The 67041-nt window shown below is 30.4% G+C and overlaps 7 protein-coding genes and 1 non-coding gene across 8 annotated transcripts; 6 read left to right on the forward strand and 2 right to left on the reverse strand.

Annotated features, from left to right (window-relative positions):
• Positions 1 to 7349: 7349 nt before the first annotated feature.
• On the forward strand, positions 7350 to 9766 carry LOC137814479 (probable xyloglucan endotransglucosylase/hydrolase protein 32). Its single transcript, XM_068617253.1, has 4 exons — positions 7350 to 7653; positions 7748 to 7848; positions 7989 to 8206; positions 8909 to 9766. Exons 1-4 carry the CDS (start codon positions 7458 to 7460, stop codon positions 9273 to 9275), a joined length of 882 nt encoding a protein of 293 aa, XP_068473354.1. The 5' UTR covers positions 7350 to 7457; the 3' UTR covers positions 9276 to 9766.
• A 3932-nt stretch (positions 9767 to 13698) lies between these two features.
• On the reverse strand, positions 13699 to 19231 carry LOC137814480 (uncharacterized). The gene is made up of 13 exons (XM_068617254.1): positions 18730 to 19231; positions 18501 to 18576; positions 18308 to 18397; positions 18175 to 18219; positions 17957 to 18037; positions 17161 to 17257; positions 16888 to 16946; positions 16387 to 16497; positions 16144 to 16283; positions 16025 to 16064; positions 15346 to 15408; positions 15083 to 15273; positions 13699 to 14484 (listed from the first exon to the last, which is right to left on the reverse strand). Exons 1-13 carry the CDS (start codon positions 19146 to 19148, stop codon positions 13998 to 14000), a joined length of 1899 nt encoding a protein of 632 aa, XP_068473355.1. The 5' UTR covers positions 19149 to 19231; the 3' UTR covers positions 13699 to 13997.
• Positions 19232 to 21756: 2525 nt separating this feature from the next.
• On the forward strand, positions 21757 to 24274 carry LOC137814481 (dual specificity phosphatase Cdc25). The gene is made up of 3 exons (XM_068617255.1): positions 21757 to 21978; positions 22075 to 22213; positions 23852 to 24274. The coding sequence occupies exons 1-3, from the start codon at positions 21866 to 21868 to the stop codon at positions 24014 to 24016; spliced, it is 417 nt and encodes a 138-aa protein (XP_068473356.1). The 5' UTR covers positions 21757 to 21865; the 3' UTR covers positions 24017 to 24274.
• Positions 24275 to 25429: 1155 nt separating this feature from the next.
• Positions 25430 to 25503, forward strand: TRNAI-AAU (transfer RNA isoleucine (anticodon AAU)). The gene has a single exon. It is a non-coding gene; the product is annotated as a tRNA-Ile (tRNA).
• Positions 25504 to 33585: 8082 nt separating this feature from the next.
• Positions 33586 to 36801, forward strand: LOC137814482 (ACT domain-containing protein ACR10-like). The gene is made up of 6 exons (XM_068617256.1): positions 33586 to 33971; positions 34056 to 34274; positions 34701 to 34806; positions 35216 to 35552; positions 35806 to 36090; positions 36294 to 36801. The coding sequence occupies exons 1-6, from the start codon at positions 33818 to 33820 to the stop codon at positions 36429 to 36431; spliced, it is 1239 nt and encodes a 412-aa protein (XP_068473357.1). The 5' UTR covers positions 33586 to 33817; the 3' UTR covers positions 36432 to 36801.
• Positions 36802 to 38886: 2085 nt separating this feature from the next.
• On the reverse strand, positions 38887 to 42250 carry LOC137815388 (uncharacterized). The gene is made up of 13 exons (XM_068618530.1): positions 42010 to 42250; positions 41693 to 41830; positions 41296 to 41377; positions 41080 to 41156; positions 40887 to 41002; positions 40630 to 40741; positions 40438 to 40554; positions 40178 to 40269; positions 39824 to 39890; positions 39664 to 39745; positions 39500 to 39591; positions 39225 to 39368; positions 38887 to 39059 (listed from the first exon to the last, which is right to left on the reverse strand). Exons 1-13 carry the CDS (start codon positions 42232 to 42234, stop codon positions 38913 to 38915), a joined length of 1491 nt encoding a protein of 496 aa, XP_068474631.1. The 5' UTR covers positions 42235 to 42250; the 3' UTR covers positions 38887 to 38912.
• Positions 42251 to 50325: 8075 nt separating this feature from the next.
• Positions 50326 to 52566, forward strand: LOC137815390 (protein NUCLEAR FUSION DEFECTIVE 4-like). The gene has a single exon (XM_068618532.1). It carries the CDS (start codon positions 50561 to 50563, stop codon positions 52316 to 52318), a length of 1758 nt encoding a protein of 585 aa, XP_068474633.1. The 5' UTR covers positions 50326 to 50560; the 3' UTR covers positions 52319 to 52566.
• Positions 52567 to 54726: 2160 nt separating this feature from the next.
• LOC137815389 (protein NUCLEAR FUSION DEFECTIVE 4-like) lies at positions 54727 to 59036 on the forward strand. Its single transcript, XM_068618531.1, has one exon. The coding sequence runs from the start codon at positions 57027 to 57029 to the stop codon at positions 58746 to 58748; it is 1722 nt and encodes a 573-aa protein (XP_068474632.1). The 5' UTR covers positions 54727 to 57026; the 3' UTR covers positions 58749 to 59036.
• The last annotated feature ends 8005 nt before the right edge of the window (positions 59037 to 67041 follow it).

The raw sequence follows: 67041 nt of genomic DNA on the forward strand, positions 1-67041 counted from the left end.
GTTGGTCCAATTAAAGATTTGAGTTTCATCCAAGTCGCAGTCTGCGTTTTTTTTTTCTTTTCTAATTGGTTCATAGACCTAATGGTTTGTATTGGAATGATCTTATGAGTTTTTTACTTAGTATGTCATGTAGTTTTCTCTGGATTAAGTTAGAATGTCTTGTTTAGCAATTGGATACCTAATTGGAATGGTGGATATGCATGAAGACATCATATTACCTATGAGAAAAATTAATATATTTCATAAATGATGTTTTGCTTAGCATAAAACTAAATTATTTATGACCCCTCCTTGTGTTTTTCAAGAACGTTAGATTTTTTTAGGGTTTGGTCAGAAATGTATAAGCATAATTTGACACAGCAATTGGTTTACGCAAGACCCGTTTTCGCATGAGGAAGGCATTTGATGGTCTGTCTTTTACGATGAATGTGAGATCAACTCATAAAGTAACAACAACCACATCTCAGGGTATTAATAGTTAGGTGGCCTGTCTTGGGCCAAAACAAAAAATCAAAACTGCCAATGTTTTCTCATAACCTAATTTCGATATCAATTTTGGTTGTTATGAAAAAGTAGGTTTCTTTTCTTAAATATTGTAATTTTATTTGATATTTTCTAAATTAATAAAAAAATTATTTTAAAATTAGACAATTCATACAAACATTTCAGTCAAATTTGATATAAGTCTTAAGAACTTCAGTTTAATATAAAGATTGAAATCTTAGATTACAGGTACAACTTGTACAATTTTAAAATAATTTTTTTCCATTTCAAAAAATATCAAATAAAATTATACTATTTAGAAAAAATACAGAAATAAATAAATTATAAGGAAATACCATTCTTTTAATACACAATTATATTAAAAAAATTATACTTTAAATTTAACTTAAAATTATAAAACTGATTTATAAGATAAGTTTTACACTTATTTATCTTTAGTCTGTAGTATGTGGGAAAAGGTTAAAAATAAAGTTAAAAATAGTTTATTAATTATTTTTACTTTTTAATATAATGCAGTTAAAAAATAATCAATGTGTACAATCAAAATATTATATTCCAGTGACTTTTAAATAATAATATTTTTTTCTGCTAATAAATTTATTTTAAATTAACAGAATGACTATTTTGACTTCTTTTAGAAAAACGTAAATAATTAAATTAAACTTTAAAAAAATCATATCGATCTAACCCGTATAATAAAGGACAATTTAATAATTTAGCCTTCTAAAAAACTCAAAACTACAAGTCTAACACCTCAAAATAATGTACTCCACACATCAACACATTTAAAAAAAATCTGTTTCAATATTTAAATTAAAAAAGTTAAAGTGTAATTATTCAACAACATATTTACAATATAGATATTTATAAGAAAAGAAAAAAACTAATATAACAAACTAAACTTCTATACTTACTTTAGTTTATTTTCTCGAGCTAACATACTTTTTTTTTTATCATATACTAATTACAATAACAAAAGAAATTAAACAATAACACAAAAACCCTAAACTACTATAATACAATATAGTCATATTCATAATAAGATTAGACAAAGTTTGATTGTACTAATCATAAATGAATACAATAGAGGTAATATAATATTTTTACTAAAGATTAATATCCAAAGCACATTTGGTATATAATTATTGATTTGGTAGATTATGATGAATTTATTACATCAAATTATACATTGATGTTTGTTTTAGTATGTGCAAAAATCCTTTCTCACTACACATATATAGAAGATATTAGGTAATATTTTAAATAAATCATCATGTAATTGGAGACTATTAGAAATGACATATCTATTATTTCAAGTATAATTATCATATCAGATAATATTATTTATAATCAACAAGCATAATCATGATAAATTTAAAACTAGGTAAATAAATTAAATTAAATGTGTATTTACAATCAGATCATATACTAATATTACAATTATAATATAAAATTAAACAATAACATTAAAAGGTGAGCTATTATAATATAATAAAAACATATTTATAATAAAATTAAACAAATTCCATGATGAATTATAAATAGATATAAAATAGAAAACACACAAACAGTTTTTTGAAAGACTTCTATTAAATATGTCTAACCATATAGTAATTCAATCTACAATTCTTCATTCCACAAATTCATATATCGATGTTGTCCCGGTATATACAAGATCATTTTCCTCAAATTCTCAACATATCTTAATCTATATGGCTTACCATAGTTAAAATAAAATATATAATTTTTTCAAAATTAATATTTTAAATAAAATATTATTATCATTCAAATTAAACACATTACATAGTAGAACCAACAAATACTAATATGTCACAATATCATTATTATACATAAATTATACAACCATTTCTAATTCACTTAACAAGTCTTGCTCAATCCAAATTTATTTTACTCCAACCTACATCTATCTCAACTCAACTAAAATACGACTTCCCATTCTCAAATTCCAATTAAAACTTAATATCCAATTTTTATTCAAAACGAATTAAAAACTCAATTAGCTAACTCTTAACTTTTATTTTTATTAAACGATTTATTTTTTATAATTTTATAATTACATTAGACGCAGGACCACGTGTATTTTTATTAGTATTAATAATACGATTAATTTTATTGAGTTATTACTTTCTTTCGTTTATTTATCATTTTCCTTTTCTTCGTAAAAGAAACTTCACAGGTATTATGACGTCCAATGAAAAAATCATTAAAAATATTGATTGTAAGAGTATTATTCAATATTTTTTTTCAAACAACTAAAAACTTTAATAGAATATCTTAATCGTTCAAACATTATTTATGAGTGTGAATGTGTTATTCTTATGGAATTATTGAATCTAAAATATTAATATTTTTCGGTTTGCCCATTCGGAATGGTTGTTGATTGGCTGCATGGAGAAAATATTCGCTTTGTGAATTACTTTGAGATGCGTGTTTTTTTTATTTGAGACTATATATATATATATAAATTCATATTCCACTAAGTTTCACTTAAAAGTATTTTTAATATTTTATTAATCTTTTGTGTAAAATTTATTTAATTAAGAATGAAAACGAGAACTTACAATATTATCAAGTTAAATAAATTATATTATTTCAAAAGGTTAATCTCATATCAAATACTTCCAAGCATCTATATATTTTTAATATGTAGATACAACAGCATAAACGTATCTACACATATAATATCATATACATCATATAATACACTTATACAATTTACAACATACTTAATAATGATGGATACATGGTTTGTATATGCATTTGATTATAAAAATGCCACTTGAGCAAATCATTTTTATTTTGAACGAAATTATAATAATTTTTGTTGAATTTATGATTTAGGATTTAAACGAAAAGAATTTTTTTTTAACTCATTCTAGTTTTTACTTGAATAATCAAGTTATCATTTAAGTCAAAATACCATAATACAAAATAATTATGCAGCAATATAAATAGGTATCAAACATGCACAAACCATACAAACCTTTATATTGCCTCCAAATACTTTAAATAAAACATTTTTTTAATACTAACATGAAAATCAGCTCATTTAAAATCAAATCACAAACTCTCAATTTCAACTTAACACTAGTAAAAATCAAATATCAATTATCATTTTCATATGCTTCTAATATATAGGAATTTACTTCAATTTATTACAATACAATTCTTCCATCTTAATCCATACACATGAATAAATGTAATCAACTCAACTAATCAAACCTAAGAGACAATTTAAAAAAATAAACCAAATTATTTATTCATCATATTCTAATTAATTCAAACTTTATTTCCAATTCTCACCATCAAACTAATTCACAGATCTAAGTCACCCTAATTGACTGGTTACAGTTAATTAATTCTCATGGTCTCTATTTTGTGCAAAAAGAGTCGTCTTTTCTGTTGTTAACTTCGTTTAACACCATATAATTTTGTGTGTTCGTGCAACAATTTTTTTTTTTTATCTAACTTTAGTTTACTTTTATATTGTACAATAAATCCATTATCTTTTTAGTCTGTGTTAGGTAAAGTAATTAAAAGGATAAACTTATTGTGTTTTACAAGGTAAACTGACCTAAATAAAAATAAAAATACAGAATTTATACGCTTATAAAATTATTAAATTAAAATCAATTTTATAGATAATAAATAATTAATAATTATATTGATTAAATTAAATATTATTTTAAAAATTAAAAAAAATTATTATTATTATAATTAATTTATAAATATCTAATTAATCGTTGATAAAGAATATTGATAATTAATTAAATAGTCATTTAAATATTATTTATCAATAATAAAAATTAATTTAAATATTATTTATCAGTAATAAAAATTAATTTAAATATTATTAATTTTTGTTTAAATTTTAAAATAATATTTAATTTAATTAATTGTAAATAATTAATTTTAGTTTTAAAATTAATTTTTATTTCAAATAATAAATGTACAGAAAGAAATTAATCTTGCCAAATAATTTCACTAGTGTATTACATAATTATTACTGGAAGTTTATCATGGTGTTCCTTATAAAATAAGAGTGTTCAATGTTTAGCTTGAATATTCCATATCTTAGCTTGAATATTCAGTAGTACTGTAATCAATCAATGTCCCACCTAGATCAACTACAATTTACCATTTTAAAGTTAAATTAACAAAATAATTGTGAGTTCAGTGCATCAATTATCTGTAAATCCAATTAACATTTCGATTTTTCAAGAAGAATATTTTATTGTAATGTAAAAGCCTGAAGATGATGCATTAAAATTGAAAAAAAAAAGATTATGTATTAAAACCCACTTGAAAAGAACTTTGAGGATACCAAGTGTAAAGTAGGCATTGTTACAGTTATTGTTCAGAATATATAGTTTTAAAAACTCAGGTGATTATGCTATTCATGTGAGCCTATATATACAAGCACAAAATTCATACAAATTGATCATTCGGGAAGTGTAACAAAATGAAAGGTTAAACTACAAGAATGTGTGTGACACGAGAATTAGAAGGGTTTCGTCTTCTTTCTTTCTCCCTTCAGTCAGGTTGTTAGAGTTTCATCGTGATTCTTCTCGTTTCGATGCTATTCCTTCGGGTATCGATTTCTCAAGGTCAGGTAGATGCCGAATGGGGTACCTGCAGAAGGCATTCCGACACTTAAGTGTAAAAAATGTATTAGGAACTCAGGAGTGTACAACGGTAACAATGTACCTTTCTTCTTGAAATGTGTGCTATTTATATTATTTTAATGAGTTTAGGACCGGATTAGTGAAATGGATCACGTTTAGGAGCGTACTATCTAATTCTTAATGGCGGTTTAGCTTTACTGACCTTGATTTGAGTTAATGAATTAAGTGTGTCGGTCGGCCTACACGTCCGTACAGGTCTCGATCAGGGAGACCAAGTCGTGATAATGACCGTCGGTCCATACGGTACAAAATCTATCTTAACGTCTTTTCTTTTTACATTTATTTATATACTATAAGATGTTTTTGAAGAGAATGCAAAATATGATTAAACCCAAAGCATCCACATTGAGCCTACAATGACTAGCACAAGTGATTCATCCCTAACATGTGTAATGCAAGATGAAGGCATAGAAATAGAAGGTTAATTTGATATGACAGAGGTTTTACAGGAAGTGAAGTATTGAAGCCTTTTGTGAGGTCTTTTACTTGTAGGCCAAAGTGACCCTACTGGCCACCATCTTGCAACCTTTCTCCATTCCTCTTCCTCCGTGTGTGACCGACAAAATAGTGCTTGCCTCAATCTTGTAAAATTTGTTTACACATACAGATCAAGAAAGAAGCTCTTGCAAGTTGTAATTGAAAATTGAGGGTGCACAAGTCCCCATTAAGCAGCACATTAATTATTTGCTTCACTTGAGGCTACACTACGTGTGTTACTTTCGAATCTGTTTTGTGGGGTTATTATTTCTACGAATTGCTGAAGCCGTGTGTGTAGCAAGACTTGAGCTCAATAATAGTGCCTCCGTGTCTTGTGATTTTGTGGTTTGCTTCCAGGGAACCATGCCTCAAGTTCATGTACTTCGACACCTCATACTTAAATTGTAGTTGGATTCATGGGGCACTGATCCACAAGATCAATTTGAAAAGAGGTTCGAACCTTCTGCTTCCATTAGCAGACAAAATTGAACATCAAATTATTGGCTCAGCACAAAGTTCTTTAATATGCATTTTGTTTTGATTATCCAAATTCACTCATAAATCATAATCTTCCTCTCAGACCAGTTATCTGCATATTTGGGGTTATAATGGCACAGTTAACAAATTCTGAGTTATTAGCAGAACAGTGAGTGTACCTGCTTTTTTTTTTTGTTTATCAAAGAGAGAAAACAAACATTGAGGGGAATTGAAGTTAGATTCACAATGGTTAGTATTTGTCCCTATTCAACGTTTTATTCTGAAGGTTTGTTTATACTAAAAGTGTGCATTGTTAGCAATCTATATGTACTCATTTTCTTGATTGATCAACATATTGAAATATAAGCTATAGTATTCTACCATCACTAAGAAGGATTACTATACGTGTCAATCAATCATTCATGTGCCCCCATTTTCAATCAAATAAAGCTTTGGGGTCCATTAATGGATAGCTACTGACCCACCACTCCATTGATGAAATTCACAGGCTATAACACACCGTTACTCACTTTGATTCATGAGAATTGACTAAATCAGAATCTGCCCCACATTGCCTTTCGTTTTAACTTTTATCTGTTTTATCATTTATTCATTGGCTCATTTTGGCCCTTATATAGACATTTTATGCTTGACTGAATGGTAAGTGACACAACGGGAAGGGAAATTGTGTGGTGAAAAGCACCAAACGATGGGGTTAATCCAGCTATTGCTTTCACAGCTCAGACAAAAATACCTGTAGCCTTCAATGAAAAGGGAAAAGCCTACAGACACAAGCCTAGGTTCTAGTTTGAATGTGAAAGCCATGCAACACAAAATAAAGAGCCACATTTAAGGCACATCCATCTACCCCTTCTGGATCCCATCATCTGTTTTAAGCTTTCCAACCTAGCTTACAGATTTTGTGTCATAAATAGAGGAGGGGGGAAAAAGTAGTTCCTATGGGAAAACAAAAAAGTTACACTAACCTAAGTGCCTAAAGCTATAAAAATGCAAGGCATTATTGAATCAATGATATCCAACTATTAAAGACCTCCATTTTGTCTGTAATGATGTATGAATAATTATTACTGATATGCTTAATTCATCCAGTCCCTCCATAATCCCATCATGTAATCTCAAATGGGACCCACTAGTTTTCTTATTTATATCAAACTGACTACCACACTATTCTTCCATATGCACCTTACCTTGAGCAGTTTCTCTCTCACACCCTTCATTTATACAAAACAGCATCATTCTCCTTTCTGCTAACACTTTAACTAGCTTTTCTTCATGGCTCTCTTTCTCTTTGCTATTTTAATCTTCATGGTCCCTTCAAGCAATGCCTATTGGCCACCTTCACCTGGCTACTGGCCAAGTTCCAAATTCAGGTCTATGAGTTTTTACGAAGGGTTTCGAAACCTCTGGGGCCCTCAGCACCAAAGTCTAGACCAAAATGCATTAACAATCTGGCTTGATAGAACCTCAGGTCTGAATCTCATCACTTTCGATGCTCTCTCTTTCTGTTGCATGATATCATTGAAATTTTAATCCACCTTCACTTCTTTGTTTCTGGTAAACAGGAAGTGGCTTCAAGTCTGTAAAGCCATTTCGATCCGGGTACTTTGGGGCTTCCATTAAGGTCCAACCTGGCTATACTGCAGGAGTTATAACAGCTTTCTATGTAAGATATGGCCTCAAGAGATTATATAGTAAAGTGTTATTGGTCGAAACTAACTTGAAGGCTTACACAGTTTGCGTGGTGTAGCTAGTTAATTAATTACTAATATTAGTGAAATATAATGAATATTTGATTAATGGCAGCTCTCAAACAACGAAGCACATCCTGGTTTCCATGATGAAGTGGACATCGAGTTTCTTGGGACTACATTTGGAAAGCCTTACACATTGCAGACCAATGTTTATATAAGAGGGAGTGGAGATGGGAGAATTATAGGCAGAGAGATGAAGTTCCATCTCTGGTTTGATCCTACCCAAGATTTTCATCACTATGCTATATTGTGGAGTCCCAAGGAAATAATGTAAGTCACTGTATACATAATACACTGTAACTGTATTTCTGAATGTATGCCTCTATGTGAAATTAAATGCATAGATTTTCAGTCCTAATCCAAAAGAAAAGGATAGATAAGGTAGGAACCACTTCGTTTTCTCCTGAAGTAGATAGGTAGGAGTGAAGATTAAAGGAACTTAATAAGCTTGGATTCGGTGTATGTGGCATGAGATGGACTGGTTCTTATCATCAGGTGTCACACTCTTAGCCAAAACTGATTGGCTTGGCATTTTCTATTCCGAATACTTTTTTCTTATAATTATTTCTGCACCTAGAAAAGGACTAAAAATAAGTGTGAGATTAGATAAGTGATATGTAATCGAAAATCTGTATAACTGGAGTGATATTTTGTAAGATGGAAGGGCAAGTAGGGATTTGACAGGAATAGTGAATCATGTAGAAAAATTGTAAAATCAAGGTCACATGAGTGGCACAAAAACCCCAAGCATCAAAGTGTGGGGTAAGCAAAATCTCCTGACTCCCAACTAATGAAAAGCTAAAAGTAAGATTTAATTAATTGATCTACTAGTTCCTTAGAGGCCACTTACACAATTGTAATTATAAAATGAGTTCAAGTGTTCAATGATGTATACTGTAAATCTTAGAAAATGGTGTTTAATTTGTATTACCTGGTTAACATTGCTTTCACTGACATTGAATTGCGTGTCAGATTCCTAGTGGATGATGTGCCAATAAGAAGGTACCCGAGGAAGAGTAGTGCAACATTTCCTCTGAGGCCAATGTGGCTTTATGGTTCAATATGGGATGCATCATCATGGGCAACTGAAGATGGAAAGTACAAAGCTGATTACAAATACCAACCATTCGTGGCAAAGTATTCGAGGTTCAAAGCTAGTGGTTGCTCAGCCTATGCACCACGTTGGTGCCATCCAGTTTCAGCCTCACCATATAGGTCTGGTGGGTTGACTAGACAACAATACAGGACCATGAGATGGGTGCAGAGATATCTCATGGTTTATAACTATTGTCAAGACCCCAAGAGAGATCACAGTCTAACACCTGAGTGTTGGGGTTGAACTTTGAAGTATTCAAGAATTGCACACTTGGTTGGTTGATTACTTGGGGGGGGTGAAAATAATGTTACTTTTTGGTCCCCAAAACTAAAATACTGTTCTCTTGTGATTTGTTTTGTTTTTTGTTTGAGAAAGTTGCTTTTTACTCGATGTGGGTCTCTTGTGATGGGGCCCCCAGCTTGGCAGCTGCATAATGCAAGTGTACGGGGTTGTGCGTCCAAGGCTCTCAAGACACGAGAATATTTGGAAGATTGTGTGTTTGTTTTTGTTTTAGACAAAGAAAAAAAGAAAAGAAAGTAAGAGAAAAGGAATAATAATATGAATGTCCAAGTCCAATGGCTAATGTGTATGGGTCAGTGATTGTGGCACCATTGAGTGCGAATACTAAAAAACCACACACTTCATTTAATAATGTTATTGTCATTTCAATGATGAAAACCAGAACCTCTCTCTCTGGGTTATGGGGAGAGGGGTAAGTGTGTTTTGTTCCATGACTTTTTGGTGCATCTGAAACTTTATTACTACCATGGAAAAGTTTGTTGCATGAAAAAATATAGCATGATTGTGGACCTTTGGTTTCATTGGAAAGCAATTGAAAAGGAAATGGGAATATTTAAAAGAGCATGTAAATCATATGGAAAACTTTTTTATTAATAAACAATTGCATTATAAGTGTTGGGTATTAATAATTGGTTTTAAAATTTCTTAAACAAGCAATGTTTATAGATATTTATATTCAATAATAAGATACTTAAGAGAACATAAAAACCATGCTAAAAATATATTTCATTTTAAAAGTTATTAACATGTCCTTCCGATTTTTAGAATATGTTGTCTCTTTCAACATGTACTTTCTTCACTCTTTTATCTATTGCAATGTATGTTTAGCTTCCCTCTGGTCTTTGCTGAATATGGTAAAATGGACTAAAATTATACCAACTCGTGCTTGCTATATAGAATATAAGACTTAATTCTAAATTTTTAGGACTAATTAAATTTGTATCGTTTTAATAGGTAGAATTCAACCTTATTCCAATTCTAATTAAGTTTGAGTCCTATTTTAGAAGTATAGATTAAATATAAACTTTCATTGAATCTATTATTGTATGCAACAGTAGGTTATAGCAAAGATTAAACTAAACCAAATTGGTCCTGAATTGAACTATACATTACAAACTTAAATTATTTGAAAAAAAAAAACTAAACTGAAATGTTATTTTAAATTATTTTTTTTAAAATAAATTATTCTTAAATTTAACCGATTATTAAGCTGAACTTTCATTTATTATATGGGAAAAATATGTTTTAAAATAGGATATGAAGTAATAATAGTTTAAATAATTCAGATAGTTCTAACACTTCAATAGTAATTCAAAATAGTTTATCTTAATTCCGTTTACTTAAACTGGAATATAATTCAGTTTATTTAAATAAATCATTATAAAATTCAGTTCTCTTAACCTGTTTTTTAAATTTAATTCAATTCACTTTTATAATAATTCAGTTTTATTTAGATATTTTGTCATTCTCTAATTACTTATTCATCTCAAAATAAACCTAACCTAAAATTACTTAATGGATTGTAAAATTTACCTTTAAACTTTAGTATACATTAAATTTGTATAATCTCAAATTATGATTAGTTAGTAAAACCATACAAATTGAGCTTGGAAGTCTAAATTAATTGGGCAGTATTATAGTTTTATTTCAGCTCATCTTAAACCTAGGCAATGAAATTTTAGGTGATTTAGGCAATGGAAGAAGTTTAGGTTGGAAGTGTAGGTGATGAAATTATGGACACAAATTAAATCTAGACAAGGTTCACAACAAACAACAATCAAGTAAGAAAACACAATAACAAGATTAATATGAAATAATTTTTTTTATTAATACTTGTTAACTTTGTTGAAATGTAGGGCTTAATATTTTCACTAGACCTACATCTCATTTCAGAAGCTCAAATGGGATAAGTTTTTTCTCAAATGAATGTGAGAGAACTTATCTTCTTTTTTCTTTCACTTCAAATCTTCTCATCACACCCTCATATGAAAAATCCTACATAATTTTAATGAACTTTGTATTATAAAAAAAGAGTTAGAAAAATACAACTTACTAAAGTTTTAAGTAAAATTAATTTCACAAATGAAGATAATCGAATATAATATTTACAAATGTTCTTACAAAATATAACACTCGCTTCTTTTTTATACAACTAAAAGAATAAGAAAAAAATTTCATGTTTTTCCATCTGTTAAAGTTATAAACATAATTAGTTGGCAAACTTGGATGGTACTAATTGATTTATTCGATAGGATTCAATGAATGAAACAAATACACCAGTTACTGATTCATGAACATAAATCCCAGATTCAGCAAATTCTCTTAAAAAGGTTCTGTTTTGCTCTGATGTCTGCAATTATTAACAATTACTAATTCTATCCATGTGTTGTACGGTGCTTTATACCGTGTGTAGATGTCAGATGAATATTATTATAATAGAATCTGAAACTCGTTTAATTTAAAATATAACCATTATGCGACTTGATTTTGTTGTTTATGGTAATGACATGATCTTGATTTTTTCTACAAAGACAGACATCACGTACTGTGCAATATCTTTATTTACTATCTAATCTTTATAAATATTAGTCTCTGTAAATTAAAATATAATCGTAAATATCTTAATGAGAAATTGCAAGACAATAAAAGTCATAAATTTACAAAAGAGTAGTAATTACAGAGTATTTTTGCTAATGTATGTTTTTTTTTGTTTTTCTGTATTTAAAATTAATGTATGCAATAAATATGTATTTTTCTTTACAGACTACTGATATTGTTCCTATCATGCTTGTGTGATGTGGTTGTCAAAGCAATTCAAGCCATAAACCAATAAATAAAGAATGAAAGAAAAGCAAACATAGAAAATGGTAATCTACATGACAACCTAAAAATTATGAAAATAGAACTCTTCGCCTGAACAACCTAGAATGATTGATGGTTGAAGGTGGTCGAAGTCGATAATAATGCATAAAGCAGAGGGCCATAATGCCAGGATCAAACAAAAAATGGTCGTTGGTGGATAGCTTTTAAACCATTAATGGAGTGACAATGATTGAATGTTTTCCAAAAGCGATATATGGTTAAGCATTGCTTAATGATTGAATCTCTTCTACAGTTCTGTCCTACTAACCCCACCCCATTTCTCTTCATTTGGCATATTTTAAGGATTAGTTATTTGACCGATATGAGATGTTTTATTTGAAAATTTACGTTGATGATATTGGCCAATGCATGCCCACCTACTTGGCAAGAAATTGGAAATAGTAAATTCTTTCATTCTTAACACATTTTAATGTAAAAACTATAATTGAAATTAATTATTTAATCATGCATTCCAATTACATTTAACAATTCAAAATTAATACCTTCCATTTGAGTTAACTTTAATGTAATTAAGTACGGACCTATAATTAGATAAGGACAAGAAAGAAAACCACTTTCTTGGCATCGTGTAGGCTAGGGCATTATGTCCGTTTTTTATCACTTGAGAACATTTAAGGAAAATGTTATTCATTTTTTTGTGGAAAATGGATGTTACTGTGATTTCTACCTTCAATCAAACGTCTTACCAAAACTTCGAAGGTATTATTCATGCATGATTTGAAGAACCAAACGATATTATCAAACATTTCATTATTTCTTCAACGCAAAAAAAAAAAAAAAAAAAAAAAAAAACTTGCAGGAGGAATAGCCCAAGAAAATACTCACAGTATTAGGACATCATAGAAATTACTTTTTTTTATTTGGATTATGCAAACCATTTATCTAAAAACATTGAGTAAATGTATTAAATAGAATAAGGACAATTCTAAATTTTAAATGTAATTTAGTTATGTGAACAACTAATTTAATGTGAAGGCCACATGATGAAATTTTGAATCACAAGTTAGCAAGCAACTAAACAATGATACAAAATACAATCAGAAACTCACAATTAACATAATCACAATTCACAACTTACACATCAAAATTCCAAGCATCAAAATAAGAAAATCTTAATCTTCAAACTCTTTCAAAACTCTTACCTTTCAATCTCACGACAAACCGTGTATACAATAAAGACGCGTGGCAACAACGACAAATTTCGATCTTAAAAAGTTTTCAAGTGAATTGTAGTTTTATATATAAAAAAAAATCAAACTTATTTTCTTTAATTTTCTCTATTTTTATAAAAAAAAAAAAAAAACTTATTTTCTAACTAGTTTATACCACCAAAAAACTTATAGCACCCTATAGCTGCAACAAAATATCTCAAACCAATATTTTACAATGTTGCAACAGAAAGTAATCCATATTGCAAACCGCATAACTAATTTTACTCAGAAACTAAAAGTAAAATTTGTAAAATATATGGAGATGAAAAACATAATTAACACAATATTTTTTATTACATCGAAGACCAGTAACTTTTAGTAATCATAGTTAGTAATCATAGTCACAGAATAGCAATATCAACATTAGTACATTACTGCTCTAATACAGAAATTGTTACCAAAAAAAACCTACAGAAAAATGAAGGCTCAGGGCAGAGAAATAACTATTCCAACTACTTAAGGACAGCTAAATTCTAATATAGAATAATTTAGAACAAAAAGATATCAAAGCCAATATCCTTTTTTTTTCTTGAAAGGATTGTAGTGATAAGAGCAATTGCGAAACATAAAATTACCTTACCGACGAGTGTTTGGAATAGAAAAGCTGCAACGTGTTCTCACTTAAACAACCAAGTATACCGTGGCTAGGTGAGTACCTAAGATCACGGGCCTGAGCGGGCATTTTGAATTGCTGAAGAACTCTAAAAGATGGCAACTCATGCAAGAGCAAATCACATGTAACTTCATCCCAAGATGCAAACAATCTGCTCTGATTCTCTATGTCCATAATTACACATTTTGGTAGTCGAATTTTACTCACATTGGCATATGAGGAACCCACCTTTTGGAAATGATGACCACCCATTCTATTGAACAAGACATGAGTGCCCTGTACTCCTTGTCCAGCACTAAGAGGAGTGGCCAATGGTTGAGATAGAGGCACATCCATGGACATACTGAATATCGGTCTGTAAGAAGCAACAATGTCATCACTGCTAGGGCAATAGGCAAGGGATATGCAGACTCCTTGATTGTCAGTTTCAGGAACCACAAGCGGCCTTCATATTTAAAAAAGGTGAAGTATTAGGAGAGCTATTTACAGCAATAAAAAATAGAGGATGATGACACTCTGTAAATGATTGCTTGTGGAACCAAGTTGAAATTATGCACAAGAAAATAGGAAGATCCATCATATACTATCTTATAAATGCAGGAAAGTATTCCAAAGTCGAGAGCTGATTTAATCAAATTTATAAAAATAATGTAAATTTCCAAAATGCAAAAGAAATACGACTATAACACAAGAAAATAATGTAAAATAATTGACAATACAAGCTAGGGACATAGCATGTATATCAAACAAACTGAAAGATAATAGGAGCAAAAGGAGTAAAGGGAAAGGTACAAAGTTGGACCAAACATTGGAAATGTACAATTCGTAATGTTCGCATACTTTGGAAAACACAACCAATTATACCCAATAGCCCCACATAAATCCAAAAAGAAAATGGGTAAAGCAAGGCGTTTGCCTGTCATGATTGAATGATTGTAGAGTTAACTGGATAGTGCCAACATATCAAAGTTTAGTATAATATTTATAAGGCGATGATAATAAATATACATAAAGCAGCTATCCATAAAATGCAAGCAGCCTACCGTTCTTCAGAATCAATGTTCCACTGACAAAGGCCAAAGGCAGATGCCGATAGGATGGTTTTAACACCAGAAGAAAGACTTGAAGTTTGTGCAAGAGAATTGACGGTATGCACAGGGTTGTTAGTCAAACCAACTAAAGATTTCACGGGGCCTACAGTTTGACGCATGTCAAACACTAAGACAGAACCATTCTGCAGGAAATTAATCTGAAGATTAGAATTTGAAGCTCCCACATCCAATAAATATAAAACCAAATTGCTGACCTGTAGCCCAGCATATATGTTATGCGAATTGTTGAGATCCCACGAACAAGACCATGCAGGATCCTGTACCAGAATTCAAGGTTAAAAAAAACAAAGAGTGACTACTAAACTCTGATGTGAGATAAATTGCAATCTCTGAGCAACAAATTAGTAAATTAGTACACAACACGAAGGTGCATGAAAAACTATTTTAAAAATCTATTTCTATAAGTAGTTGTAGTTTGGAGAATTCCCTCATATATACGTCATTTCCAAGGATTTAGAATCACGGGAACTAAAAAGGGTTGCCTTGCCCTTGTTCTTAGAATCACTGATAATTATTATTTGGTGCCTGAGGTTGGAGAAAAAAAGCTAGACTTTCTGGGATAGCTACTTACAACACTGCATCCTTTATGGGATTCAGTAAATTTTTTTTATCTTCAATATGATGTTCGGTTGATGGTTACTATAAAAGAGTATCTATAGAAAACTTTCAAAAGTGATTGGAAACCTTTAAATAGATAGCTTGCTGTCTTTTCGGGCTCCTTATGGTTCTCGGTTACTTAATTCAAGGAGGATAACAAGTTAACTATTCAAGCAATACCAATCTGAAAAACCACAAAGCATAGCAATTATACACTATTGCCAACAGCTTTATTGCTACTAGTTTACCAAATGAAAATATTGAATCACACTTCACCTGTAGATCATAATTGATAACAAGATTGCCACTGTCCAAGCTGTAGCACAGGAAAATACACCAATTAACCAAAGTTTACTATGTCAGATACAATGAATTAGTATTTAATGCAACTATACCTGAGCACTGATAGTTTCTTTCCTAATGAAGAAAAGAGAGCTAGACTACTATTAGAAGGAGAAATATGCAGGTCTTTAACACCAAATGTATCAGAAGGCAGCAAGATATCTTGCGTCTCAAATGGAGACAACAAGCTCATCTACAAAGCCAAGTTTCCATGAAGGTTAAATCGAAATCCTTCTTTGCATAAGAGAAACGAAAGCCACACACAATACACAAATACTCAAATTGAAGAATCTTACTTTAGTTAGCAAGTGCATTCCACCTACTTCCTTTGGCTTTTGTGCGATTAATAAAATTTGATTAGAGATGTCCATATCAAAAACGCGCCCACCATCCAGATGAAACTCTTTCTAAAACAGGTAAACACTAGGTAAATAAAATTCAAGTCATCAACACAAGATAAAAAAATTCTAACAAAATAAGCCTATTATGAGAGGAAATGTGATTAACACGTAACCTCTTTATGGTTCCACATACTCCCAGCCTACCATCCTAAACTTTTTCTTTTAAATCACTTAACCTCCTTGATGTTTGGTTTAAAGGGAACTGCCAATTGAAAAAATTCCATTGAAGTTCTAGGTTTCATAGCCACAGCTTTAACCATGCATATAGTATTTTTCACTTTAAAACAAACTTTGGGGGCTAATACGAAAAAGTTTAGGAGGTAAATTGAGAAAGGGTGAGACTAAAAGAGAATAAAGTGTAATATTCCAAAGTGGCGAAATGATAAAATGGCATACCTGCAATTCAAAATTACAAATGGATCCCTTTCCACAGTACTTTGGGCCGATGTTGTGCTCTACAAGTTACATTCAGTTAAAGTTGATATGACCAAGACCACAAATTAGCAGGGAAAAAAACTTGAGCTATCAGTGAAACCAGCAGCAACTTTTTCTTGAAAAGAGTTTGTTGTTTTAGAAAGGAAGTGGGAGTGGGTGCTGGGTGAGCAAAAGGAGACAACTTTTATTAGGCAAAGATCAGTCATCTCATCTGAACGCTGAAAGAATTATTACCAGATTCACTTCTCCACTGAGAGTTTCCATTGCCACTTATCGATGCAGATTGCCTGCTCTGCATACCTAGTAGCAGCTGCTCCAAATAAGTGTTTCTCTACACGCCAAATGTACATAATAGTTTAAACCATGCATACAAAGATCCAAAAGGATCGAAAAGGGTTTTATGATTCGGACCAAATCTTTAAACCAGTTCACACTGCATAAATTTATGTCCCCTATGCTCCAATTTTCAACATCATATTGTTGAAACTAAGAAAATGGTTTTTAATGCAACAAGGTTCCTGTTACAAACTAAAAATTGAAATGAGAAGATAGAATTTAATGGAATAGGGTGAGAAGAACAATGAATAGGAGAGCAAATTACCCTCCAAGGTTTCCCCTTCACTAAGAGAAATTAATGATCAATACAATGACAACAAAGCTCCCTCTCTCCTATTCCCTCTTCCCCTATTAATATCCTAACTATTAACTAACTCCCCCGTTTCCTTATATCCTAATAGGCTCAGACAAAGTAACCAAAAAGTGAAAGATGTTAAATTACTGGTTATAAAGGAAGAAAATAGGAAAACCAAAACAGCAGGAGTGTTAATGGTCTAATAAAGTGGGGGACTACGGGTAGATGATGCAACCGTGTGGCAAACATGACATGACATCCACATATATTTCATATAAATAAAATATTCAGGTAATAAGAGTGTCTCCAACCATAGTCTGTAAAAGATTTTCAAATTTGGAAAACTGCAGATTTACCGACAAATTGATTGTATATTCTATAGTAATGCATAAGAGATACCTCTGTAAGACTCTGAACTTCAACATGCAAGGCGGCTTCTCGATACTTCCATCCATCTTCTTTCTTGCACCAATCACTGGCCTACGAACATATTTGATAGATATATTGTTTTAACCAAGAATATAGCTTCATATTCCAGCATAATAAAAGTTCATAAACCACACAAAGCCAGGAAGTAAAAATAGCATGTAAAAAAATATTGCATAGCATCCTACTACCTTACTTTCAAGGGCAGCACATTTGGCCTCAAGTGACTGAATTCTCTGCCAACAGAGAAAAAGTAATCAATCAGGTAAACCATCTTAAAAGTTTTTTTTTTCACATAGAATACGCACAAAAACATGGCCCAACCTTCTGAGACTCTTCCTCGACGGCAACTACTCGGGAAGCAAAGAGTTTCCTCACGTCCTTCAACTTACATTTCCTATTACATTGTGGACACTGGGACCAAAAAACACACAAAAGATAAATGTCAAGCAACTTTTGGTTGCACAAATTTCAGAAAGCACCTCTCAAGTCTCAACCAAACACAGTGAGTATTTACCTTGCTGGAATTTTTGCGCTGTTGAAACCATTTTTTGATGCAAGACATGCCATATATGTGTCCACAAGGAAGACAACTGAACTCATGCCCCCAAAAATTCAAAAAAATCACCACAATGTTCGCAAATATTCAACAATTTCACCACGACAAACACGTCGAATTAAGAAACAGTCATTGTGAGTGCATGTGTGTGAGAGTATAATTTAGGGCAAAGGAAATGCGGTTGCACCAGATATGATGTTCGCCGTTATTGGTCCAAACATCCATGCAAATAGGGCAAAAGAGACCATCAATGTCGGTGTGGACGTTTCCTTGGCTACCGTTGCTGCTCCCAATCGCGAAGGAACAGGAAGTCTCGCCTCCTTCGTACCTGCGGCGTTTATTTCCTTCCTCTTCAACGCAATCCTGTGATTCGTCGGGGATAACGATTAAGTTATTGGATGAAACGATACGAGGAGTGTCGTGCGAAGCCCTAGGGGAGGCCACACCGGGAACGTACTCTTCGTCTTCTTCGTCTTCGTCTTCGTCTTCGCCTGCGTCGTCGGTGTCTTCATCGTCGGTGAATACGTAATGTGCGGGTCCTCGTATGAGTGGTCGCGTTGCGATTAGGTTTTCGTCGTGGTCCGTGAATTCAAACGGAGACGCCATTACGAGAGAAGAGAGGCTAAGCGAGTTCGGAGAGTGGCTTCAAACCATCAACGTTTACTTCTCTAAATAAACCATTTCTTTAAGTCTTGAATGTAATTTTTGTTTCTTTATTTTCTTTAACATATCATTTTGGATTTTCTATTTAAAAATTAAATTTATTAAAATATATACAAATTTAATATTTTTACAATTTTATTATTTTTATGAATAATTAACTTAAAAATGATGCATATATAAAAATATATAATTTTGTAGAAATATATTAAAAAATTATATATTTCTTATTTAAAATGAAAAAAAAATTATTAAATAAATAAATAAGATATGACTCACCAGATCTTAACATGAATAGTGATTTACACATTATTTAGATAAAAAAAAGTTAATATACTGCAAAAAAGATGTCTCTTCCATGGCTACTAACAGTTTATAAGCAGTTTTATATTAGTTTATTGGAATATACATTTATTCCCCACAGAAAGAGATGCCTCTTCCATGGCTACTAACAATTTATAAGCAGTTTTATATTAATTTATTGGAATATACATTTATTCCCCACAGAAAGAGATGCCTCTTCATGGCTACTAACAATTTATAAGCAGTTTTATATTAATTTATTGGAATATACATTTATTCCCCACAAGTTATCTTGAATATGACTCACCAGATCTTAACATGAATAATAATTTACACATTATTTAGATTAAAAAAAGTTAATATACTGCAAAAGAGATGCCTCTTCCATGGTTACTAACAATTTATAAGCAGTTTTATATTAATTTATTGGAATATACATTTATTCCCCACAAGTTGTAGAGTGACATTATTAAATTGATTCCAGCGCAAAAAAAAAAAAACGCCACTCAGCAATAATTTTGTACCTTGCATTTCAATAAGTTACTTTTTAATTTCCTAATAAATTGTAGATTTTATTTTTAAATTATTACTGAGAACTTTAAACGCGAGTTAAAACTGCTATGTGATAAAAATGGATAAAATGAATAATATATATATATATATATATATATATAAAAATATAGGTAATATTTTTACTTTCTATATGAATTCTTTAGATCTTCTTTAAATAATACAACACTTCCATTTTTAAATATAACCACGTGGAATCTTGTTCTTGCTAGGGAGATGGGACCTAGAGAACTATTGAAGTCTTTTTCTCCTTCCTGTCAGGTTGATCAGGCCCCGGTCAGGTTGACTAGGTCTCAGCCTCGCCCATACCGGTACAAATCTATTCCACATTTATTTTTTAATGTGCTAATGCTTTACGTATTTGGAGTTGGGTTCGACACATTTTTCTCACTTATCATTTCTCTAATAAGGATGATCTTCTTTCTTTTATTAAGAGTGATGGTAGTTCATTGGTTAAATTGGTTAAGCTAGCTGTGATAACTTTTTCTATTTGGATAATATGGTGTATGAGGAATTATGCTAGTTTTTAGGATAAGATTGAGGTTTCTATAGCTATTTTGATTATTAAATATTTGACTTATATATTGGGTAATTTGTCTAAAGTTTCAATGAAGAATGATATGTTCGATTTTTCAATGTGATCAAGTTTTTTTGTATTAACCCTTGTATTGATAAAGTTCTACGTCCTTTTCTTGTTAGGTGGAAGTTTCCTTCACCAGGATCGGTTAAAATTAACACTGATGGGGCTGCTAGGGGTTATTCAGGTCTTGCTGCTTGTGGAAGTATTTTTCGTGGGAGTATTGGGGAGTTTATTGGAGTTTTCTCTGCGTTTTTTGACGTTAAAACTGCTTTAGTTGCTAAATTTTATGGAGTTATACATGCTTTGGAGGAAGCTCAAAAATTGAGACTTACTAATGTCTGGCTGGAATGTGACTCTGTCTTGGTTTGTGTTGCGTTTACTATTAGGACAAATGTTTCTTGGATGCTTCGATGAAATATTTATCTTAATTATTATGGAAAAATCAGGTTTAGGGTTACTCATATTTTTTGTGAAGGGAATGCGTGTGCTGATAAATTGACTAATTTATGATTTATTCATAGAGAATCCTTTCATTGGTATAATAGACTTCCATGTAGTTTGTTTTTAGAATTCTTTATTAATAGGTATAGTCTACCTATATATCGTTTTTGTTAATATATGGATTTTGATCTAGTCTCCCATATTTTTGTATTTTTTTTAATAATATTTTTTTTCATGTGATGACAAATGATTTATGTTACTTGAAGTGTCAGATGTCAAGTAGCATAGTAATACATAACATGAAATTTTTTTATAAAAAAAATAGTAACTAAAAAATAACATCATAACTAATTTTTTAGATGTAATAAATTATGCTAAATATTAAAAAAAACATAAATTAATGTCTCAGTATAAGAACTTAAAAATTTTAAAAAATAAAACTATACCAACTTAAAATCCAAGCGAAAATATTTATATAATTTTATTACTTGAAAGATTATTTCACGGAGAAGGTAATATTGAGATTAACCACTTTTTTTTTTTTTTTTGCGCTTGTTAATTTGAGAAGAGGTAAAAGATTAAACCATTAATAACTGTGTTGGGTTGTTTGTTATTTTTTTTCATTCAATTCAACTTTAACATTAATTTAACTCTTTTACTATCTTCTTGGAAAGTAATACAGAATTAGTTTTTCAGACAAACCCTAAAAAAATGAAAGATGTGGAAATTGAATTGGTTGGTGCGTGTCGAAATTTGAGTTAAATTAGAAATGAGAAGAGTGGGGAGTCGATACGAGATAATGGCTCGCGGTATATCGTACATTACGGGCACACAGCTTCTCTCTCTCAGAAGCCATCCAAGCATCGCCATCGTCGATGTCAGGTACCATTGTCACTGCTTTACTCTCTGCTAATTGCTTCATCTTCTCTGCAATTGATGACTCTGTTGAAAACTCATTATTTACTCGTTATTGTGAAGGGACGATGAGAGGGGTTACGACGGACACATATCAGGCTCTCTTCATTACGCAAGCGATACTTTCTCAGATAACGTATCAAACCTCGTTCAGGCTGTTAAAGGCAAAGACACCGTCGTCTTCCACTGCGCTCTAAGCCAGGTTCTTTTTTCTTAAAATATTTATTATACATGTGTTTTCTGCCTTTTCGATCTGTGTTATTCCAATTCCGATCCTTGTGTCCATTGAGTGTATTAGTGTGATGACGTGACTGTGAAATTTTTAGGAGTCTGATTTTTTTTTTCTTTTTGATTTAGCATAGGAGTTGAATTTTGCTCAAGTTAGGTAGGGCAATTAACTGTAGATGCGTCAAACCCAAAGGGCTCTTTCTTGTGCGAGGAGTGTGTAAAGCCTTAATGGATCGTGCGTCTAACAATCTTAAACTTCTGGGAAAGTTGGTTTTGTGAGACGTTTTATTGCATTGATCATGTGCTGAACATTGTCATCTGTCATAATTTAGCCCAAACCTGATGTTTTGACAGTCATGATGTGAGGGAAATTTTTTCTCAGTGGGAAGTTCGGAGGTGGTGGAATATGGCTGTCATTATCTCATGGCAGTGTTTTTCCCTGCTTTTCACTGGTTCTCTCTACACACAAATCATGACGATATGAATTTCTGTAGTGTGCATCTCCGATCAGTGGGAGGCATTGTTCTTCATTTTGGAGTTTGTTTTGTCAGGTTTGTAACTGCTGTGTCCTTAAATGTCAACTTGTATTTTAGATGGCTTTGCAATCCTTAGTTTATAAGTGAATGCTCTTATTATATGGTCAATAAACGCGGTCAAATATATGTTAGGGACCAAGGTCCGTGCATGGATCAGTTGATAGATGACATGAAGGATTTGGCCCAGAGTACGGAAAGTGTATTCCAAGAAAAAGAAGAAATATTAGAAATTTGGTTAGTTAGTCATTTATAATAGTAGATAGTAGTTGTTAGTAGTTAGTGGAAATTGTTGAGGGATCTCTGAGCAAATAAAAATAGCTGTAAACAGAAGAGGGGGAGAAAAACTTTTGCAAGGCAGAGAGACCATCTCCAAAGGACCTCTTGGCTCTGATTCTTTGTAATGGTTGTTGATAGGGTTAGTGAATGATACTCCTCTCTTCTTTCAATTCTTTTGGGTTTGTGTCAATATTCTGTTCTTTTCGTTTTGTTGGTTGGTTCCTGTTTCCTAACAAAGTAGTTTGATGCAAAATAAGTGTTTAAAATAGGAAAGGGAGTTGGCTAAAAGAAATCCAATATCGAGTAAGGCAACAGTTTGAGATGAAAAACCTGCAGCTATTTGAGGGGATAAAATCCCCTTTCTTAGAAAGAAAAATAAGGAATCGAATTTGACAATATTGTCTTTTGACTCCATGCCAAAGTGTGACATTGAATATTCTGTAACTGAATCATTCTCTCAGGATGATCTTTTCATTTAGAATTGCAATCCACATGATTGATTGATCAGCTTCTTATAAGCATATGCTGATTTACTCGGATATTTAACTTTTGTTTCAAAGCAAATTCTTCATTTCAGTAGGTTCCGAGTTACAATAGATAAGCCAGGCATTACCTTTTTATATATAACTTTGTAGTTACATCGTAAAAACTAAAAATGAAACTTGACATATCAGAAACAAGTTTCTTCAGATCATAGAATTTGACAATTTTTTTTGCAAGGGGACGTTCTTCCTATACCCTTTTTATATAATACTAGAATGTTTCTCTCTAGACTGAAAGTGTCGCAAGCTATTTTGCAGGTTCGTGGCCCAACTTGTGCTAGGAGGCTTGTCAATTATCTTGAGGAGAACAAGGAAGAAACTGGGATAAAGAACATTATGGTGTTGGAACGTGGCTTCAATGGGTGGGAAGCTTCTGGTAGACCAGTTTGCCGCTGCACTAATATTCCTTGCAAAGGAGAGTGAGAGCCTTAATCAAAGACGTTTTTGCGTGGAATCAAGGAGGCATATGATATTTCTTGTGATATATGTGCACGCATTTGTATACAAAATGTCAAAAATAGTCGGATGACCACTATGATTACATCATTATATCTTTGGAAAACCCTATAAATCATAGGTAAACTGAATACCATGTTTCTGTTTTGTCCACTAGTTAATGTGTAACTAAATCCTTCGATGGAAATTGTTAAGAATAACAAAGGTACTCCTTTTCTTTCTGAACTTCCTTAATGCATTGCATAACATAATTTGATCAATGACTGAGGGATTCTGCTTTGGCAAGTTTCATGAACTAGTCGTAGGGAAGACTCTGGAGTTCCGTGAAACTCAATTAAAGTTGTCCGTAACAACTTCGCTAAAAATCCCAAGGTTGTGGCGTTGTGGCACAACAAATTTAACCTTCGACATGATTCATAATTTTGCTTGTGTTCCACGTGACTGAAGAAAAAGGAATTCTCAGAACTACCTATAATCCTAAGCTACTTTTGTTACCTCTTGAAATACCTCTCACTATCGTCAAGATTAAGTTTGCAAAACGATATTATTAGTTATGCTATAAATTGCATAAGTTTTGTTTTTTGGAACGATATCGATAGGAACGAATCCGATATTGTTTGTTTTTTGGAATGAAAGCCATCAAAATCCTTAACATCCTCATCCTCCTTTGATGGTCCTTGTCTCATGCTATCTTGGAGGTGCTAATGAAATTATTGTCTGTAATGCTGATACACAAAACGAAAATCCAAGCGACCTAAACAAGCTGTAAAACATATTCCAAGAGTCATTATGGTCATATATGATTTATCATAGCTTATATCTGATCTTTATCGTGATCGAAATAAATTTTCATAGATGTTGCAGCGGCAGAAATAACAAGTTGAACGTGTTTGCTGTTGGGGCGCATAAAAGCCGTAATATGTAAGAACAAACAAAACTGTTTTTACATTGGAAGCTCGAATCTTAGGACCCATTTTTTGATCTTCTTCTCAGTATTTCACGCAATGATTTAATGCAATTGTTTCCTCCCTGTTTTTTTTACTGATTTTTTTTTTTAGAATTAGATATGTCATACAAGATTGTTTGGTATGCAACACTTACTCTAGAAATTTTAAAGTTTTTCCATCCGAAAATGTCCAGGAACATCTTGCAGTATCCCTTGCGTTATGGCTGACAATACGTGTTTGGCTTTTGAACCAAGTTAATTTATAAATGGGGTATTTCATCATCAAAGATATTTTAATGTTTGGTTCTATACTTTTTAATTAATATGGTGATCGATTGAGTTTTGTATGCCGCAAATACGTTTGCCCCTCCATGAATTTGTTCAGATTACAATGTAAACAGATTTATAAAAACAAGTTTCTTATAATATCACATGGCCTATTAGCTCAGCTGGTTAGAGCGTCGTGCTAATAACGCGAAGGTCGCAGGTTCGAGACCTGCATGGGCCAAAATTTTTTTAAGTTCAGAGCCCTTATCTGATTTTCCACACCATAAATTTTATATTTTTTAACTTTTTTACAGAAAAATATTTTTAGAATATAAGAACTTACGAGGGTGGCACCATAATATATGGAGGTGCAGGAAGAAGCGGCAACTTCTTGAAGGCCTAAAGGTGCTAACAAATAAATAAAGTAATATAGGGTCAAATGATGAGGTTACTATACTCACCACAAACACTATGAGTGCACTGCATAACTTTATAAATTAACATTAGATTAAGTTTTTGTTCTTGATTGCTTTACTTGGCTACTAAGGAACATTGAGATTCTAGAAACATTGAAGTTAGTAGCGGCGCAAATTATCAGATTTCATATTTGATTGTTTATTTAGTATCTGACATCTTATCTGCATGAAGTCAATATTATATACAATTATTTATTCTGTATCCTACATCCCATCTGCACCAACTCAGGCTTTGTTTAATACATGTTTGATTTTTATTTTGAATTATTCATTATCTCCACCAGCTTCAACATTTATAAAGTCACCATTGTTATTACAAGTCAAACAAAAATTGTTGAAATGTATCACATACATGTGCTACAAACACAGCTAACAATGCTGTAAATTAATTACTTTACTTTAATAAAATAATAAATAACACATGCATAGATTACATAAGAATCTATTAGAATATTATTGAACCATAAACTATCTTATTTTACGTTAACAATGTATACACGTTTAAATTTATCCTTTTTTATACTGTTATTAAGATTCCACACATGAATAGGATTCAACCTTTTGATTATATGTTTTCCACTTTCCAGAAAGAAAGGTTTTGAAAATTGTCAAATTTCGGGGCTGGTGCTTATGTTTGTCCTAAAGTTTGAATATGGAAATATCATAATAATAGGGTGCAAGAAACATAAAACAGACACTAAGAAAATGAATTGAAAAAAGTGATATCCTTGGTTCTTCCCAGAAAATAATTTACTCAGACCGAACAATTTGACTGAAACAGCTTGAAAGAAGAGACAACCAACCGTAAAGATCACGTTACATTAGATACTAGATACTGTCTGTCACTGAATTTGGCAGCAAAAAGAAACGAGGGAAAATAAAATATGTAGAATAATGGGAAAGTTCTGGCATATACCATAGAACATGTTTTAAGAGAGACACTCACCATCACATATGAGAATATATTGAAAAAAACTCAGTATTTTTAAATAATATAAAAATAAGTTAAATATATTTTTCATTATAAAATTAGTTTTTTTTCTAATATAAATTTTAAACTTTCTAAATATTTGTAATAAATAAACTATTAAAAGGAATTGTTATAAGCATTTATTTAACATAAAAAACTAATTTTCAACATAAATTAAATTATAATTTTATAAAATGAATCACATGAAACAGCATCAAGTATTTTTTTTTTTTATCTATTTACACTGAAAATTCATTTATTATTTAAAAAGTTAACAAAAAAATCATTTTAATAATTTTTTTATTAAAAAATTTAAAATATTAATATTAATTTCACATTAAATTACACACGAAACATATTTAATCATATAAAATTTAAGTATATAAGTTGGGATGATTTTCATGTTAAAAGTTTTATATTATATATGCTTTTATCTCATATAATTTGTATATCTTTAAGTATTCATATTTCCTACGTTCATTCACACTGATTGAAATCCTTGCCTTATTTTATTTTATTCATATGTATAGTTTAGGGAGGCTACTTTTCCTTAGGAGAAAATCTATTTATATAAATTATATATTACTGTTATATAAATATAATTTCTCTCTACATATAGTATAATTAATGCAATCAATATAGATAGAGTTTCTTTAGAGTTAAAATTATTTATTGTAAGTGGACTAAAATGGAGCATGAAGACGACAAAGCATGTTATTTCTGGTAAGTTTCTTTTGAAAGAGAAAGTGGACAGATACTTTGTGCCCTTATCCACAGTAGATACATACGACATTGATCACACAGAAGAATCTATTCTTTTTTTTTTGGTACCTAATAGAATCTACTATTAATAATTATTTAATTTATTGTATACTTTTCCTACTTCAATAATATCATATTTTATTATTCATATGGTACACTAGTTAATAGTGGTTCAAATAGTTGGACTTTATGTTAAATTTTATTTAAAGTTGATGTTGATGGAATGGTAGCACAAAATTGTCTACATACAATGGTGGAGGGACTAAAGTTAAAAAAAAAAAAGCTAAATACAATGTTTTTTAAAGTACTATTTTTGTAAGTCATTTTAGTAATACTATTTAAATATAAAACATTATTGAGTGATTTCTTCTAATTTATTAGTTTCCTTTCATTTTGATTGCGACGGTAAAAATCAAATATAAGAAGATGTTTATCATTCACTACTTTTTCTATATTTTAACCCCGTTCTCTCTATATAAAAAAACAATTAAGTGCATTAAATCATACGAACATTTTAATGTTTTTTTCTTATAAAACAATAAATACATGTTATAAAAATGAAAAAAATTAATTAAAGTTAAATATCTAGAAAAAAATATATTTAAATAAAGTAAAAGTAATTAAATTTGTTTAGATTTTAAAATAATAAAAGATATTTTATTTATTTATAGATGAGAATGGAAATAATAGATACTTAGAATCTTAATAAGGTTGAACTCTAACCCCATTAACTCCATATTATATACTTTCATTGCACTTTATTGCTTTTCTCCAATTATTTTTCCACTAAGCAACCACTTGAGTGAGAGTTTTATATTTTTTAAATTCTTTTTTCTTCTATCCTTCGTAAGTTATTTATGAATTAATAATCTCAAGTGGAGTCAAAATATTTTAGTAATTTCAACCTACAGTGTATCAATTCTAATTTTAACTGGTGTTTTATCAGTTCTAATCTCCAAAATAAAATGCAACCTTTTCAACAGTAAAAACCATGATATAAATAGTAATTTATATAATTTTAATAAGTTCGAGAGTTTGATAGGAGGAGTAACTTATATGATGAAAAATATCTTAAAAATTATCATTTAAACTATAAGAAGACAAAATAAATATAAAATTTTTCTTAAAAAGTAAGAAGTATAACTGTCAATATAAATGGATGGTTTCAAAAAGTTTGCAAAACATATTAGAAAGTAAAAAAAAAAATGTGATATAAATTAAATTCAACTATATTTTTCCTATAAGTCAAACCGGTTTATAAGATTATAAACCGTTTCTTAACATAATATTTGTATGAAAGAAAATACCATGTTGAGATTGTTATTAAGGTATATTGATTTGTGTTTGTGAATGAGATGATCCTTACTCTAATGATATAATAGAATATAGAATTACATAAAGTTATTCAATTGGTGGTGAGAGTCAAAGGAAATCACATTAGAATTTTCAAACCTCAGACTCAACCTCACACTTTCAACTCATTACATACATCATTTAACACATCAATGCACCCTTCAATCACATCATATTTTAAATTTTCTAAACAATCCAAATATATCTCAAAATTTACTTAAACACATAACTAAGTTCCACATATATATGCACTCTAAATCAATCATCATCTAAAATCAAACAAACATTTCTAATCAAACATCTCATTTAAGTAATTCAATAAAATATTCAAAAACAGTTAAACTCATTTATATTATCATTTAAACACTTTCAACAACTTATTCACCTTTAAATCAATATAAAATATTCAAAATCAACCATTTTAGACAATATATTACTTCACTCTTCAAACGAGACAATCCTGCAAGAAAAATCTGGAACTAGTGACCACATCACCTCCCAATCCAGATCTTCTAACCTAGGGTTCTATTGAAAAGAATAAGACTAGTTTCCCTTACTTGAACTTGAGTTGATGCTCCTTAAGAACTCCAAACTACCAAAAGCTCGTGGGTAGCAGAGTCTTGATTAAAAATCTAACTATATCACTATGACTCTGAAGTATTTGTTCTGCGGAGTCTAATGGCGTACTCTGATAGTCCAACGGATGAGCGAAGAGTTTAAAATCTTAGAGAGAAAGCAAAAGAAAAAATGAGTTTTTAGATAGATGATGGTTATTTTTTAAAATAAACCTAAATAACTGAATTTTTATTTATATATTTTTTAAATTTAATAATAAAATATTATTTTACTCTAAAACTATTTTTCTTGTTCATTATGAGTTTTAAAACCTCTTTTCTGAATAATATCTCTGCTTCCATTTTCTATCTCTTCTCTAACGCTATAAAATTACGTAAACCAAAAATAAATTTAAATCATTGGTATACAAATAACTTTTATGATGCTGAAAAATACAAATATAACAAGGAAATGGAGTGATTTAAAATTGTATGTTTTGTATGCCTTGAAAAAAATACAATACTTTTTGTTGAAGGGAAGAAGAAGGAAAAGAAAGATAGTATATTCTTTTTAGAAGGGCATATAAAATCTAGCCTCATGATTGTGTCTTCCTTTTTGTAGAAGAAACAAAACGTGGAAATTTGGAAATGTGAGTGTAATTGCTCTAAGACCCAAAACAATAAAATAAATAATAATAATAATAATAATAATAATTTTAACTTAATCCATGAAATAAATAGTATTTATCTATGGGACCCAATGTCACACTCCCTCTCCCACCACATCCCACCAAGTCAAGGGAGCTTATTTAGTTTAACTTAGTTGTACTTTTTTTATAAAATAATTTTAGTGACTTTGTTATAAATAATGATCTTTAAATATTTTTTAATCATAGTCAAATAATTAAAACTGTTATTGTTTCTTACAAATTAACTTTGAAATTTTCTTATTCCACCCTTTTATAATTTAAATTTATTCATTATGTATGTTTTAATTAATACTTTAAAGGACGTAGTTGTTTTGTCGGATTTCTTTTGATTCCACTTAATTGGAAAGAAAGGGAAAGCCCTCCATGCAGCAAGTTGTCTCCACTGGCAGCCTCTTAGATAAATAATAAATAAATAAATAAAATAAACAGCAAAAAGAGGAGTTTGACTAAAGGAAAAAGTTTGACAAATAAAAAATTATATTCAAAATCTAGAAAGTGAAAGTAAACAGAAAAAATAAGAAATATAAAAATAATAAGTTCATAAAATAAATCGAGCACTTGCATATATTTCTAAAACGTGATGTCATGCCTCAACGTAGCTATGACGATGTTGGTGCATCCTGATTAGTGAGTCCACAATTTCAACTTTCCTCTTTTCTTTTATGTTTTCTTTGGATTTCAACTTTACTTCTTTTTTTTTTTTATGTTTTTTTTGGATTGAGAAGGAATTTATGAGGATTAGAGAGGATGTGTGAGAATTTGTCAAATTGTTTGGATTAATTGATGATAGTGTGAATTTGTGAGGATGGTTTATCATAAATTTACAAATTTATTCTTGTTGCTAACATATATTTAAATAATGAATTATAATTTTTTTTAGGAATTAAATGTTTTTAATATGTAATATTCATAATTATTTATATTTTTTAATAAAAAATTGAAAAATATAATAAAATTTATTTTTGTGTTAAATTGAAATAAATTTATTAAATACATTTAAATTTATGAAAATAATATTTATTATTATATTCATTTATTAATTTATATAACTATATATTGTTGATATTATAATTTTATTTTTTTATTTTTTATTTATTTTTATTATTTATAATTATATGTTGTTATTAATGATGTAATTAAATATTTTTAAAATTATAAATAATAAATAAATTTATATAGTATTTAATTTTGTATATTATAATAAAATACATGCATAAGGATATTTTGATAAAATACAATAATCTTACATAATCCGACAAATATCTTCATTTTGTGAAGAATGAAAAAATCCATTTACCCTATCCTCCATCTACTCTTCCACCCTCAAAACCCTTGAAACAAATACAAAAAGTACCTTCTCCCCTCCCTCATGGAAATAAACACACCATAATGTCTCGTTCAAAATAATGAAGATTAATTAGCTAAAAAGGATTTTAGAGAATATAATAAAAAGTATTAGAATTTATTTTTAATATTTAATTTTTTTAAATAAGATCATAATATTTGTAGGATCATTATTTAGGAAATGGTGTTTTTAGTAGAGGTGTGAAAATGAATTTGATCCGTTTTTACTGGATTTGATTTGATTTTATATTTTACGGGTTAATAGGTTATTTTGATTATTTTAAAATGATAAAAAAAGTTTAGAAAAAATAAGAAACTTTCAAAAGAAATTTTAAGAAAAATATAATTTATACCAATAAAAACAATTTAATTTCAGATATATAAGTTATAATAAGTTATTGTAGAGGGTGTAACAGTATCATTTTTGTTCCAACTTATTTTTGGGAACATTTTAAACCCGCTTGCATAAAAGTCACGTTTCTGAAGTTGGTTAGTTGGAGAAGACACGTGATGTGACTTCTTTTGTTTAATGTTAAAAAATATTTTTATATTCTAACGCTTTCTGCGCGTGCACGAGATGGCTCCTTCCAACTCCGCACACCCTTGCAACTTCCCACCATTTTATGAAACTACCAGGAACCCACGTCTTTTCTCTTTTTATTACTCAATTAGTTTTTAATACAAAATTTCAAGAAGATAATCAAATTTTAAATAATTTTAGTAAAGGTAATGATATTTTAACGTCACACACAATAAAACACATTCATTCTACATATCAATAAATTATTATTTTAATTATATTCATTTTATTTTTTAATTTAAAATATTATTTTATTATTATAATTGGATGTCAATTGTATTGTTTAAGAAAAAAACTTTTCCTTCTAGTAAGTGTAATATACAGCTCATAAAGAAAAGGTTTTTAAATAAAGTACGAACATACTATTGCCAAGAAATACTAAATAAAACTAAGAAATATCATTCTTTACAAAAACTCTTATCATGAAGTACCACTTTTCAACAAGTATCAATTTTATTAAGAAGTATCAAGTAATTACTAAACAAAGATGCAAAAGTATCAATATATAGTCGAGAAGCACGAAACTTAATGAGAAGTTAATCAATAGTTAAAAGTATTAGATAAGGTTAAGAAACAACAGTCTTATCGAGAGAAATATTAAATAATAGTTAGAAGTTTCAGGTAAATAAAGTATCATTCTTATGGAGAAATACAAATTAAAACTGAGAAATACCAATACAATACCTAAAACACCTCAACAGATTCATAAAATGTGTACGTAATCCAAAAACAATGATAAGTAAACAACGACTAAATTAATAACTAAATTGAAGATTAAAAATAATATAAACTCCTCTCTCCCAAACATGTTCGATAAAGATTCATTAAAAATAAAACAAATAGATAACCACATGCAAGATATTAAATATCGAAGACATTAAATATGAATATTATTGTCTATCACATGACTGCATCAGAGTAGCTTAATCTTCAAATATCTTTAGATGCACTCTCATCTCCAAGACTGAGATAAAAAAACAATTTAGATACAGAATTTAATATGAAGGGAATACATGGTCTTATAAAATTCATCTCAGCTTTGTAAGAAAAGTACAATACTAGGTTAAAACATTTGTTTAAGCCTCACTTTTAATAATTTTAAGGGAGATGAATCATAATAATAATAATAATATTATTATTATTTCTGAAAATAATAGTATAAATAAATCTTAAGAGTAGTAGAAGTGACCGTGAGTTGAAGATGAACTTAGTTAGTAGTGTTGAGTATGAAACTATGACCAATTGGGTTAGACTGACTGACATATGTTTAGTGAGTGAGCTTAATCATTATGTTTCTTTTATAATCTCTATTTAAAGAGATCATTGTACTTGTAATTAATGTACGACCAGATAGAATGAAAACCTAATAATTGTTCATGTGGATGTAAGTAAATCATGTGTTATTTATTTTTTTATAGTTGATTTGTGATTGTGTATTTTTTCCACGTGAGTTTTTCCTATCAACTAATAGCACAAAACAGTGGCAAAGGTTGCGTAGTAAACAAACACGTCCTTGTCTCCTAAGGTGCGTGCAAAATGTATTCTTAAACATGTTTAGTCGGCACTTGCTGTCTGTTAACGAGCGTGCGTAATTTAAGAGAGTGCGAAGGCCATGAGTGTAATTTCATTCTCTTTTTCCATCCAATTCATTAGTCACAATCCACTACCTCTCAACGAGGAGAAAGAGAAGCATTCACAATCCAATTTCCCTCTCTCTCTCTGTAGAGTAGTAGTAGTAGAACCGAAGTAGAGAAAGAAGTTGTGTGAAGAAGACGAACCCTTCTGAAGCAAAAGAAGAAAAATATTATGGGGATACTGCACGACGACGTAGTGATTATCAGGGAGGCTGAGAAAGAAGGTGAAACCACCGTCATAACTGTAAACTGCCCTGACAAGACCGGTCTGGGTTGTGATTTGTGTCGTATAATTCTCTTCTTCGGTCTTAGCATTGTACGAGGAGGTAATCCACTTATCTTCAGTTTCAGTTAACTGTGTGGTGTCTGTTAAACGCTGAGACTGATTCGTTTGTTTGTTTGCAATGAAGATGTGTCCACTGACGGAAAATGGTGCTACATAGTTTTCTGGGTGGCGGGAAAGCAAAGGACCAGGTGGAGTTTGTTGAAGAAGAGGCTAATTGAGGCGTGTCCTTCTTGTTCCTCAGCTTCTGGGATTTCATATTACCGTTCAGAATTGAAGCCTCCTAAACCTTCTGATGTGTTCCTCTTGAAATTTTGTTGTCATGATAGAAAAGGCCTTTTACATGGTAATTTTGGAATTCTACTGCTTGTACTTGTTTGTTGTCTTGAGTTTTCTGTCAGAGATTTGGGGTTTCTAGTTTTCTGATGTGCTGTTGCTTTTCGCTTTTATAGCTTTGCATCTTGGTGTTATTTTTCTCCACCCTTATGTTTGTTGGTTGGAGTGGTAAATGGTCTTATGGTTCTGTTTGCTGCTTAAGAAAACCATGCCAATAGTAAGATGAGCTGATAGTTTTGCAGTGTGAAATACTTTCAAACTCTAAAGTTCTACTTTTGTATTATTACTGGATTCTTTGCCTGCCTTGGGTTTTGCCATGTTTTTAGATATTTACTGATTGTTAATTTGTTACAAGTTATCTGGTTGACGCCTTGTTGTGTATTATTTATGAGTTGAAAAAATAACTTAATGCTTTTATTATTGGATTTTGGGACAGATATTACAGAGGTTCTTAGTGAGCTAGAGCTCATCATACACAAAGTGAAGATTTCTACTACACCTGATGGCAGAGTGGTGGATCTGTTTTTCGTCACGGATACCAGGTTGAACATTTCTAGAAATTCAGTTTTCGTAGCGTACTTGTGATGTAATTTTGTACTGTTTTATTGCCAGTCCATTTCAATCGAACTGCATTTTTCTATTTACCAAGGCAGTGGATATGTTGAGCTGAATTGCCAAGTGTTCTCTTAAAAATAATGAAAAAAGGAACTAATAATAAGATAGGTATATCGTATCCGGTTGCAGGAAAATATATATTTTTTGGTTAGCTGAAGCATATGTTACTAATGTTCCCAACTTTCTTCTGAAAGTACTCTTTTGCTAGAGAATGTTAACTTCATTTGATGAGAGTGGAGATTAATTTGCTGATGTATAATGCGCATTTGATTGCAATTCCTTGTATCTTCACTAAACTAACTAACATACTGCTTAATCTTATATACATACAATCAGGGAACTTCTACATACAAAGAAGAGAAGGGACGACACAATTGAACAGTTGTTAGTTATTTTGGGGGATCCCTCAATTACCATTGACATTGAATTGGTTGGTCCGGAAATTACTGCTTGTTCTCAATCATCTTCGTTCCTTCCAAGTGCAATCACAGAAGATATCTATGATTTGGAATTACCTGATTCATTACAAAGCGGGACTTCCACATCTGATTCTGTTTCTATTGCAATAGACAATTCGTTGAGTCCTGCTCATACGCTTGTCCAAATTATATGTCAAGATCACAAAGGTCTTCTTTATGACATCATGAGAACTCTGAAGGATTACAATATTCAGGTATAGTAATTAAAGAGCTGGCTAATACAATATTTTTTAGTCATACTTTTATACTGCCATGAACTGGATAGTGTTGTCGGCAGAGAAAATTGATAAGCCCATGCACTTCTATTTCATAGTATATGTGAAGTTTTTTGTATGTGAACAATGTGCTGTGAAATTTCATATTCTTTCCACATGAGCAGTTCTCTTTGTTGTGTTAACTGTCAAGTAATTTGAAACAATCACTAGACCTTATTTGTCATTTGAACAGATTTCTTACGGGAGATTCTCAACAAAACCCAGAGGAAAATGTGAGCTTGACTTGTTCATAGTGCAAGCAGACGGGAAAAAAATAGTTGACCCCAGCAAGCAGAAGTCTTTGTCATCACGCCTTAGGATTGAACTACTCCGTCCCTTCAGAGTAACTGTTGTAAGCAGGGGCCCTGATACGGAGCTGTTGGTTGCAAACCCTGTGGAGTTATCTGGCAAAGGACGACCCCTTGTTTTTTATGATATTACTCTTGCTCTCAAAATGCTTGGCCCCTCAATCTTTTCGGTACTTACGATCTAATCACTATGTTACTTCCTACTGTTCATTTTCATGTTCTCCTCTAGGAGACTGGCTCAACATGAATGAATTTTCACACTGTTCCCATTCCCAATTTCTAGAATTATGTTCACAAAATTAGAGTCAAGCAGAGAGGTTGACTGAGAATGATCATTTACATCATGTCAATTTTTCTTTTTTTGTTTCAACAGGCTGAAGTTGGAAGACACGTGATTGGAGATCGGGAGTGGGAAGTTTATAGAATCTTGCTTGATGAGGGGGAGGGCTTATCTGTTCCGAGAAACAAGATTGAGAAAGGAGTTTGGAAGATGTTGATGGGTTGGGTGTGATTCTTGGTTGGTTGCATTGTTCATCAAGGATGAACGTGTTCCTTTGTACAGAAAACGTGGTTATCATGTAGTTATGATATGTAACTTAATGTAACGAAGAAATGTATATTGTGCAAGTAGTGGTCGTGTTCACGCTGTATTTTTGGAGCTTTTGTAATTTTAACTCAGTGTAGAAAGAAGGGCTGTAGCAACTAGCAAGTATAGGGGAAAAAAGGAGAAATAAAGGGGGATTCTTTAGAGTATTTTATAATTGAAAGTGAATTATTGTAAAGTGGTTATAATTAGTTGCATAAAGTTTTAATTGGTTGCATAATGAATTTTTTTGAAGAAGCAATGACACGTTTGAAGGAATTCAAATAAGTTGACAAAAGTTTGTCTGTGATTTATGGACTTGTGTGCTTTGCTGCAATCTTTACTCTGTATATGTTGCAACCCTGAATTGGTAGTTGGTTTCCTCACCTAACTGCTGGTTGTTCCTTATGCTTAGTCATTTTTTATCATGTCATTTTCCTAAGATACAGTTTCAATTGTACGAGCTACTTGTCCCCTATTGTGATATTTTATCTTATATTCTAATTTAATAGGTTAGTTCAACAAGGACTTCACCAGATGTCACCTACATGAATATCACAGGGAGCATCATGTCACATCAACATATGGCAAACCCTGATTCTGTCAATTGATTCATGAGTTTGTAAGCACATGTTCAGCGGTCTTTGGCCATTTTTTGCCGCTGCATTTTTTTAAGGACACGTTCCAGTCATTGACATAGACATAGCTTGATCACTGATCTTGTGAAATATGGGGATTCCATGATCATTGCAAATGGAGAAGCACTAGCACAGGCTTTTGTCTCGTCTTTTGCAGCTAAATAAAATATCTATAGATCTCATTTTTCTAATACTGTTTTCACTAAACAAGTTAACATCAAGAAAAGACCCCATTTGTTGCTATGCCGTAAAAATTCCTCCCATACATGTCACAAACCGATATTTTAAGATTTTTGATTGCTGTTATTCCCATTTGTCGGCATCTTATATAGACTCCGTGAGGAACAAGAATCTTGATAGACTTGACAAAAAAATGTTGTGTTATATTTTATCTTGTGCCACTTACACTAAATAAATGTTTTTTTCTTTGTTTCATTTTAAATAAGATAGAATGTGGTTGCCTTTCACTTGTCCTTATCTGTGTCGTTTTGAAATGGTGGCGAGGGAAAAAATATAGAAAGCTTCCTTTGGGGACTCAGTATGGAACTTTTGTTTATTCATTCAAATGTTTTGGACATTTTATAGTATCAATAATAAGAACAATATATACTGATTAAAAAATGCATATCAAAATAAAAATAGTATAAATTAGACAAATAATTATAGTCCTCAGTTTATATGCTATTAATATAAAAAATATTGAAAAAAAGGAAATAGTAAATTATATTTTGTTGAAACTGTTATAGGTTTTTATCAGAAAGCAACAAGTATGGTTTCGTTTTAAATTATGTAATAAATTAAATAAGAAATATTTTGCCATATGTCACAAATCCATCAATTTTGCTTATATATATATAAATATTAATAATAATAATAATAAATAAATAAATAAATAATTTTAATTAACTTTTAGGACTATCATAAGTTTAGATAATTTTAACTGAGTTTCACTTAAAAAATAATGTTTTATGAAGTGTTCAAAATACTTTTTTTATTTAAGTAATTTTTCATTTGATTTTTATCATTCATAGGATAAGTTACTCATGTTTTCTCTTATGTATCTAATCTATCAACTCCTCATTTTCTCTCTAATCTTCTTAAACTTGTCTATCAACTCGCTTATTTTCTCACTAATCTCCAAAATTTGTCGGTCAACTCATTTTTTCTTATCTTAAGAAAAAGTTTATTAACAAATTAAAGAAAAAAAATAAAGTTAATCGAGGAATTTGAGATAAAAAGATGAAAATAACCATAATTTCATTTCATTAATGGTAAAATTAAACAAATATGATACCCAGATAAAAATAAATTCTTTTAATACTCAATAAATAAACTTTTTTTAATAGAAACTCAACTAAAAATAGTCAAATTTATCATATACTTATAACTTGATCAAAAGAAGTATGAGTAAATTACATGGATAGAAATGAAAAGGAAATAAAGGTACAAATATCCTTAAATATATTTTAATTAATTATCTTATTTTTTGTGAAGTATATGATTTAGCTTAAATTCCAATGCAATGATGTGTTGGGCAATACTACTTTGAAATGTGAATGCTATACCTTTTCTTCCCTCATGGGTTATATAGTGGCATTGCACCAAGTAGTGTCAACTATGTGTGTTTTTCTTTTTATTCTTTTGGGACCATCACAAGGAAATTTTGGAGTGCTACCCACTCTCTTTTGGCAAATTGAAGAGAAAGTGATTAACAAAAAGAAGAATATAATTAAAGAGGAAGAACAATTGCAGGTTACATATAGCTTACTAATTATAGTTTCCAATATATTCCTAATTTGTGCAAGACGCCAGCAACCACACTCCAGAATGTGATTTCTGCAAAGATGACATACAAGATGGTTCCCACCCTCTCTGAGTGCCAAACATTGACAAACACATGCTTCTCGATCCAGTGTACCTGGTTTATTACATGCAACAATATTGGTTAGAACCTTAATAGAGACAAAATCTAAACAATATTTGGTATATTAGTGTTGTTTGTCTGAAGTTTCATTTTGAATAACTTATCTGAGTATTGAATGCAATTTTTTATACAATATAAATCATAAACGTTGGTTCTTACTAGAGAGTTACGTGGATCTTCATAATACCATCCATTTACAAAAGCTGCAAAGATGCCCTCAGCTGCCATCACAAACACTAGCATAGCATTCATTCCTATCCATTCCAAGAACAAAAATGGAGTCCGGAGCCCCCAAACATCAATCTGTTTAATTTTCAAGATATTTAAATAAGAATCACAACGAGAGATAGAATCAAAGAGAGCATATTATTATTAACTTAATAGAACAAAATTGTGTACTTGAGTTAAAGCATTCTACGGACACTTGTACCTACCAGTATGTAGAACCCAGAGAAAACAATTCCAGCTGCCCCAGCTGTGAAACAAACATAGCTGAAACTGTAGAGTTGCTTGTTAATTGGGATAGCTGCAATATACCACAAAACATTGTTAAGATGCAACTTTTACTAATTAGATGGATTTTATTTGACTAGCTTACCATCTGTGAAGTGAAGGATGATGGCTATTATGAGCAACACAAACCCCATTGAGACCCATTGTTTTAGCCTCTCCGAATGACCCTGTCAAATCTCATACACTTTTAACTAAATTTTAGATATATAAGAGATGTTTGCATAACACGGGTGAAGTTCTGTAACCTTGAAGTGAATCAAGACGTGTCCATAGTGGATCCCGATAGTGCCAGAGAGAATAGCTGATATAGAACTAATCAAACAAAAACTATTTGTTACATATTTCTGATTCATAAATTGAGACTATATATAGCTAGAAACAAAACTAGAAACAAAGAATACAAGTCAGTTAATGAAGTTCTTAACAAGTATGTCTTAAACTTATCCATATAAATTCATCTTTGCAAATCAACTTTTGCCTTACTATAACCTCTAAAAATACTAAACACTGCAATTTGATTTTAGAGAGAAATTTGATTGATTTTATCTTTTATTTATTCTCTTACAAGTATTTATTTAAACAAATGGAGATAACTAAACCTCAACAAGCCTTCAGGTTCAAAAGGAGCACGACACCAACTTGGAGCATCTTCACGTAAAGTACCATCTCCAGGAGAACTGAGTGTACACGCCTATAAACGTCACAGAAAAAAATTAGAAAAACAATAGCAGAATAAATACATATTTAGAATATATAATAGCAAAATATTGTTCGTTGGAAATGAAAAGAAAAAAAGAAGTATTGGACAATTTTAGTAGGAAAATCATGCAACAGTGCTGAATAGTCAACACTCACTCACCTTCAGTCGTCTCCACACAGGTTGAGAATAAAGATGGTTGACCCCCCAAACCTGTCGGTCCACGTGTCCAACAGCGTTGCATGCAGGCCCTAGGTGTCCTCTCATCCCACAAATGACCTAAAAATGGAAGAAAAATAGGTTTAAGATTTTTGAAGATAGAACAAAAATATTTGCACCATTTTGATTATGTACCGTGTATCTCTTCGGTTCATCGCCGTTAAAACGATCCACGAAACTCCAATCAGGAACATAGAGGGTGAAGGTTGTGATCATATAAATGAGAAATGCCACAAACCCTCCAAGCCTAAGCCACACGTGTATAAAATATGTAATGTTTATCAAAGCTAGTTCAATAATCAATTTCAGTTGAATTCCTCTTCATCTATTTTTATTATCGCTCTAGCAATCAAGCAGCATATTTGAAGTTTGAAGTTTTTGTATTTTCTCACCATTGCCATTTATAAGCAGTAAAAATGGATAGGTATCCAGAACCCAACGTTGTGGGTTTAAGCTTGGTGGTAAATGTCTCTATTAGAGCTACAACACAGTATACAAGAGCTATTCTCTGCATAAGAATTCAGAAATGGGGTTATTTTGCATCATAACCCTATATGCATTTACTTTAATTTCAACAATATATACCTGGAGAATACCAAACCATCGGATAAATTTCATGTTAACTCCATATTCGAGATCATTAGGAGCATGAGAGTAACCCCCTGTAATGTTATATATATCAAATCACTCCATCAGGATTTATACATATATATATATATATATATATATATATATTTGTTCAAAATGTTTTTATATTTTTATTTTTTTGATACATCAGAAAATGCAACAATTTGGGTTTACCTTGCAAAATTACACCCCAGAAGAGAAGCTTCATTGTCCTAAGGATTATCTTCTTTACAGCATTCCTGATCTTGGGGATTCTCTGCATCATTATAATCAAATTTTATCAATAAAATTTAAGCCACTCTTAACGTTAATTTTATTGATAGGAGTAACTTTAAAAAAATAGAAAAAGTGAAGCATAACTTGCTTATTAAATTATTCAGATAAATCCATTGTCTCAATCAATAATATATATACATGAAAGGACATTGAGAAACCTAATCTAGTAGGAGATGAAGAAGACCATCTTCATGATTGTATTATCTTGCATGAACCATTATTATAAGTTATTTGACTAAGTTATTGGAAAAGCAAGTGAAAATTGCACGCAGAACATGGTGGCATGTAATCATACCTTGAGTGCAAGGGCTATGGCAACCCCAACAATGAAAAGAAAGAAAGGCATAACGAAATCGGCCAAAGTACATCCATTCCATGGGGAGTGATCAATGCGTGGATAAGCTTCACCAGCGTCGTCTACCAGTATCATCAACTGCATAAATTAAGAGTGAAAAATATTTAACAGTTTTTTTTATGAAAGAAAACGTTTCAATATAAATATGTGACTACATATTTCAAATATGATAAAGTGTTCTATCAACAATAACTTTAAAATAAATGCATGAAAAACTAGTTTTGCCATGCAGAGAAAAGGGTTTGGAGAGGACTAACCACTATGGTTAGACCCCTAAATGCATCCAGGGTTGCAACCCTCTTGGTCTTCTTCTTAACCAGTGGTTGCTCCTCTAACTCATCCACAGCCACAGGCTTAGCCATTGTGTCTTTGTCACGCTCAACTGTAGAACCTCCTTTACTGCTTCTAATGGTTACCTGCTTCTTCAAGCCATCCTTATTATCACCCTCATCATTTAATGGTGAATTGAGGCCTTCTTCCATTCTCTTAGTTCCTTCATCCATGGCTGAATAGTGAATAGTATTCAACAATGTTCAAATGTATCCTTGTCTCTTCCTCTTGCAGTGGAATTTAACAATTATAGAAAGAGTACATGTTAGAGATAGAAATAAAGAATTAATGTGACAGAGAGGTCCAAATGAATGAAGTAGAAGGCCGGCTTTGTTGGCCTCATCTTCAAGGTCGAAATGTTTAATATTACATTACAAATAGAAGAGACAGATGAAGGACTTTGGATATTTTTTTCAAAAGAAAGAAATCTAAACAAATAAAGACATTGGAGAGAAAGACAGGGAAGAGGTTAACACTCTCATTTGATAGATTAATTAGCATTAGCACAGGCTGGTGCTTTTTATAATTACTCTAAACTTAGAATTATTTCTTTGGATGTTTGCACAGTGGTAATTGTCCGGCTAAATAAAGTAAAATATAAAACAAAGATAATAAACAAAAAAGAGCTTTTAAAAAGTAGTTAATTACTCATTTTTTTAATGCGTGTCAAAAGATGATGTCGTATCTTGAGTGATTATAGCCTCGTTTAAAGACAGATATGCGAATTTGCAGCAGCAAAAAAATAGTGAAGTTTACTCCCATGGATGCTATTTGATACGTCACATGCAGTGGATAAGCTGTGCCATGTTTATCTCAGCCTCAACGAAGTAGCCTTAAAAACTCTGCTATTATTGTCCCATGTACACCTTAGTGGTAAGTTTTGCTGCAAACAGAGCTACTCTGCATCAAGTGGTACTGCTACGCACCTTTCCACGCTTCTTGCCTGCAAAACACAACAACAAAAACCTCCCTTGCCCTTAGGTATAAGCAAGCCATTGGTATAGCTTAAATCATCACCGATTACACAGAAAAGTAACCTATAAGAATTGCAAATAAGCAACCCATCCAACAGGATATTATGGTAAAAAAGCACTTATAAATAATAATATTTCATATTAAAATATAGACACTTATACATATTAATTGATAAAATAACTATAATATAACTCATAATTTATGAATTTATACCTTTTTATATATCTTGTGATTATAATTTGAATAAAAGCGATTTATTTTCAAATTTGAGTTAATTTGAGAATTTTAGAGAATAATGGAGATAAAAAAAGGCAAAGGAGAATGTACAAAACTAAAAAGGAAAAGTTAGAATGCACCACCATTCATCCAAGCGAGTTTTATCTCGCCCAAACGAGATTACTCCAGTAATGTTGGGTCTTTTTTCGTGCAACTCGTTTAGGCAAGCCTAGTAACACCCAACCAGAAGTCACATAGCTCAAGCCTAACTAGTTTAAATATGAGTCTTGAGACACGACCCTAAAGGATCATGGAGTAGATTGAAATTCAATTGGAAGGATAAAAGGTGTTATAATGTTTAACATATTTGAATGCTATAAATTTGAAATGTTAATTGTTATCAACATCTAATCGTAATGATAAGAAGTTACGTCTAATCATAATGATAAGAAATTTTTATAAATATGCGAGGAGAAATCGATATTTAAGATATTGTCTTAATAATTTTATGTGAGAATTCGATATAAGTGATTTTTATATGGACATCAATGTAAATCAAATGATAGAATATTATCATGTTATTCCAAATACAAAAGAATAAGAAAGATGAATTCCAATCACAATTTTTCCAATTAAACCAACAAACTTTTTGACTTATTTTCTTTTTAATCATCACAATCATAACAAACTCTCAACAAACTTTATTATTCTGTTTTCTATTTAGTAAATCTTTTACTTTTATTAAACTGTTGTGGGTTCTGTATCCATTCTTAAAAATAAATTATTACTTCTCTAGCAACACGATATACTTGCCATTAGACATAGCAAGTAACTATTTTTGAGGTAAACTTTCCAACGCTGAAGCAAAATAAAACCTTAGAGTTTGTTTGGAATTTCTTTGGATTACAAGGATTCCTCAAAGTGTCCATGATTCCAGCAGCTACTGATTTTTGTGTTAATGTGCAATTGGTTTAAGTGCAGGTGAAAAGTAAAGTGAACTCATTTCCCAGTAGAAGCAGTAAGAGTGGTGATAATGATCAACAATAAGGAGTGGAAATTAACAGCACTTTTCTAAATTTCCAACCTAATGATTCCAGCAGCTACAGATTTTTGTGTTAATGTGCAATTGGTTTAAGTGTAGGTGAAAAGTAAATTGAACTCATTTCCCAGTAGAAGCAGTGAGAGTGGTGAAATCTAAAAGGTCTTGTAATAAAGATACAGTAAGGAGCGAAAAACATTGGTTTGGTTAGTAATTATATACTAATTTAGAAATTATTTAATAATAATATAAATTAATTTAAAAATCAATGTTTTTTATAAATTTTTATAATTTAATTAATTATTTTACGATAAAAAAAAAGTTTGAAAAAAAAAATCAATAAAACTAAAGTCGTACATTATTCATTATCATGATATACTACTTCTTCACTAAATCTTTTGTGCTAAATCTTTTTTATGATCAGAAGAACTCCAAGACAACTTAACTTCTTCTGTTTGATTCGTGCTGGAGCAAGATTTACCTATTATAAAAAATGCATATCAAGTAAAAATAGTTTAAACAAGACAAATAATTATAATTCTCAGTTTATATGCTATTAATATAAAAATTATTGGGAAAGAGTAAATTATATTTGTTGAAACTGTTATAGGTTTTTACCAGAAAAACAAGTGTGTTTCGTTTAAAGTTATGTAATAAATTAAAGAAGCAATGTTTTGTCATATGTCACAAATCCTTCAATTTTGCTTATATATATAAATATAAATAATAATAATAATAATAGTAACAAGTAAATAAATAAATTTAATTAACTTTTAGATACATCGTAAATTTAGATATTTTTTAATTAAGTTCGACTTTTTTTTTTTGTTTTATAGTGTTCAAAATATTTTTTTTATTTAAGTAATTTTTTATTTGATTTTTAATAAGATGATGTAAGTTACTTTTGTTTTCTTATATGTAATTTATATAATTGACTTCAGTGTAATTATAGTGTAATTTGTTTTTTATTAATCAAGTTTCCTCTAATTCTTCAAAACTTGTCAATTAACTCGTCTTTTTTTTTTTTTTCTCTAAGACAGGTTGATTAGCAAATTAAAGAGAGAGAAATACAAATTGATCTACGAGTTGAGATGAAAAGATGAAAGTAACTATTATTAACGATAAGATCATCTTAATGAAAAAATTAAATGAAAAAAATTAAACAACATGATATTTAGATAAAAAAAATATTGAGTACTCAATAAAATATTTTTTTTAATAGAAATTCAATTAAAAATAGTTAAGTTTATTATGTACTTAAAATTTAAGTGCCAAAAATATTAGTAAATTACACTAATTGAAATGAAAAGGAAATAAAGGTAGAAATATCTTATATTTTAATTAATTATGTTAATTTTTGTGAAGTATATGATTTAGCTTAAATTCCAATGCAATGATGTGTTGGGCAATACTACTTTTGAAATGTCAAAGCTATACCTTTTCTTTCCTCATGGGTTATATAGTGGCATTGCACCAAGTAGTGTCAACTATGTGTTTTCCTTTTCATTAATGCGGCTGATTGTGTTAATTGGAAGATATGTCATACTGAAAATGATGATTATTTAACTTATTAGCTCAATCATATGTGCATTATGAAACTAAGATTATTGTATTTGATAAAAAAAAAAGTGACATTATTATGAGTAACAGTGAAGAGATTAAATGATGTTATATATTTATTATTTTACAATAAAGGTAGAATCTTTTGAAATGTCTTTTTTTTAATTGATACTTTTTGTTTAATATTATTTATGAAAACACATTATTCTATGTGTCCTTCCACACATATGTTTATAAAAACATATAAAGGTGGAGAAAAAAAAGTGAAGAAAGGGTGAAGAAGATGGACACATATTAAAAATAATTATCAATATACTATTTTTACAACAATTTTATAAAATAATATATGAATTATGATATGTATATTTATTCATGTTTTCATGAAAATGTTTAACACCTTCTACCTTATTTCTATAAAGTAAAATGACATGTCGAGTTCTTTTTCTCTCTCACATCACACATGTTGTGTTTGTATCCAACAAGAGAAAGTTAAGAGTTGAAATAAGCTGAAAGTTTGTAAATCAAGAAATAAAATAATAATAAAATATAGAAATCGAGGTAAAATACTTCCAGCTTTCTTTCTTGAAAAAATATGCGAAAGATTTTGATTAATGTATATATATATATATATATATTATCAATATAAATAACAATAATAATTATTAAAATGTTAATAAATATATAAAATGATAATTAAAATAAAAATATTAATAATAAATTTATGAAATAATAACTATAATTAAAAAATTATAAATAATAATTAATGTTGATAAGAATAAATAATAATAAAATTAATTTATAATATATATTTTATAATTATTAAAAATTTACATAATACCACTAAAATATCAAAATTTCCACACAACCATCTCATCATTCATCAAATTTAATAAACTTTCCTCACAAATCTACTCTAATATATCTCTAATCCAAACAATCTCAATTTCTTCTCAAATTACTTCAAATTCACTCCCTCAAATCTCCTCCTCAATCCAAACACACCATAACATCCACATGTTATTTAATTTAAAAAAAAAATTGTAAACAGAATGTCATAAAGAAATAAAATTAAAGTTTTAAAATATAAAAACTTAAAACATTTATGAACAAAAAAATTAAACAATTTAATTATGTCAACTATATCCATCTTTACACTACAAGAAAATAATGAAATAGAAACCAATTTGTAGAAACCAAAATAATTAGTTGCAATAGTAACTAAATTAGAGACCATTTTAGAAACTAAAAAAAAATTTGGTTTCTAAATTAATTTCTATTATTTTCTATTAGTGTTAAATAGTTTCTAAATTGATATCTAATTCGCAACCAAGGTTTTTTAGATCAAATTTAGAAACTAAATAATTGGTAGTTAAAACCTTAGTTGCTAATTAGATACCAATTTATAAACTATTTAACAATAATAGAAACTAATTTAGAAACCAATTTTTTTTAGTTTCTAAAATGGTCTCTATTTTAGTTTCTATTGTAATTAATTATTTTAGTCTCTAAAAATTGGTTTTTATTTCATGATTTTCTTGTAGTAGTGTATTATATCCTTCTTAAGATGTTTTTTTTGTAAATACTTTCTTGGAAGTAAATTATTTATACAAACTATTTTTTTTTAAATAATAATTTGCTTAATATTTAAATTTCCAAATACATTTGTCGAATATTTTTTTAAAATATACATAACCAGCAGATTTTTGTCAATTTGTAATTTATATCTAAGTTATTTATATAGATTAATCCGTGGACAAATTTTTTTATGGACATATTCCCTATAACCTTGCTAATATTTGTATCACTTAAAAATCATTATGCGTTTATGATTCAAAATATTTGAAAATAAAAACTAATTAAAAATAATTATTGTGGAATTATTTGTGAAAAATTAGAAAATTAATCTAAATAAAATGTATGAATGTGAACTCATTTAGTAAATTTTTAAAAATTATTAGAGGAAAGAGAAATATCTCTTAAATTATTAAAAAAGAAAAAAAAAATAGAAATGCACAATAAAATATTGAATAAAGTTTCTTTCACATGACAAATATAAAAAAAAAACTACTTTACAAATATATTTTGAAATAAAATATTATATTATAATAAAATAATAATTTATTTAAGTGTAATATGAATGTAACCACTATCAAATATCACTACTAAAAATACAGTGGTGCACTGTTTTATCGCAACTGAATTATCTCAATTCCCACAACTTTCATCTATCTCACCCACTATCTCAATTTCCACAACTTTCATTTTTATTGCCCACTCCACTTTCGAAATAATAATAGGGGAATATATATTTACATTTCATTTTTTTATATATTACTACTCCTAATATTATTATTTTAATATTTTTTTAAGTTATATCCAAATCTCTTTCAAAGCATCATTTCCCATAATCATATATCTAGTTTTCAAATGAATGAAATATTCATAATATCAATATAAGTCAATATAAAGGTTGTAAAACTAGGTTTTATGACCATTATGGAGTTTTTTTTTTTTTACCAAAATAGAGTTGTTTTAAAAAAAATTATAAATATTGGCAAGTCGTGCCAACTTAGCACGACTTTATATGCAAAAGTCGTGCTAAGTTGGCACGACTTTGTCAATACGACCTATTATGGGACATATAATGCATTACAGACGTATAATCATTACGCTTCAACCGGGCTATTCTATTCCACCTCTTAGAAAGAAAAGAACTTAAATCAAAATACTTAATAGCATGGCGATACATTTATACAAAACTTCTACCCCAAGCACACGCAATGGAGCCGTAGACAGTAAAGTAAAATCCAATCCACGAAATCATTTGATCTATGGACAACATCGTTGTGGTAAAGGCCGTAATGCCAGAGGAATAATTACCGCAGGGCATAGAGGGGGAGGTCATAAGCGTCTATACCGTCAAATTGATTTTCGATGGAATGAAAAAAACATATATGGTAGAATCGTAACCATAGAATATGACCCTAATCGAAATGCATCCATTTGTCTCATACACTATGGGGATGGTGAGAAAAAATATATTTTACACCCCAGAGGGGCTATAATTGGAGATACCATTGTTTCTGGTACAGAAGTTCCAATAAAAATGGGAAATGCCCTACCTTTGAGTGCGGTTTGAACTATTGATTTACGTAATTGGAAGTAACCAACTAGGTTTACGGCGAAACCTAGAAATCGATCACTGATCCAATTGGAGTACCTCTACAGGATAGACCTCAACATAAAACTGAAGAGTAACGGCAGCAAGTGATTGAGTTCAGTAGTTCCTCATATCAAATTATTGACTCTCGAGATATAGTAATATGGAGAAGACAAAATTGTTTCAAGCACTGACAGAACCGGAAGCACCCTTTGTTTCAAACAGGGGAGGGCGGGTTATTCACATTTCATTTGATGGTCAGAGGCGAATTGAAAGCTAAGCTGTGGTAATTCTAAGGATTCCCCCTGGGAAAAAGAGAGATGTCTCCTACGTTACCCGTACCATGTGGAAGTAGCGACGTAATTTCATAGAGTCATTCAGTCTGAATGCTACATGAAGAACATAAGCCAGATGAAGGAATGGGAAGACCTAGGATGTAGAAGATCATAACATGAGCGGCAGATTTGAATTCCTATATACCCACTCGTGCGGTACTTCATTGTGCGATATATAGAAGATCCATCTGTATAGATATCATCATCTACATCCAGACAAAGTCGTGCCAACTTAGCACGACTTTGTCCACGTCATATATATATATATATATATATTTATTTATTTTTAATTTTCTTGTAAAATTTTCTTATTTAGATATTGACTAGTAAGTTATGTAATGTTTAAAATTAATTTGATACATAATTTTCTAAGGGTGTTAGTTTTAAGCAATAAAAAATGAATAATTGTGTATGGATCATGTTTGACGATAATATAATATATTAATTTGGTTATTAGATTAATAAAAAATATTAAAAACAAAAAAAATATTCATATTGCAAAATCGAAGGTCACAATAAAAGTAATTATCCGCACAAACAAGCTTGATAATAAAATTCAATTTCAAGTTTGATTATTAATTTTCTCATTTTCTTTACCTAAGTATTTATACCTTCATAACAAATTTATTTATCAAATTAATTTCAAATATTACATAACTTATAATTTTAATTATAATTAAATAATTATAATATATATTTATTTAAAAATAAAAAAAAAATTAAAAAAATATGATGTGGACGAAGTCATGCCAACTTGGGATTGACATGGTAAAGTCGTACTAAATTGACACGACTTACCCCATATTTATAATTTTTTTTGACAACAACCCATTTTGGTAAAAAAAATAAAAAAATCCTATGATGGTCATAACACCGGTAAAAGAATCATTTCCCAAATGAATGTGAAAAAGAAAATACCGGTGTCAAGCTACCATCATTGGCTTCTTCTTTTATGGAAATAATCATCACCCTTTCAATTCTCCATTTTTTTCAAAATAAAACCATAATAAATATTAATATTTATAATAAAAAAAATGTAAATAAACATTAATTTTTTTTTCAACTCTCCATGAATATCCCCCACCCATATATATGCATGGTTCTTCACAAGAAAGAGTGCTTAACCCCATAATCGAACATCATCAGTGAAAAACGGTGGTGGAGAGTTTGCAGGTGCTGGTGGTTGGAGAGAAATGAAGAGCTTGATCTACCATGTTATCGCGGGGCGTTGGTTCATGCTCTATGCATCTATGCTTATCATGGCTGCTGCAGGGGCAGTTTATATGTTTGGCATGTACTCTAACGAGGTTAAAACCTCTTTTGGGTATGACCAAACCACTGTTAACTTGCTCAGCTTCTTCAAAGACATGGGTGCCACATTTGGAATCATATCAGGGTTGATCAACGAGGTAACACCACCCTGGGTGGTACTCTCAATGGGGGTTCTTATGAACTTCTTTGGCTACTTCATGATATGGCTTGCAGTCTCTGACCGAATTGCCAAACCCCAAGTTTGGCAAATGTGTCTCTACACTTTCATTGGTGGAAATTCTCAGACCTATGCCACCACTGGTGCTTTAGTCACATGTGTCAAGAACTTCCCAGGAAGCCGTGGTAGTCTTTTAGGCCTACTCAAAGGTTACGTTGGTCTAAGTGGGGCCATCATGGCTCAGTTCTACCATGCCTTTTATGGTGATCACAACCCTAAGGCCCTTATCTTACTCATTGCTTGGTTCCCTGCTGCTGTCTCCTTCCTTTTCCTTCCAACAATTCGGATATTCAACAACGTTTTCTATCACCATCGCAACGTGAACAGGGTTTTTTATCACCTTCTATACATTTCACTTGCCCTTGCAGGGCTTCTCATGGTTTTGATCATAATGCAAAACAAGCTCACTTTTACAAGGCAGGAATTCGTAGCCGATGGGGTTGTGGTTTTCTTCCTTCTTCTTCTCCCACTTGTTGTTGTATTTAGAGAGGAAATAAACCAACTGAAAGCCAAAACGGAAGGTGTAACCGATTCAACATCCCAGTTGAAAGTAGTCACTGAAATTATTCCACCTCCAAACGCGGAGCAAGAAGTACCAGCAACAATAAGTTCGAACGAGACAAGTTCTTGTTTCAGGAACATACTGAACCCCCCAAAGAGAGGAGAAGACTACACCATTTTGCAAGCACTTTTCAGTATTGACATGCTGATTCTGTTCGTTGCAACAATATTTGGTGCTGGCGGAGCATTAACAGCCGTAGACAATCTAGGACAGATTGGAAGGTCATTGGGATACCCGAGGAAGAGCATCACAGCATGCGTGTCCTTATTAAGCATATGGAACTATTTGGGACGGGTAGTTGCAGGTTTTTCCTCTGAAACCTTGTTGACCAAATACAAAGTCCCTCGTCCCTTGGTTTTCACTCTTGTTATGCTTCTGAGTTGTGTTGGCCATATTCTGATTGCCCTTGGTGCCCCAAACGCCCTCTACTTCGCTTCCATGATTATAGGGTTCTCTTTGGGAGCTCAGTGGCCGCTAATCTATGCGATCATATCAGAAATATTTGGCCTTAAACATTACTCCACGCTGTACAACTTTGGAGCCGTGTCAAGCCCTGTTGGATCTTACATTCTAAACGTGAGACTCACAGGTGTTTTGTATGATAAAGAGGCTTTGAAACAGTTGAAGGCCAAAGGACTCTCGAGACAAGCGGGGAAGGAGCTTAACTGCGTTGGAGTGCAGTGCTACAGAATGGCGTTTATCATAATGACGGTGGCAACGCTCTTTGCCTGCTTTATTGCATTTGTTTTGGTGCTGAGAACTAGAAAATTTTACAAGGGGGATATCTATAGAAACTTCAAAGTGGAACACGTAGCCGAAGAGAATGAGATCACCAAAACTGGTATCACAGAAGCACACGCAACTGCCTTAGGAGAAGAGGATAAGAAAAATGGAAAATGAAGTGTTTGGGTTTAGTTACTGTTATTATTATGTCTTTTTTTTTATAAACTTAATGCACTACATTATCTTAAAGATACCTTGTTCATAAGCTGAATTGTAAAACATAGTTATCCAAAACGTAGGAAAGGATTCAGTCATGGAAAGTGATCCACCCACTTACAAAAGAGAAGGTATATTAATGGATTTCTTCATCACCACGATGACTCACTTGTGTCGTCATATCCTACTCATACTCTTCCTTTCACACACTCTTTTACTTTCCAACTTTTTCCCTTTTGTCACAAAGGAAAGTAATAAGCAAGATATTAAATAAATAAATAAAAACACTTTTTTTATTCATATGGATAAAAATAAAATAATAGTGGAAAATAAGAGATTTTTTTCTGATTTATATGAGTAGAAATAAGTAATTAGAATAATTTAAAAGTATTTATTTACTTTTTGTATTTTTCTTGGTATTAATTACCCATTAGTGTTTTAAAAAATATTTAAATTTTTAAGAAATTAAAAAAAGATATTTCCTCTCATTTTATGTTAATTTAATGAAAAGTATTTTTCTCTCCTTACTTCTTCTAAATAAAAAATTATTTTAATTATATTTTTTCATTTTTAAAATAATCAATGGGTACTCCAACAAAATCTAAAACATAAACATCCATTTTCATTTGCAAAGTACAGTTTCATTAAAGTTTTGTACATCTCTAATATTCAATACTCTTAATTCTTTAGTCATGCTATTTTATTTTGTTTTAAATCCTCTCTAGGAATTGTCTTTATAATTTCCTTATTTCATTAACTACCAATCTTGAAACTTCGAAAAAAGATTACTTATTTAATTTATTACCAATTTTGGAACTTTGAAAAAGAAGAGCAAGAATAGAGAAAAAGTTTAAATAAAAATCTAATTAAGTAAGCGTTTATTAAAAATATTTTTTTTTCAACAATAAATAGAATAATTAACACTATTTTATTTTTCCTTTTTTCTTCTTCTATTAAAATTTTCCCCTAACTTGAAAACACCACAAATATGCGTGTTGAATCGCAGAAAGGTATGGAGAGAAATTTTGAGACCAATTTTACACGACAATTGTACATTTGAATGGTATTGCAACATCATACTATTTGTTAGCATAGAACTTTCATACCCTCATAACAACTTAAAGAATTTTGAGGATTTTCAAGCAAAAATTGATGAAGAAATGGCCTATTTTTGTTACCTGTTAAATCAATGTCTCATTAGTGTACAATTTCACTTATTGCTTTATCATAGAACTCGCCATAGACCCAAATAATACATTTTAAAAAATTACACTTTTATAAAAGTAGCAGAAGAAAAGCAACCATAGCTCAAACAAGTGAATTCACATGGGCCGACCAAAAAAAACTGAATTCACATGAGCCTCGGCTAAAATTGGGCTTACCAATATAGTGTCTTACTAGTTTTTTACAGCATGCTTCGTTAGATACAAGGATGGCTTATTCTTCCTGCACCCCTACGTTTTTCTTCCTTCACCCCCATAATTTTCTAAATCCCGAAACTGACCTTGATCTTTTATTTGAAAAAGGACACTGTGATTACCGGAAATCAGGATCTGGAAGTGTACTACGGATTCATCAATCCGAAACTGAATCATTTTTTTCTGGGAAGCCTAATTCTGTTATGGATTGGTGGATCCAGAATGCTTTTTTTTTTTTAATTATGAATTTCTAAATCCAGAATGAATATTTTTGTTACATATTAATGGATCTGGAGTGTTTTTTTTAATGTGAAATGCATATTTTGAATTACGGAATGGTGGATCTGAATTTGTACTGGAAGTGTCAATCCAAAATTTTTTCAGATTCCATAATCCAGAATGTAAAAAAATAAATACAATTCAAATACATTTTAGAATTTTTAGGACATTTTAGTCTTTACATAACATTGTTTACATAACATTGTGGAGGTGGTGGAAGAAAAATGTAGGGGAGTAGAGAGAAACTGCCTACAAATATACTTTTTTACAGCATGCTTAGTTAGATACAAGGATATGGATAATATTATTATTTTAATATCTTTTTATATCATTTAATTTTAAATTTATTTTTAAACATAAAAAATCATATAAATTATAAGAGTTCAACTATTATTTTTTTATACACAATCAAATATAGAGATACCAACGAGGTCCATCAATTGACTTTTTTCCGTGAATAGTATGGAAATTGAAAAAAAAAAATCCCTAGCTACACCACTCTTCATTTTATTTCTCAGTATTAAACCGTTTACTGTTCATAGGTGAGAATTTGATCCTCGAAATTCACATATATATTTTTTTGTTTCCGGCACAAAAATCCTCCTGGTGGAATTTGGTTATCCGAAACCGAATTTTGGATGCAATTTTGAATTTTATTTTATTTTTGGAGCGGAAGAGACGTGGATTTTTTGTGAGAGATCGGAATTTGATTTTTAAGAGCCAACTTTTCAACTATATTGTGCATTTTCAAAGATAAAAATCATTTCAAAATTTGGTTACAAGTGGTGTGGTGTATTAAGTGACCATAATTTCGATATTATTTTTTAATTTTGACATCTAAAACTTCATCCATAATAAATTCATCAAATGATGAATGGTTCTGTGTTTTTTTATACTTAACAGTGAGTGTGGGAGAAATAAGAAAAATAAATAAATGTTAATAATTTAATTAAAAATATTTTTCTCAATTTTTGCGTCTGAAACTGTAGAGGTTTTCATTTATTTTTTTTTTCACTGTAGGGAGTGAGTGGGGAAGAAGAAAGAAAAAAATAAAATAAATCAAAATTTTAAAATAGGTAAAAAAGATGTTGTGAAAAAGATAATTAAAAATAGAGAAAATAAATTTTAAGTGATTTGTAAAAGGAACAAATTATTAAAGTAAGTTAGGTTAAATATAATTTGGTTAAATTTTTAAAAATATAAGAAAATATTAAACTTTTTTGGATGTTTATTGTTATTGGTAAATTAATTTTTTTTGCTATGATTTAAAAAAATGTAGTTAAAATGTTAAATCAAACTAAACGTAATATTATTTATTAATTTTAAAATAGGAAAAAATAAATTAAAATTTTTATCCAAAATTAGGCGACGTCGAAATTTATTTCAAGAGAAATTTAGTGTCAGAAACAAAAAAATATAGGTGAGAATTTGATGGTTATATGTTAGGGAAATAAAATTAACAGTGGGCAATTTTTTTCAATTTCCGTACTATTCACTGAAAAAGTCTCATCAATTCCATCTTTCCCCTCTTTCCTTGGGTGGATAAGAAATTGTTTTCTTTACAATTTTGGTGTATTGTAAATAAAAATATTTGTAAACAAAATTTATTACAAGATTAAGTAAGTCATGTGTGACCATTTTAGTGTTAATTGAAAATATAAGTGAAGTTGTGTGTTATTAATATTGATGTTGTCTTCATTGATAACCATTTTTTCTCATCGAAACGTAATTTATCTAAATTTATAATAAATTTTTTTACCCATCTTATAGTTATGAAGTAAATTGCATCATTATGAAAAACCAGATAAACTATGGTATGATCTAAAATTATCATGGGACATTTATGTTCATCCAATTTGCATGTAATGAATAACTCTATTTTGTAGATACCAAAAGTAAGGAATGGTTCAGGTGACGTACCAAAATCAAATTATCTCACTATTTTGTTCCGCATATGTTGCATTCGACCGGACCAGAATTTAGGTACAGAATTTAGGCATATTAACAAATAAAGCTCATCAATTCCATACTCTTCTGTCTTCTCTTTGGACAGTGCAGTGGGTAGAGTTTGGAGATGATACCCATCATGCGAAGAAAAAAGAAGAAGACAACATTAACACAACGATTCAGGTGATATTAGAAAGAAAACTGGGCGAAAAAAAAAGAATAAGATGAAAATATACAAGTTAGAGATAGAGAGTAAACAAATCACGTAAAATAAAGCAAGAAGCTAGAGATTTGAAGCTGGTGATAACGTCGAGTAACCAAACATGATTAATTATTTGAGTGATCACTTCAACTTTGGCCCGAAATCAATCTTATATACTGTGTCAGGCTAAAACCTTGTAGAGTTTAAAAATTAACTTGGACAACTAGTTGTGTTCAAATTTGTCTTACCAATACTTAAAATAAGCGTGGATTGCACATTTCTGGTATAAAGTGGTGGTGGCCACCTCCAGTTTACCATTGATTCCAGGCTCTTCTAAAATGGTGGCTGCTTAGGACCACCACATATAGTGCTCGTCACTTTCTCAATTCATATAATTGTACTTACCACAAAATTATTATCACACCTTTTTCTTTTCCTAAAATACCTTACAAGATCCTTCCCCTGATACCACCGGCCTTTATTTCCAAAAACCACCGCGTCAAACTACAATCATTTGTTCCGTGTGCAACTTTTTTTTCCTCACACAGGGAAACAATCTTCCCACACCCCACTCAATCCATATACATTCACTCCTATACTAAGAATTATTTAAAGGTTTGGAACACGTGGCTCATGTTAATCTCTGATACATCATTAACATTGATTACCTGACTGGCCGAAACTGCGATATTTTCTCTATATATTCGTGATTCTGGATAGCCTCAGCTCACTTCATTCAACCTCTTTTATCTCACGCCACCAAGATAGTGTTTGTTTGATCCATAAATAAAAGATCAGTGTAAAGTGGTGGGGGTTTGAGGGAATGAAAAGTCTCAGCTACCATGTTATCACCGGGCGTTGGTTCATGCTATTTGCATCTTTACTTATCATGTCCGTCGCTGGGGCAACCTATATGTTTGCAATATACTCTAACGAGGTCAAAACCTCTTTGGGGTACGACCAGTCCACTCTCAACTTGCTCAGCTTCTTCAAAGACCTAGGTGCCAACGTTGGAGTCATATCTGGGTTGGTCAACGAGATAACACCACCCTGGGTGGTACTCTCAATAGGGGTCCTTATGAACTTCTTTGGCTACTTCATGATATGGCTTGCAGTCTCTGGCCGCATTGCCAAACCCCAAGTTTGGCAAATGTGTCTCTACATTTGCATTGGTGCAAATTCTCAGACCTTTGCCAACACTGGTGCTTTAGTCACATGTGTCAAGAACTTCCCAGAGAGCCGTGGCAGTCTTTTAGGCCTACTCAAAGGTTACGTTGGTCTAAGTGGTGCCATCATCACACAGCTCTACCATGCCTTCTATGGTGATCACAACCCTCAGGCCCTTATCTTACTCATTGCTTGGCTCCCTGCTGCTGTTTCCTTCCTTTTCCTTCCAACAATTCGAATATTCAACACAGTCCACCAACCTAAGAACAACAGAGTTTTCTACCACCTTCTATACATTTCACTTTGCCTTGCAGGGCTTCTCATGGTTTTGATACTTGTACAAAACAAGCTTAGTTTTTCCAGGATTGAGTACACAGTTGATGGCCTTGTTGTCTTCTCCTTTCTTCTTCTCCCACTCGCTGTGGTATTCCGAGAGGAGGTAAACCATTTAAAAGCCAAAACGCAAGGTTTGACCGATTCAGCACCCGAGTTGAAAGTAGTCACTGAAGTTACTCCACCTCCTATCGTGGAGCAAGAAGTACTATCAACTAGCACAAGTTCACCCGAGAAAATTTCTTGTTTCAGGAACGTACTCAATCCCCCGAAGAGGGGAGAAGACTACACCATTTTACAAGCACTTTTCAGTATGGACATGCTGACTTTGTTCGTTGCAACAACCTTTGGGGCTGGCGGAACATTAACTGCCATAGACAACCTAGGACAGATTGGGAATTCATTGGGCTACCCGAGTAAGAGCACGACAACCTTTGTGTCCTTGGTGAGCATATGGAACTACTTAGGAAGAGTAGCTGCAGGTTATGGCTCTGAAGTCCTCTTAGCCAAATACAAAGTTCCTCGTCCTTACATGGTCACTCTAGTTTTGCTTCTCTCTTGTGTTGGCCATATTCTCATAGCCCTTGGCATCCCAAACTCTCTCTACTTGTCTTCGGTGATTATTGGGTTTTGTTTTGGAGCTCAGTGGCCACTGATGTTTGCAATCATATCAGAAATATTTGGCCTTAAATACTACTCCACGTTATACAACTTAGGAGGCGCAGCAAGCCCTGTTGGATCTTACATTCTAAACGTGAAAGTGGCAGGTATTTTGTATGATAAAGAGGCTTTGAAACAATTGAAGGCCAAAGGACTGATGAGAGAAGCAGGGAAGGACCTAACTTGTGTAGGAGTGCAATGCTACAGAATGGCTTTTATCATAATCACAGCTTCAACGTTGGTTGGGTGTTTAGCCTCGTTCATTTTGGCGCTGAGGACTAGAAAATTTTACAAAGGGGATATCTATAGAAAGTTTAGAACGGAACATGAAACAACAGAGAATGAGATGGAGATTACAAAGACCGGTGTTAGATGTTCTGGTTGAAATAAGGACACTCAAGGAACCAGACAAAAACTATAGAAGAGTGTGTTTAAATTTTAGTCGCAGTAAATGCATGGCTTCTTGTTGTACATTAATAAGTTTGGTTCTGTAGAATTGGTGAATTGTGAATGGCAGAAGAAGTGCTAGCTATACTAGAGCATTTTTATCTAAGCAAAGAACTGCATGTTATAATATTTTTCTCTCAAGTCAAATTTACATGGCTGAAAAGGGAGAAGTTATTGTAAGATTTAATAACAAAAATTATCATATGAAACTTACCTTTTTCTCTTACATCTACTTCATAACTTTTTAATAATAAAATATTATATGATTGTTAAATGGTAGTATACAATATAATAGGTATCAAACTACCGTATTCCTCAGGATAATGACATATTTAAAATTCCCTTCAATATTTACTTTCACAAGTTTCACAAGAATAAATAATAAAATTTGGTAGAAACTGGATTAATTTTGAATCATAAACAATAGTTTTTTATTATATATAAAGACAAGCATAAGGAATCAAAAGAATTAATTTGGATCATATAATTACAAAATATTAATATTATTTTAATTAATTTTAGTCGTCAATTCAAACTATATGATTGAAATTTATTCACCTCAGACTTTCCGTTCTCACCTATAAGAGAAGTTACCATTTAGTTTCATTAGGGATCATATGATCTCAGCCAATCTAAACATGGCATTGTTTATTTCTGCCATAAATTTAAAAATAATTACAGTCATAAAATTCTATTTTATTTATTGTGTTCCTCATAAAAGGAGACCTACAAGTGGACCACTTCATAATTACATCACATTCTTTATCATTCTTTATATGAGCAAGACAGAGGTCAGATATTTTTTTTATTACTAGAAAATTATTAAAAAAATAATTTTAAAGATAGAAAATATTAGGTTATATAACGACTTTGATATTATTTTAAAGATTAAAAAATTATTGATATTTAAATTAGTTTTTATTATTAATAAATAGTTTTTAAAATTATATCTAATTAGCTACCTAAATTTTAGCTACCAATTATTTAAATTTTATAGTTAATATCTAAAATCTTGGTATCTAATTAAATATAATTTAAAAATTATTTATCAATAATAAAAACTAATTTAGATATTAATAATTTTTTAGTCTCTAAAATAATATCTAATTTTATTAATATAGTAATTATTTATTTTTAAACTCTAAAATTAATTTCTAATGAATGATTTTTTTTAATATTCACTTTTGCTTTTCCATTTCATACATGTTTTATTATGTTTCATCTTAGTAATTTAAACATGTGATAGTTATTTAAATTCACTTAGTAATTCACTTTTGCTTTTGTATAGTTATTTAAATTTAATTAATTGCTGGCGCAAAAGCTTACCTCGTGAAGAAATGCATCGAAATTGATTTGGTATTGGTTGAATCCGGATATTAGTTAAAGAAATTGATTTGTTTTAAGATGTGGTTTGAGGATAATAATGAAATACAGCACTGAAAGAGAACCACATACGTATCCCTATGAGCGTGACAGTGGAAAAGATGATGAAGAGAGAGTGGAATGGCCTAGCCACCTTGATTCACAGCCACATGAACACTCCCCGGAGCTAGACTTGTACGTGCCAAACATTGATATTGATCCACAAACATAACGTGGGTGGGACCAAACTCCCTTTTTCTCACTCCTCACAGTGTTCACCACAATTCTTCATTCATGTCAACCCGTGTGCCGCAAACCAGAATGTTTCTAAACAATAAAAACATTACGTGTGTATCATGACATTGCTTTTGGTAATTCAGTAACAAGCCATGAGGAAGGGAAAGGAAACAAAGAAGCCAAAATGAAGAAAAACCTATGTAACTTCTCTTGTCAAGGGATATCTAGGTTGCTTCGTTTAAAACTTTAATACTTCAATTGATTAAGCAAAACGGTACGATACTAAATTTCTTTATTCAATAAAATAGATGATTGATAAATTAAATAAAATTATTACGTGTTCGTATGCTTAAATAGAATTGTCAATTTTTAGAGAAATTATTGGTGACATTGTTACATGTTTGATCAATGGTGTCTGTAGGGTATAAATCACTAAGGGGATGCCTTGGCTATAATTGTTCTTTATATATCATTGTGCAAAAATGTGCCTAAAAAAGAATATAAATTTTTGGAACAAAATGTGTTTGGAAATGTTAAAAGAAAGATGTGTTTGGAAATGTTAACCAAAGGTCGGAAGAAATAAGGAGAAAAAAATCTTAAAGGTTGGAAGAAAAGGATGATGATGACAATATGAACACTATAAGAAAAATAACATATTAGAGTAGTTAAAAAGTCATAAGAAAAAAAAAACACTAATATATTATTTGCATCATAAAAGTGTCGGTCAAAAAATTCACTTTGAAAGACTAGTTATGTAATTAGTGTCGATCATAAAAGAGATACTACATAGTGTCAACTAAACCGACGTAAAACAAACAAATAATATTTAATTATAAATTGTTCGCATGGGTTCGATGGAGACTAAACTAGAATGTCTAAGATAAGATTATACGTCATCACCAACTAGAATAAGAAAGTAAAAGAACTTGTAAAAAAAATAAAACCATTAGTAAAAGAAATATGAAAGTTGTTGGGTATGAAGCCATGATCAATTGGGTTTGGCTGACTAAGTACCATGTTTAGTGAGTGAGCTTAGTCACTGTGTCCCTTTTATAATCTCTATTTAAATATATCATTGTACTTGTAATTGGTGTGTGCATAATGAAAACTTAATAGTTGTCCGTGTGGATGTAGGTTGCAATTGGCGACCGAACCACATCAAATCTTGTGTTGTTTATTTTTCTGCAGTTGATTCGTGATTGTGTGTTACTTCCGCGTGTGTTTTTCCCAGCAAAAGCAAACTTTCTTATGTGTATAAATTATAGGAAGCATCTCACTCTAATACAACTGTGTATGAGAGACTTTGAGGTTTTGAGAGAGTATAATATACACAAAACACAAAATGAATTTTGAACAAAGATAACATGTGTGTTACTATTATAGTTATTGAAATATCTTAAAAAATAGATAGTGGTCAAAGAAAATAGGGAGGGAAGAAGGTTTGAATAAGTGAAATTTAAAGATATTTAATTTTGATTTCTTCTATTTAAGTTATTCTATTATTGAAAGGTGTGATATTTTTTTCATTTCAAGTAGTTCACATAACTCTTATATAAAGAAGACGATGTTAAATTTATATATATAAATTTTAACATTTCTGTTACTTTTAATATATATTTTTTTCTTTTATTTTGTAAGGAGTTTCTTGTTGAAAAGAAAAAACTATTTTTCCACATTTTTATATTTTTTTTATTAATAACTATAAAACAATATCAGTATTAAAATATAGTCACAACAGTAACTATTGTCGTTTTGATCCAAAATCACAACTTCCAATTGAACATTATGTCGCAAATTTCATATAAATCACAAACTTTATATGGATAACAGAAATTTCTAACCTTTACACAAGGATGTTACAATTAGTTTACTTAAGTTTTACGATTGTACTGATATAATATCGATGACTAAGATATTCGAATATTGTATACCTACAACAAAAATATTATAATAAAATATAAGAGATGACTTATCTTTTTATGAAACCAACTTTTATGAATTATAGTAATCTAAATATTTCGCACAAATATTTAAATAATAGAAAAATTGATTATTTAATTTTCCATATCACAAGCTATCGAATTTTTCTTATGACGTGATACTGGGGTACTTTTTACTAAATATGTATCTAAAATATTTTACATTATCAACATATGTCAATTAATAATTTAGATATAAAAAAAGGGAAAGAGAATTATTTTTTTTGCAAGCATGATTAATAATTAAGTACAAAAGACAATGTGATATCGAAATTACCATATAAGAAGTATAGTAAGATAGAATATGGAAATTGCAATTATGGCGATGCAATGCGGTAGGGGCATACAATACTATGAATGAATGAATAAAGTTGCAATTCCAATTTGCAAAGAATAGCAGTAAACCAATTATACCTATTTCGGTCGGCATTTCTCCCAACCAAACGCACCTTCATTCTATCAAACTTCCTTTTCCTCTAATTTCTTTACTACATTCATTCAAATTTGGATCATTACTTGCTTTTCAATTTCATTTATTTATTTTATTTTATGTTACTGTTCACTACTTTCTCACTTTCCATGAAATGGGGGAGCATGCAAACATTAAATATTTTTTTTAACAAACATAATAAATAACATTACATGAAGGAAAAATAATATAGGACAAAACATATTTTTTGGTTATATTTATTTTAATTTATATTAAAACTTTTATATAATTTGTTTTTTCTCACCTATTCTTTACTTTCTTTTTCTTTCACTTCAATTTTTCTCTCATTTCTTTCATCTCTCACTTATAATCAAAACATATTTTAAGTGGGTATTTCTTATTTCTTCTATTGGTATATTTTAATGATTAAAAATAAAAACAGCTAATTAAAATTATTTAAATGTCATTGTTATGTTCAAGTTATATGTAAAAAAGTTATACTTGGTGTGTATAACAATTTTAAATTTAATTAAAGATGTAATTAAAGATGTGAAATGTACTTCCATTTATAAATTAAAATTGTTAATTTAAAAGATGATTAAAGATGTCATAGTCATCATACAAATCATTCAAGATTGTTCCAATATTGTTTTAATATGGTTTTATACGACAACCAACAGTATCCACACTTTTTTTTAAGAAGATAAATAAGATATGCACACACCGTTCAATCACGTTTTGGTGTGCAAAGTTGAATTTAGAGTTTTTTTTAACTCAAACACGTATTTGAGAGAAGTAGTATACCATGAGATTGTGTCATATTTGATAGGAAGTTTTGAGATCAATCATGTTGGTCAGCAACGAGGAGTCATGGGAGAAAGAAGCTAAGCGATTATGGCTTGATCTTGCTGATGGTGTGTCCGTGGATGAGGAAGAAGTAATGGGAGCTTGCAAAAATGATGCAAGATTGAGATTATGAATGGTGGCTAACACATGCTATTTCCATAATAGGTAATTATCATGATCAAGTTTGAAATGAATAGATGTGGCAAAGATAGGTGTTTCTGCTAGGAAAATGAGACCTTCGGTCGGGCAGGTGACTGGGTGATGAGCTGAGATTCTTCTCGTCCTCCTGCTTCTCCTTCGGCACTCGGTCTTGGGTGGACACCGGATGGTGGGGGTACCTGCGAAGACACTCTGACGCTCAAGTCAGTAAAGCGGGTGATCAACTCTCATGTAGGTGAACAGTAATAAATGACATACCTTACTCTTTGGGATGCGTGCTATTTATATTATTCTAATGAGCCTACCTTGTTGGGCCCGTTTATCGAGGTGGATATCGCTTAGGGTTGCATTACCTAATTCTTAATGATGGATTAGCTTTACTGATCTTGGTTTGAGGTGGCAGGGGTCGGCCGTCGGCCAAGTTAACCTGATGTGTGTCGGCCCTCGACCAAGTTCTCATGATCTTGGCCGTCTTGGCTAGGCCTTCAAAGGCCTCGGTCAGGTAGGCAGTCGGCCCTGTCATCTCGACCAAGTCTCTCAGGTCTCGGTCGACTTTTCTTTGATTTCGGTCAGGTTGACCTGGTCTCGGGCAGGGAGGCCAGGGGATGGGAAACCTGTGATGCTGTGTTTGCACTAGAGAATGAAATGAAAATGTTGTATTTTCATATAACAAGAAACGAAAATACAGTGTTTTATAGAGTGCATGAAAATAAAAACATATTAAAAGATAATAGAGTTTGTTGTTAATTAATACTCGATTTTTCCCTTCAATTAAACATTCTTAGCCCTTTATTTTCTACTAATTAGAAAATACATTTGACAACTATATTTACAAATTATAATATTTAAACGGATCTACTTGTTTTATTAAACTCTAATTTTATAATATTAAATTATATTTAAATCTCACTACTTTTATATGATATTATCTAATGTAAAAAAATGTCAAAATTTTCACATAAGTAAAAATATAATTAAATTATAGTATATGTATACTTACTAATCTTTTTAAATTAAGTTAAATATAAATTTCAGTACATACGTATACAAATTAAAATATTAATTATATAATTTTAACGAAACAGATATCCCTCTAACAAAAATGTAAGAACTTATCGCCAAGATTATACATTATAATATTAATGTAAAATTGCAATTTATATTTTGTGATCATGATCTTACACGTAGGTACTCATTCTTGGGCTAACTCTCACGTGGCCAAAAATTATAGATGCCTTTGCCCTTAAACTTTCAAAACAAAACAATTATCAACCATTCTTTTAACAAGAACCAACCCTCTGAAAAATCATATAAAAACATGACAATTTTACCTGATTTTAGAGAGTGAAATAATACATATTTATAATTTGTTTGAAAAAAAATGTCCATATCAATTTTTAAAAGAAAAAAACTAACTTGCATACAAATTAAAAAATGAAATTTTTAAAAAGTTTCTAAAAATATCTATATGTATAAATAATTTAATTCGTGATTTTATTAAATTATTGTAAGAAAATTGTCCAATAAAATCTCCTGTTCATTTAAGTTTTTATATATACATAAAAAAATAAATTACTTCCCATACATTTAAAAAAATTACTTTTACAGTTATAAAAATATACTATTATATCAATATTAGAATATATATATATATATATACACATATATATATATATATATATATATATATATAACCTTGTTTCAATCTTCTTAATTGTTCCTTAATTATACATTTAACACTATTATTTTTTGAATATCTATTTTATACACTAATCTTATGCCGAAAGACTTTATAAGAAACATTGTAAATTACTATATTTCATTTATGTTCCTTTTTTAGTGATTTACCTCTTTTAGCTTATTATGTTTTCTTTTTTTTATTTCTAATTTAAATTTCAATGTTGTTTTGATCAATAATTTAAAATAAAATTATATTATAATTCAAATTATTTACATGTTGTCTAAGTCCATCAAATAAAACATTGGTAATAATGATCATTCATTAAACTCAATGTGCATATATACATGAGACTCACTCAATATATCCATCATTAAGTATACTAATTAATTATTTACTTAATCTAATCAATTATTATTTATGATAATAAATTATCTATGCTTTTATGTATTAAAATAATTTTCAAAAACACAAAATAATGGACAATTGTTTTTATATTTATCATTAATATTTTTCTCAGAGATCCATAAAAGTATATTTAAAGATACATCATCCAACATTTCAAAACACTTAAATACACAAATGTTTCATATTTAATTACTAATAAGTTAACATTAGAACATTAAAGTTAACAAAAAATAAAAGGAAAATTTTCCAAGCCTTGTTTTTTTTTTAAATGATTTCAATAATCCAATGGTTGGTTGGACACAAAGTTTAGCTAATAAGTTTTTTTTATTAGTTGGGTTTACAAAGGTGTAATGTGGATTAGGTTGATAATAAAGATACGATCTTTGTCATACATTAGTATTAATTACTTAAAATATTGCAAAATCTGAATTAGTTCTACACAATGTAACTTTTGCACAATGCAAAATTCCACGTAGTATCGTTCAGTGTAACATATATTTATGTAATGTAACTAAATTACATTTTTTATTGATTTTCTATATCTATTATCATCTTTATTATAGGATATCTCCATTATGTAGGTCATATATAGGATGACATGAATCTTGTAAGAAAAAAAACTAACTCAGTATGCATTCAAAACTAATACATATAATTATTAATTACAACACTAATATTTATTTAATCATAAAGTTAAAATGTCTAAATTGTTAGATGTTTAGTATTGATAAAAAATGGTATTATTTCTTAAATAAAATATTCCCAACATAGTGGGAAAAAAGGAAATTAATTTTGTGAAAATAATACATCATGAGAATAATTTTATTATTAAATTATACCTTATTTTTATAAATAAAAGTTATAAAACCGCCTTATGAAACCAAAACAAATTACAACATTTTGGTTTAGATTTGATGTCATGTTTTCTTCTGTGTGGCATTATACTCAAGTTGAATAGAATCAAACTGCATGTTAATTTTATATTTTATTTTAACTATTTTTCTTCTTTAAAAAAAAACACAAATCAAATTATATTACAATCAATTGGAATTATGAAGACTGGTGTACTTTTAACACCATCATAATAATGGTTACTGTTGTTTTTATGGCTAACATTAGTGACTCTTGCCCT

Source organism: Phaseolus vulgaris, chromosome 1, assembly GCF_000499845.2.
Source record: "Phaseolus vulgaris cultivar G19833 chromosome 1, P. vulgaris v2.0, whole genome shotgun sequence".
Taxonomy (NCBI): Eukaryota; Viridiplantae; Streptophyta; class Magnoliopsida; order Fabales; family Fabaceae; genus Phaseolus; species Phaseolus vulgaris.

Bases quoted from the DNA above. Each gene is read 5' to 3' on its own strand.
- LOC137814479 (XM_068617253.1), top strand. From the start codon at position 7,458: ATGGCTCTCTTTCTCTTTGCTATTTTAATCTTCATGGTCCCTTCAAGC. The intron at 7,849-7,988 runs GTAAGATATGGC...GATTAATGGCAG, and splicing joins GAGTTATAACAGCTTTCTAT to CTCTCAAACAACGAAGCACA. The intron at 8,207-8,908 runs GTAAGTCACTGT...ATTGCGTGTCAG, and splicing joins TGGAGTCCCAAGGAAATAAT to ATTCCTAGTGGATGATGTGC.
- LOC137814480 (XM_068617254.1), bottom strand. From the start codon at position 19,148: ATGGCGTCTCCGTTTGAATTCACGGACCACGACGAAAACCTAATCGCA. The intron at 16,947-17,160 runs GTAATAATTCTT...TGTAACTTGTAG, and splicing joins TCAGTGGAGAAGTGAATCTG to AGCACAACATCGGCCCAAAG. The intron at 16,065-16,143 runs GTATAGTTGCAT...CCTGTGCTACAG, and splicing joins AAGAAACTATCAGTGCTCAG to CTTGGACAGTGGCAATCTTG.
- LOC137814482 (XM_068617256.1), top strand. From the start codon at position 33,818: ATGGGGATACTGCACGACGACGTAGTGATTATCAGGGAGGCTGAGAAA. The intron at 35,553-35,805 runs GTATAGTAATTA...TCATTTGAACAG, and splicing joins TGAAGGATTACAATATTCAG to ATTTCTTACGGGAGATTCTC. The intron at 36,091-36,293 runs GTACTTACGATC...TTGTTTCAACAG, and splicing joins TTGGCCCCTCAATCTTTTCG to GCTGAAGTTGGAAGACACGT.
- LOC137815389 (XM_068618531.1), top strand. From the start codon at position 57,027: ATGAAAAGTCTCAGCTACCATGTTATCACCGGGCGTTGGTTCATGCTA.
- LOC137815390 (XM_068618532.1), top strand. From the start codon at position 50,561: ATGAAGAGCTTGATCTACCATGTTATCGCGGGGCGTTGGTTCATGCTC.
- LOC137814481 (XM_068617255.1), top strand. From the start codon at position 21,866: ATGAGAAGAGTGGGGAGTCGATACGAGATAATGGCTCGCGGTATATCG. The intron at 21,979-22,074 runs GTACCATTGTCA...GTTATTGTGAAG, and splicing joins ATCGCCATCGTCGATGTCAG to GGACGATGAGAGGGGTTACG. The intron at 22,214-23,851 runs GTTCTTTTTTCT...GCTATTTTGCAG, and splicing joins TCCACTGCGCTCTAAGCCAG to GTTCGTGGCCCAACTTGTGC.
- LOC137815388 (XM_068618530.1), bottom strand. From the start codon at position 42,234: ATGGAAGAAGGCCTCAATTCACCATTAAATGATGAGGGTGATAATAAG. The intron at 41,003-41,079 runs GTATATATTGTT...ATTCTTATGCAG, and splicing joins GATGGTTTGGTATTCTCCAG to AGAATAGCTCTTGTATACTG. The intron at 39,746-39,823 runs GTTACAGAACTT...GAGATTTGACAG, and splicing joins ACGTCTTGATTCACTTCAAG to GGTCATTCGGAGAGGCTAAA.